Here is a 66369-nt window from a genome sequence, read left to right as displayed (position 1 = left end):
ATGTAAAATTGCACAAAAACCGTTGCAATTGACCCCAACCAAGTTACAAAGCTTGAAGTTTGTTTTGATGAGAAAAGAAATGAAATGAAATGAAACTCCGGTAATGGCGAGTAAACGATTACAAACGTAGTGTAGCGAATAGGGCAGTAATATTGTGGGGTCCGAAATTCCTTCTGGAATAAATGTTAGTTTTGAAAATATTGTTAGTGAAATTCTTTCGGATTAAACTTTAATTTAGAGGATCAAGGTTGCTTGTGTTTAGTAGTCTAAACGTTTCGTTGAAAGTTTTTGACTCGGCTCAGTCAACGTGATACTTTCACACGAAATGCGGTCAAATGTCTTGGTTACTGTATTTAACAAATAGATTCTATCTTGCCGTGCGTCTCTACTCTGATAACGCACAGATGGCGTCAAAACGTGGTGAGAACAAAGAAGTACGCTACGAGCCGCAGGCGAGTAGCGTGACTGATGTTCTCACCACGTTTTGACGTCCTCTGTGCGTTATCAGAGTATAGACCCACGGCAAATTGCAATCTATTTGTTTTATACAATAACCAAGACATTTTAACACATTTCGTGAGCAAGCATCGCGTTGACTGAGCTGAGTCCAAACTTTTCCAGCAAACTCAGTTTTAGACTACTACACACAAGCAATTGTGATCTTCTAAATTAGAGTATAATCCGAAAGAATTTCACTAACAATTTTTTCAAAACTAACCTTTATTCCAGAAGGAAATCCTGACCCCAAAATATTACAGCATGTAAGTCGTTTCACTGCGACTTGTAATCGATTACTCGCCATTACCGGATTTTTAGCGGCGGCATATTTCGACAAATATTTGCTTCGTTTTCACGTCACATCATAGTTCTAGCTTTCCTATCCTGTTTGAGGTCACGCTCAACAGTCTTTGTCCAATTTTTTATTGGGTGGTTTTCTTTTCCTGCGAAAATTTGCCTGTTTTTGTCCGCTACTCGCAAAAACAGTTTGCAAAACTTTGTTGACCAGTCGCACTGGCTGGACTCTAGACTCTGATCACGTGCGCCGGTCACACCACTCGATGACGTCAATCGTGCGTCTATACTCTAATCACACACTCCTCTAGACCAATCAAAACGCGTGTTTTACACAGTTCATTGTATAAAAAGCAAATATATTGCATTTTCCCTTGGGTCTGTACTCTGATATCACACAAAGGAAGTCAAAACGTGGTAATGACATTAGTCACGCTACCAGCCTGGGGCTTGTAGAGTGCTTCAATTGCCATCTGAACTTCGGCAAAGGCACCATTAATATCTCGGCATTTTAATATCAAGTAAAAGGGAACGCTATTTTTTTAAAATCATTCTGATACTAGGTTGCTTCAAAAGGAAGGGATATGGCAATTCTTGAGAAATGATTCATCGTTAAGATGATAATGGTTTATTTCAATCATAGAAGTAGGAGGGCCGTTTTGTTTCTTTGGAGATAAAGAAAAAACCTAAAGTGCTCCATCACTGGCTAATCTATTTTCACCTCGAAAGATATAAATGGGCTTTGCAGGAAATTACATGAAAACGATTAATTGATGTTGCAACCTTCCCAGTATTGATTTCATTGGCAGCTGAAGTGGAGCTCGGTGAAAGTCATAAATTAGGACAGTTACATGCCAAGTCTCACATCGACATTTGTGCAACAACGCCAAGCCATGTCAAACAAAACAACTTGTTCTTCAAGGAGTAATTTTTCGATCTCTGGTAGCTCCAAATATAATTACAGTGAGAAAAAGTTCTACCCTTTTGTAGGTACTTTCGGGGGCTCAATCATCATCGCTGTTTTGTCACCGGTTGCAGTGGTGAGTAATGCCTTGATTTTGGTGACCATTTTGAAGAGGACGTTTCAGAGAACAGCTTTCCATACTCTTCTAAGTGGATTAGTGTTCACTGATTTGTGCACAGGACTTATTGCTCAGCCTGTCAACGCAGTAACCATTTTGCTCTACACTTTGGACGCCAGGACAGCTCTCGATAAGCCACCACTATTTGTCGCTTTTGAAACAATCGCGGATGCCACTACCACGTATTTTATATCCGTTTCAATGGTTATTTTAACGCTCATGGCTGTGGAACGATGGCTGCACATGTCTCGACGACCATTGACACTTGCGTCACTACGTTATTGCTTAAGTATCACCGTATTTTTGGTTATTCCAGCTCCTCTAGTTGTATCTCGATCACTGGAAACTATAAAGCCCGGATCAGTTAGCAGTATGTTACGTATTACCATTATAACAACAATGTCATTGTCTTTCTTAATCACGTTCGTTGCTTACATTAACGTTTTACGAATTATTCGTAGTCAACAACTACAAGTGCAAGCCGTGAACGGGCCACCTCAAAATATTGGCCGACCCACGATAAACCTGATAAAGTACAAGAAATCTGTGATTACGATCTTGTATTTTCTAGCTTTGTTTTGTGTCTGTTTTCTACCTTTTGTCATCACTTCTGGGGTGTTTATTCATGGAGGTTCAGGGAATATCTCCGAAAGAAATGCGGCATTTAGCGTTTCCAGGGTACTCCTATTTTTATCGTCTTCTCTGAACCCATTTCTTTACCTTTGGAGAATGAGTGATATCCGGAATGGAGTAAAACAGTTACTCTGTTCCAGAAACTAACAAAAACCAAAACAACTTTTCATTGATTTCAGTGGTATGACATTGTAATAGAAGAGTGTGGAAGTCTCTCAGATTTAGAAAGCATACAAAGAAGTACGTTTATAAACAGAGTGGCCATGTCAAACAGCACGAGATTGTTCTTCTTCATTCACTCTTTCCTCCTTATGTGACTGGACAATGGCGAGAAAGATGACTCCTACAATTGCCCAGCTAGCTTTCCAAATGCGATTATTATGGCGGTCGGAAGTGATGAGAAATACGTTGATATTGGCCGCAACTTGGACGAAGACGTTCCAGAAAACACCTTTCCACTGGAGTGGATTAGCCCTCCCCGATTTGTGCACAGTACTCATCGCCCAACCATTCACAGCTGTTGCAGATCAGTTGAACGACTGCTGCATATGACCCGAAGATCCTTGTTGACATCGACGTTTTCGTCTTTATCGTACTATCCCTCATTGCGATTCCTGCTGTAGTTTTCGAGCAATTCAAACCATAAAGGGGATTCCTTAATTTGAGTTCAATATTACAATTATATTAACTTGACCTCTTTGGCTTTTAATCAATTCCGTTGCGTATTTTAATGTTTTCCGAATTATTCGTCGCCATCAACAACAAGTCCAAGCAGATGCGCGATCACAAATTGTTAGTCGACGGACGATAAACTTGGGGAGGTACAATAAGTCAGTGTGTTGACAATAATGTATAATTTTAATCTCTTTTATATCTTTTCTTGCCTTTTATTAAGTCGCTACTGGGGTGTAGGCCTATTGAAGTAGTGATGCATAACGTGCAGTATCAGTGGCATTAGTGTAACGATGCCGCTTTGTATTTTGTCTTACTCTGTCAAAACAGGCCTTTACCTTTGGAGAATGATTGATGTTCGTAATGGAGTGGAACACTTATTTTGCTCGACAGGAAGGTAAAATTTACACACACACTCTCCAGGGATTTTTGTTAAAGACAGGCACATCTGATGACTGAGGACATCTGAGGCATCTGGGGCACATCTGAGGCACATCTGAGGACTACCCTAATGTATATCAACCAAGGTGACTTAGATTTTTATTATTCTTCCTTCATTACGAAGAAACCCTAAATGTTACTCCTTTTTTTCTGTTTTTCCACCCTGTCCTACAAATTTTGACTGCTTAGTATTAAATCAGAACTTGTACATCCAAAATTAATTATCGTTGTAAGTTAGTATGGAATGAGATTAAGGGTACATCGAAAGTATATTTTCACGAAAATTGATGGTTATCATATTTATTGTTGATCGACCAACGGAATGTAAAATCATGTAAAATGTGGACAGTATTCTATAAGGTCACTTTTATTTAAAAGTGACTTTTACTTTAATAAGTAATTTAAATTAATCATCAACCTAAAAGTAATTTCTCAAATCGTGCTGGGAAAAAATAACAATGCCAGTTCAACTTCATTTCCAACTTGCGTGATAAAGTGACTTCGGTGACAAGCTGTTTTTAATGAAAAATAATAATCAGTGATGGTGTTTTGAGATAATTTAACATTTATCTTCTGTTTTATCAATTCGTAACTGATGGAGGCAAATATGAGATTTCAGTAATTGCATTTTTTTCTCATTAAGCCAATACAACCTGACCCTTTTTACGTGGCAGCTGTTACTATGAAAAGCAATAAAGTCCTTTCGAAAATAACTGAATAACGTTTTTTAACATTAATGGAATTATTAATGACCGTTCATGCGTAATTGCTAACTTGCTTGAGGTGATTAGTAATGCTGTACAATTGTAATCATAGAGCATTGTTTTTCATTAACTTTTTTTCTTCGAAGTGGAAATAAAATTTGCAACCCACTTTGATGCTTCCGGGCACTGCCACCAAGATTTTGCCGTATGTTGGCCAAACCAGCTGAAATACTTGACAAAGAACCTCTGTTTTAACGTGAAATTTCTCTTTGTGCAGCAATTTCTCTAAAATTCACAGCAGGAACTTGAAAAAGATCGCCATTTTTTATATTTGAAACCATTTCAATCCTTGCCATCTTCAAACCTAAATGAATTATTAATACTAGTGTCTGTGCCCCAATAGGGTTATTTTTAACAAAACTGAACCATTATTTTAATATTCCCATCAAAACCAATAACTTTTTTCGCTATTCAAAGTGACACTAAAAATACGTGACAATACCCCTTTAAATAAGGCGGTTAATGGCGTATCTTCTTAACTTACAAGTGACAAGGCCTAAGCTGTTGTGTTGTTTAGCTTCATTAATAGAGCCGTTCAGAAAAAAAATTACCTTTGAGCCATGTCAAAAACAAATTCTTGTTGCTTGTTTTTTTATACAGTCACACCTTCTGCTGTAGTTTGGAGGATAAAAGGGGGGTGGAAAGTACTTACGTTAGAGAACCAGGGTCTTCAAGTGCAATCATTATCGCTGCCTTGTTGCCGGTGGAGATCTTCCAGAAGACAAAATGGATTATATCTAATATATATATATATATATTTTTTTATTTGTTTGACACACTGATCACGAGGATTCCCCCCCCCCCCCCAGTAAAAAGGAAATTAGGTATATATAGGTAGGTTTGACCACTAAGATCGCAAAGAGCGGTAGTTAACACAGCCGTTTCAATTAACGTCGTTTGATGAGAGCTTCGAGCCTCCTTGACAAGACTGACAACGTTTAATTAAAATAGCTGACTACATACGATTTTAGTCACTTTGTGGAGATGGATGCTAGATAAAGGCTCTTCTCTGAAAATCCATGGTTCTTCTGTCTCACTCTTGCTGTGTGGAGCTTCATTTTGTATAATACTTGCCCATAGAGGCTTTCACTAGTCTGTACACAGGGTCGTTTATAATAATTACAACGCAGTAATATGTACATAGAGGAAAATACAGTAGATCAAATACATTCGAGTACAATCTGCCTTTCTTATACAGTTATTACTACTATGCCAGACTGTGCTCCCACTTAAGGGGGGACTTAACCTAAATTTCAATGAAATTTGAAGTGGTTTTAAGAAGGGATAGAAGAAAGAAAATGAGTTTCGGAACACTAACAGACAGTTGATACCCACGCAAGAGCACCCCAGGTTGCTAGTGGACTAACTTGGTATCCGTCTATTAATTATTAACCACAAATTCTTATTTTAAAACTTCACTAATTCTTAAATATTTCTTATTTCTCTTAATTTAACCAATCCTTCTAGAAAAATTATCTCCTCTCAAATATACCCAAAAATCACCCCAAAAATCACAAAACACCCCACAACATAGACTTACGGGATGAACATAGAGTTTTTGGATCGCTTGAAACGTGAAGGAGATGTTTCCATTAAAGCCATGTAAAGTGCGGTAAAATGGTGTTTACGTTAAGTCCCCCCTTAAGGCTGTTTTTCTTTATTTTATTATTATTATTTTTTTTTGCGGTTTCTGAACATTAACTCAATCAATCCAGATTTCTGCATCTTTCTATTGCTTTGTTTTTGTTTGATCTTAGTACATGAAATTTGCTCAGAATTGTATATTTGACCTTAGCTTAGAGAATGAGCCTTAAGAAATTCTTGAACAAATACTCTATGAGGGTACTGGCTCAGAATGCAATGCAGTAAACACTAAACTAAAATAATCGAGCTTTTACTTGAGTAAAGACAAAAATAAAATAACACTCCCCAAGGAGAATTTCCCTTTGTGCCTGTAAAGCAGCAGCAGATTGATTTCTTAGGTTGATAAATAAACGTTTTGTTTAGATATCAGGAGATTAAGATTACACTATAATTATTATATTAAAACAAAATTGAATTTAAAAAATACGCAGGTGGAATGGCGAAAGATTAAAGGTATGGAAATGAAAACCTCATTTCCCTAATCCGGTACACCCCCCCTAGACCTTCAATCAATTATTGCAAATAAAAGCCAATCTAAGTTATTAAAAGGAAGACTCATACAAACAACTTTTTTTTATTAAGTAGTGAAAGAATAGAACTTGATGTGTTTACACCTGCTGAAGAAGGTGAAAAGTTTTTATTTTATTACTTCTGCCATCGGGGAAATAAATACACAAATAGTGGTGAAAACAATCAATAACCAGTAACAACTCCAAGCCAACCGGACGTTCAACAGCTTCTCCTGAAGCGTGGTATTTTGCAACTTGATTTAGTCAAAAAGGCCACCAAGCTGATCAGGTTATTTCTCTCTAGAAGAGAAAAGCGTGGTGATGCCCACTAACACGCGTGCGCGTGGTCTTGTTCAGATAATTTGTCAATCCCTTGTAGTGTGCCCTTTGCCACAACACAAAATTCTCAGTACGTTGCCTACCCAAGTACTTTCACAAGTTCCATCATCCTCGCTGTTTTATCGCCAGTTGCAGTGGCGCTAAATGCGCTGGTTTTGGGGGCAATTTGGAAGAGGACATTTCTTAGAACACCTTTCCATGTTTTACTGAGCGGATTAGCAATCACAGATCTGTGTACAGGACTCATCGCCCAACCGTTTACTTCTGTATACGCTTGGCTTTACTCAGTGAATTCCACATTAACTATCGACCGGCCAGTTCTTTTCATGACGATAACAGCAATTTCACATGCCAGCACCTCTTACTTTATGACAATGACTTTACTTGTTATAACACTCATGTCAATCGAAAGATGGCTTCACATGTCTCAAATGAGAACAACCTTGGTGACATGGCGTCGTGGTTGTGTTACGGCCATTCTGTTATCGCTCCTTTCAATTCCAAATGCTGTACTTATGGGGCTGCAAAGGGTAAAAAATCTCAGATGGCATGAATTTGAAAAGGTGATTATTGCAGAAATGCTGCTTTGTTTTCTAACTACAACTGTTGCTTATGTCAAAGTTTTACGAATAATTCGACGACATCAACAACGGGTTCAAGCAAATGCACCATCTCAGAATTTTGCTCAGCCGGCGATTAACTTGGCGAAGTACAAGAAATCTGTGAAAACTATCTTGTATATTCTAGCATTGTTTTGCTTATGTTTCTTGCCGTTTCCTATCTCTTTCGGGGTGTTTGCTCATGTAGGTAAAAATTTGGGAACGGCAGTGGCGACAGATGTTTCCTTGGTGCTATTATTTTTATCGTCTTCTCTCAACCCATGCCTTTACGTTTGGAGAATGAATGATGTTCGGAATGGAGTGAAACAGTTATTCTGCAATAATAACTGAGACATTAATCATGCACAAAATGAGAAAAAAAAGCTTACAATGGTATTAAAATAATGATTTGAAGGAGATACATTAGACGATGTATATACGCCAGGAAACTAAACGAAGAAGCATTGCTTCACTTCGACTTTATAACCAAAATTAACTTTAAGTACCGCGTTGAAAAATTTCAAAGTTAATTTCAGGTGCCAAGCAGAACAATGTGCCCCTTTCCCTACTTACATTAGTAGCTTCAGTTACAGTCGAACCTTTCAATGGAAATTGAAAAAGGTTCGAGTTATCGGGAGTTATGAGCAAATGGAAAAAACGGTGTTTATACAGTGTAATTATAGAGAAGTCGAGTGAAAATGGAACAATATTTCTTTTTTTTTTTAATTTAAACATATTCTATTGCCGAAGTTTGCCCTAAGAGAAAAAAAAAACTCATCGAGAGGGCTCACTTCGAAATAACATTGAATTGAAAAAATTAACATTAAATAATAATTAGTCAGAGCGGCAGCAAAATTAACAAAAAGCAGCATTAAGCAATGCTAACAGGTGGAAAATATACATCTAGGTACTTTTATAAAATCTCTTCGATTCAGATATAAAAGACTGGACATAAAAAAATAGATCATTATTTTGCTTAGGAGAAAGTAACTGTGATCCAAACAGAAAAACTGATACTATTTGTGCTTTAGACATGGAAAACCACCTGTCAGCAAATATGCGAGCAGCAGAGGAGAGCAGGTTAATTCTAGGGGCAGAATAAAGTGGACATTCAAGAAGAAAATGCTTAATTGTCTCGCTGTAGAAACCACAAAAACACACGGGGCTTTCTTTACAACCTATTTTATAAAGATAATAGTTAAGCACGCAAGTGTCTAAAGGTAAACGAGTATGGAAAATTGCATTAAATCTATCAATAGCAAAATCATAAGTAGTGTTATAACCAGGTACATTGTAATATGAAAATAAAGCTTTTTTAAAAGAACCAATGGATTCGAGGCAACGTATGTCAAAACTAATGTCATTCCACAAGATAGTAGTTGAGGGAAAAAAAGATCTTTTAAAACGTTCAGTGCGGCTTGCGAGAAGAGACTAATTTGATGCCGTACGTAAGGAGTAAGTTGTCCTTTCGCTAACTTGTAAGGGTAATAAATCAACTAGATAACTAGGACAAAAATTATTAACGATCTTAAAATATAACAGCAATTTATAAATGGCTCTTCTAGTTTTGAGATCTTCCCACCCAAGTTCTTGCATAAGACCATGCTTGTTGGTCCCCTTCATAGCCCCGGTTACGATTTTAGCTGCCTCATAATGCGCATGCTCGAGGAGATCGCTTTCGCTTTCAGTACATCCGTCCCATAATACGTCAGCGTATTCCATTAGAGGACGCACCAAAGATTTGTACAATTTTCTTTAAGTGGTTCGGTCAACCGTGTACTTGATACCTTTTAGAATATTAAGCCTTTTAGAAGCTTTGTCATAAATCTTAAAGATATGGGCCCTCCAAGAAAGGTTGTTGCAAAGAACGACCCCGAGATGGGTGTGTTGTGCGACCTCGATAATTTTTTTATCACCGTAAAATAAATCTGGGTGAAATGGCTTAATTCGTTTTACTGAGAAGGTCATGCATTCAGTCTTCGAGGGGTTGATAGTAACAAGCCATTTCCGAGCCCAGTCTTCAATCTCAGAAAGATCATTATTAAGTTTTAGCGAAGAAGTAACTGGATCTTCTACGATGTCGAAAAGAGAGGTATCGTCAGCATACAAAAGGCAATCAGATTTAAGTTTCTCGGTAACGTCGTTAATATAAATTAAGAATAATAATGGACCGAGCACTGATCCTTGAGGTACACCAGCAGAGACATTTGTCCAGTTTGAGGACTGTCCATCGATAACCACTCGTTGCTTGCGATGAGAAAGGTAACTCGTAATCCAACCTAGAAGAGGATCTCTGATGCCAATTGATTTCAATTTAAAAAGAAGTCCCTTATGCCACACTCTGTCGAAAGCTTTGCTAATCATTCTAACTTCTTTGCTGCGTTCGAAGGCATCGTAAATTTTGTGTACTATGCAAACTAACTGATTGACTGTTGAATCACCTGGACGAAAACCTGTCTGCAACGGATTAAGAAAACTGATGTCCAACAAGAAATTGTATACTCTAGTAAACACGACCCTTTCAATTATTTTAGAAAAAGGCATTTAATAAAGAAACAGGGCGATAATTTGATTTCAATTGACGGTCATCCTTTCTGAATATTGGAGTAACATTAGCATGTTTCCAATCATCAGGAAAAACTCCAGACCGGAGCGAGAGATTAACTAAGTCAGTAAAAACTTTTGTTATGCCGTCAGCACAAATTTGAATCATTTTGTTACTTATACCATCAGGACCACATGCTTTGTTTATGTTGACACTTCTCAGTAAAGCGTTAACTTCCCGTTCAGAAGTGACAACATTCGACAAAATTCGAGAAGTTGGAATATAATCAACAACAGCAGGAACGAAAGACGAGCTTTCGTCTAAACGGCTCTGACTACAAAAAAACTTATTCAGTAATTCTGCTTTGTCCTTTGCATCACAAATCATGACAGGGCCCTCAACTAGGTACTGTAGTATGTAATTTTTGTCCATAAAGAGATTTAACAATGCCCCACCACTTTTTAGAACTTGTGTTTGGATCCTGCAATTTATTATTCAGCTTTGCATAGTACTGATTTTTGCTAGACCTTATTAGTGCCGTTGTGAAATTCCTTTAAGACCGGTACTTTTCCCAAGATGACAACGAATTTCGTTTAGTGTGAATTTTAAGTCATCTGTTTCTTTTCCTGATGGCTTTCCTGACGTCACTATTCATCCAAGGTTTGTCTTTTGGGCGAATAACTACAGTTTTACGGGGTATATATTCTTCCACAATGCCGAGAAAAGTCGAAAACCAATTTTTGTATACAATGTTAACGTCATGGCATTCATTTATGCAACCATCCCAATCATAATTAGATAATGCCACTTTTAATGAATTCGTATTCGCATTTTGATAATCCCAGACGGTTCGTGTATAACATTTGTTGTTTGAAATGGAGATACTTAAATTTACGAAAACAATAGAATGGTCGCAATTCGATGGAGGACTTAATGTGCCAGAATTGACAAAATGACCTGGACAATTGGTTACAACAAGGTCAAGCAGAGTAGCGCCTGTAGATGTGATGCGAGTTGGTTCGCTGATCACTTGAAACAAATTGTTGCACTCCATCCAACGATACAATAAACAGCCAAAATCACTGCAGGCCGAAGGAGTAGCCGGGTCGTAATGATTATTAAAATCTCCGAGTAAAACAACTAAGGTGTCAGGCTTAGAACGTATTTTATCGAAGCACATCTGTAAATTGTCCAAAAAACTGACATTCATATCTGCACTTAAACCTGGCGGTCTGTAGCAAACCCCACATAACATGTTGATTGAATTAATTTTAATTTCCACCCACAATAACTCGAAATCAGTTGACTCTAAGTCACGCCTACGTTTCGGAGCGAAATCAGAAGAAACATACAGGCCAACACCTCCAGCACGCCGGCCTTCAGATCGGTCCCAGCGATATAAAGGACAATAACCAGGAATGTCAAACAATTCACTAGGGATAGAAGAATTTAACCATGTTTCGCTGACGGCAAAAATTTTAAAATCTTCATTCAAAACAATTGAAGCGATCTCCTCGAACTTATCAACCACACTTAAGCTACGAGCATTTAAATGACCAAGTTTAAAAAAAAAAAGAGCGTTCTGGACCTGGGTTAATTTCAACGTCAGAGCATGTAAGAAAAAAAAGCGCGAGCAATATCCCAAAATGTAAACAAACCATAAGGGTCCAAAAATATACAAATGAAACACAAAAACAGCGAGAGAGGAGCTTGTAGCAATTGAAATGACCAATTTCTGCCCGATATATTTCAATGCTAACCCCCATCTATAGGGAAAAATAATAAGAAGAAAAAGCTGCTCACCTGCTGCTGCTGCATAAAAATATTAAAACTACAGCTATAAATAAACAAACAAGAAGAAAAATATTCAAAAGAGAACATAGTCTTCAACCGTCCTGCTCAACTTATAAATCAAATTCCATAAATAAATAAATAAATTTCCAACTTATAAATCAAAACATAACATAATGTGAAGTGAAACAAAACGAAACAGAGCAGCAGGAGAAGACTACGTACTGAGAACTTGAACTGGACTGACAGGTTTTGTTAATGAAAAAAAAAAGACAAAGAACACAAAGGCTGCTTTAAGATAAATTCAGTGTTTTAGACTGTAGTACTGTTTGTTTTGACCTGTCAAGGCTTAACAAACATGGTTCGAGTTATCGTGGGGAAAATTATATAGAAAATGACCACAAGGGCAAGGAAAGTTGTTTCGAGTTAGCGGGAGGTTCGAGCTATGGAGGGTTTGAGTTATCAGGAGGTCAACTGTAATTATTTTAAGTTGCAGCTGCCGCAGTAATGCAATGTCATGTAGTTTTTAAATTTAATTTAATTTTTTTACTCTACTTTTAGTTTTAACTTGTGACAGTGTTATTATTTGCGTGTTGGAAAAATATCTGAGATATGCAAGTAAGATGTAATAATAATGATTGCACTGCATTGTAATAATAATAATAATAATAATGATGATGATGATGATAATGATGATGATGATGATGATGATGATGATAATAAAATAATAATAATAATAATAATAATAATAATAATAATAATAATAATAATAATAATAATAATAATAATAATAATAATAATAATAATAATAATAATAATAATAATAATAACAGTATTCTATTGTCTTTGTTTTGGTCAAAAAGTGTAAAAAGTATGCCATTTTTTTGTTCAATTGCAATAAAAAGATATAAAAAAGGCTAAAACTAAGCATCAGACGTATAAATGTATAATGTATGCCTTGTCGACTTGGTTATTAGTTTTTAACAATCACTTTAATTTCAAGCACCGAAAAAAGACTAGTGCTGTTAGTAATTTCCTCAGCATAAGAGTTTCAATAAAGCAAAATGTACAACTCTCGCGAAGCCTTTTTTTTCTCAAAGTTTTCCAGGACGCTTTAAGGAAATGGTACATTGCTTTAAAGTGTTACCTATGAAGCATAATCAATTTAGGTATCATCGAATAATTACAATTGCAGCAGGTGGATATTTCTGCTAATTTTAAAGGAACAAAATGTCTACCTAGGAAGGTTCAAAGCATCAGTTTTAATCGCTCAAACATATCATTAAATGTTTAAAAACAGCATGTCAAATATATATTTAGGATTAATATCCTTGTTTCATAAAAGATTCTGATATCTTTTCAATCCGTTTCCTAATGAATTATTAAAGAAGAAGAAGAAGAAGAAGATACTTTTATTTAAAAACAGGGTAATTCCTTCAGTAATTATAAAAACAATCAACGGAAGCCCTAATTATAATGTTAAAATTCTAGAAATAATAAAAAGATCACACACATCAAAATGATAGAAATATAAAACTATTAAAAATCTACAAAACTACAAGAGTACACTGGCATTGCAGTTTTCTCTTTACAATAAATTGTTAGTTTGGAATAGTATAGTCCAAAACAATGAAAAAATACAATTGGTAATGAAAGCCATTGGTAATATGTTTGAGAATCCTCGTCCCCTGCTCACAAAAAAGGCAGCAGCATTTCCATTGAAAGAAGGCAGAGGTCCTTCCTGTCAAGTTCACCACAGCTCATGCTTTTGTTTTTACAGTTTTCCTGTGCAACCAGGAAACTAACTTATTGACTTTCTTTAAAACGTTCCTGTTACCTTGGGTGCTTAGACCAATCTTCTTGTAAGATTTATTTCACCCTCCTCAAATTTCAAATTGCACTGTACGTAATTATTAAGCTAGGAATATCTCATGGTGAGGAATGAAGTTTATTACAGGACTCTGTTTTAACATAAGAATTAAGATGCTGTTTTCTTTCATATATTAATCCAATTTTGCTGAAACAATCTGTCCCACAAAAAAAGAAATACCTTCCGGGACGGTGTCATATAAAAATCCCCAAACCTAAGTGGAGGTCTAACGAAACACTCCAAGCGCATTGATACAAAATGGGCTTTCGTGGAATGGTCGGCAGAAGGTGCGGTGATTACCGAAACCCCTTCTACAGGTATAAGAGAGGTTTGCGTCTCCAACCTGTGAAATAAATGAACCATGAACGATCGTGTACCAAGGGGAAGGCAAAAACCGACCAAAAATTAAAACGAAGGGAGTCTTCACACATACATGTCCAAAACTGTCGACCTGATACGACCGAAGAGAGCCATCTTTCGACCCATACAGAAGGACTAATTTTGTTCATTTGAACTATGGATTATCGACTTTCAGGTGTACTCTATAGTCGACCCCTTTGATACGCCTTGGCCGTACGAAAGAAATTGACCGAGTATCTGCAGTGTTTATTCAATAGCGCAGCAAATGTAGATCTCATATTTTTCTTTCGGGGCAAGGCTAACTGTACATGATACTAGATGGGGTGTTCTAATAATGGACCTGTTCGTGCTGGAAAGGTAGAGGCAGTCCGTATTTAACGGAGGCGACCTAATATTTAAAAAGGAATAAGAACCACTTATGAATGTAATTCCTTCAAGATTAGATCAATGTAGTCTTTGAACCTGTCCATGCACTGCTTCTCATTAAAACCATTTTAAAGAAAATTTCATTAAAAAGCACACAACACGGTATTTTTTTTATTGACAATTGCCTAGATGTCGATCAGTAAATTCAAATAAAATTCATCAATCAATGTCGTACACGGTACAATAAAATTGAATTTAACTTTCAATCTGGAACAGGTGAATCACTTGGATTAATGTAAGTTACGCTGTTTTTGAAGAATTTCCTTCCTTACGCTTCCTTTTTCAAGATAAGACAAAAAGGTTCCTGGAGGCAAATGACTCAAAACGAAACCAATTTACTTCCCCAGACTGATGTATTACTCGAACGTATCACATTTTAGCAGCGATCAGAGTCAGAGCTTCGGCGCATCGTATGCTGTGTCTTTGTCAGCTTCAATTATCGTGGCTACTTTATCGCCGACTGCAGCAATAGGAAATGTTCTGGTTTTGGCTGCAATTTGGAGGAACCCATCCCTCAGAACACCGTCCTACATTCTGATCGCTGGATTGGCTTTCACTGATTTCTGTACTGGACTCATCACCCAGCCAGTTTATGTCGCAAATGAATTGATCCATCTAGAAGATTCAGCCTTCAAAATACTTAACGCCTCGAGACGTTTTAACATAGAAATGGAAGCTGCCACGGCTAGCTGTGCGGTTTTTTTCTCCTCCACATCGTTGCTGATCATGACCCTTATGTCCATCGAGCGGTGGCTGCATATGACTCGCCGATCGTTGGTGACGGTGCGGAGGGTCCTTATCATTACAGCGGTAATGTTGCTGCTTCCAATCCCATTAGCAGTATATCGTGTACTCTCCTTCACTACAGGAACACAGATACTTACACTAGATATTTATTTTGTTTCAATTTTTCTATGTTGCATTCTTGTCACTTCTGTGGCTTACTTCAAAGTTTTCCGAATAATTCGACGCCATCAACAGCAGATCCAAGCGAACGAAATGTCCCACAACTTTGGACAATCCTCCATCGACTTTTCTAAGTACAAGAAATCGGTCTACACAATCCTTTACATTTTGATAGTTTTCTACATAGGCTACTTGCCAATGTTTATAACCTTGACGGTGAACGTTTTCTCGAAGAAACGGTCAACACTGAACATGCAAATTTTAAAGATGACAATTGTACTTACATTTTTGTCTTCTTCACTTAATCCTGTTCTTTACGTGTGGAGAATGAAAGATATTCGAAATGAAGTTATACATTTAGTGAGGCGAATACTTTGCAAAAACAACTAACTCAAGTGACAAAGATATTTTTTTTATCAAAGGGAATACTCAGTAAGTTTGTTCTATTTATCAGCCATGCCTTAAATGGGAAAAACGAGTTACCCAAGTAATCAGAGTAGGTAGCAAAAGGACTGTGTAAAAAAAAAATTACAAAGAAAAAGTGATTGCAATACTATGCAAAATGTGTTTTAAAACTATGTAACTACACCGCACTCCCGCTAGAACAGGTATCTTCGGGAGTGAGTAATGTCGGAAACTTCAGTTGAGTAGCTATATCCAGTGAGTAATTATGTTTTTCCAGGGACTATACAAAACGGGTATTTCGTAATTGCGAAGTTTCCACGAGAAGGGATTTTATTGATTATAACAACTAAATAATCAAATGCTAGGTAGTTGTTTGTTAGGTAGTGGCACGGCTTTTCAATATATATCGTCTGGTGAATAAGAGCGTGTAGTTAAATTTCTTAATGATCAATAATGGTATGGATCAACAAACGATTCCAAATAAAACTTGTTCTTTCTTCGAAAAAGATTTCCGTTTCTCACGAGAAAATCTCGCAGAAAAGTTTCGGTTTTGCCTCGAAATGTACACCTGAATACTCATTCAGCGTTATGAGTGTGTAATATTTGATACAGCCTTGTAGACATGGTCCGCCAGTCATCAACTCCTTTAAGAATAACAGTCCGCAGAAAGAAAAAACAAAAACAAACAAACAAACAACAACAACATCAACAACAACAACCACAGTCCGCCAGACTGCAACCTTAGCACAGTCAATGAACTAGTGTGACTCATACATGTCCTACCAAACATAAGAAACAGGTTATACAGCTTCCTTTGTTTAACGTTTGTATTTATAACTTAATTCAGCGTTTTTTACTTTTGCATTTTGTGTGCTGCTTATGCATATGGAAGTTGAAAAGTAGGTTAGTATTAACGAAATAAAAGTTGCAGTATTCTTCTTAAAGACTAGGGCGATTGTAAGCCACAATATTTGCCTCCAAATATTGACGTGCGGTATTGAAAAAAGAGAAAGTAAGTCCCTGGCTGAAATCCCATTCTTTATCGAAATCATATTGTCGATTTAAACTAAAAAACAAATAATCAATTTTGGGTTTACTCGATTTTTTCTATTCACACGAAGTCAAGTTTGTACTGGCTAAACAATCTCGTTGAAAATTTCAATATAGCAGTGAGCGCTCTCAATTTAAAATGCATCTCGCTCAGGGTTTTGTTTTCAAAATGAATCATTTATGTCCGCCTGCTGCTGAGTTTCTACGGCGGTGATAGAAATCAAAAGGATTGCACAAAGATTGATTGCTTTGCGACTCACTGTTTTGCAAGGACACAAAATCATGTCGATCAAATGAAAGAACTTCAGGTTTTAATTTCCTGCTCTTTTTGGAAAAACTTGCCTTAAAGAACAACAACAATACGATTCTTGATTATCGAGAAAGCAAACAAAGTTAAATTGCATGTTCTTTCCAGCTTTTTTAGTCACTCACTTGCTGAGAGTAAACCGGATGACTTGAGTTGAAACAGTGTGCTTAACGAGTGAGGGAACAGTTTCCTCTAGAGAAAGAGAGAGAAACTATGACTGTCATTAATCAAGGTCTGACTGGGAGAAATAAATTAAAATTGAAATTAATCAAACGGATAAAGGAAATTTATAATTTCTGCATCCATCATTCACAAAATACTAGTACAAAAGGAAATAAAATAAGTACAAGCCAACATGTCAAAACAAACATTTCTACAGTGTACAGGAAAAGAGAAATGATTGTTATTACAGAAGATTAAATTGTAGAAAATGAGGGGCAGATTTATTATTCTCCCAATATAAAGTTGTTACCCTTTTGAATACTTCGCTTTTTGTTAGAATCTTCACTTTCTTTAAATACAAACAGCGCTGTGTAGAAAGATTGCTCTTGCTCCTCCACATCACCCCTGTTTGGGCCCTTAATGGTTTTTTGGAAAACATTGCAAGGAAAGCAAGTTTTAGTTTAAAATAAATCTTCCGTCGCAGTGTATAATGTTTACATTATTATTTGTCCTTGAAATTTCCTTCATGACTTTACGTTCTCCGCATACTGTCACTAAAGTCCAGCATTAACAAAGATTCGCGCCTTTTTGATCCAATTGGCCGTTTCCCCCTCTCTTCAATTTTGTTTCTATAGTTTTGAGGCATATTTAAAGGTAAAAACTGATGAATTTGTATTCATTGAAGGGAATAAGATTGAAGAAAGAGGTTATCAGCGACCGCTTCAGTCAAATTGCAATAAAAAACAAAGCAAAAAAGGAAAGCAAGTAATGAACAAGTCTATCAACAAAACGAAGGAAATAATGACACTAAAGTCAGTGTTCTTATTTAACCCAGCAATTCTAAATAAACTCTAAGTTCTTTCTGGAAAGCTTTTGTAAGATATGAAAACAGAAATAAGCTAAATGCATTTTATGCAGGGTTTTCAAGCATTTTAATGTTGTTTCTGTTAATGTCGCAGCAAACAAAAAGAAATATCGAGCGTAAGTTCACAGTATTTCATTAATATAGTGTTGGAAGTTTCCATGATGGAGGACTGGGGGGGGGGGGGGGGGGGAAGGGGAGAGTTCTATTTAATTGTAGATAAGTAAGTAACTGTTCTAACATTCTAACATTCGCTCTTACAATATCTTGATTTGAAATTTCAAGAGAAACGAAGAATTCCGTTGTCTTACTTTACAGTTTTTGTTCGTTCAAGTAAAGTAGTTCATCCAGGTGAAAGGCATCTAGTCACTATGCATTTCCAAGTTCCTTGGTAATCAGTGTGGACATCCATCTTAGCCAGGAACCCTCCTTAGTTTAACTCCATGCAAAGAATTTATGCACAAAATATTTTACTCCAGTTCGAATAGGATTGATTCTCCAAATGTAAATCATGGGATTGATTGAAGAAGCCAGAAACACAAATAGTATACTTATGTTAAATGCTACGCCTGCCACCCTCATATTGATCCTGAAAATCAGACCTACGACTACAAATAAAGTAGGCAGGAAAAAAACGTAGAAAACTCCTAAAATAAACAAAATAGTAAATACGGATTTCTTGTATTTCGCCAGGTCTATTGCTGGTTGACCAAAGTTCTGCGAAGATTCATTTGAGTGAACTTGCTGTTGATGGTGACGAATAATACGGAAAACTTTAAAATAGGCAAATGACGTAACAAAAACGCAAGAAAAGAAAACGATAAACAAAATAATTATTGAAGCATAGTCGTATCTCGTGTCAGAGCGAATCGCTGCAACTGGTATCAGAAGTAATGAAACTACTGCTACAATGAAACAAGTACGGCGCCAAGTAAGCAACGGTCGACGATTCATGTGCAGCCATCGCTCAATAGACATAAGTAAGATGAGCACCAAAGTTAGGTAAGTAAAGAAAGTGCCACAGATTGTTGTTCCAAAATACAGCATCCGTGACTTGTTGCTTCCCCTCGCATTCTGCAAACAAGTAATATGTAGTGCGATGTAAAACGGTTTGTTGACAAGATCAGTAAAAGCTAACGAAGCGAGAATTATATAAGACGGTGTTCTGAGAGACTGATCCTTCCATATTGCTGCCAAAACCAGACCATTTCCCCCCACTGCAATAGGCAGAAATACGCCGATGATAACAGAAGTTGAGAGAGCAACCGCTTGAAAAGTAGAACTTTGATTTGTTTCAATCCCGTGGAGTGTACAAGGGCTGAAGGTTATTTCTGAAGGAGAGCAAGTTCCGTTGTTACACATAGTAGATGGTTGGTGGTGCGTCGTTGAGTGGATATTTCCTCGTTTAATATGAATAAATTTGATCTAAGAAATTTACATATACATTCTTATTTGTCAATAACCCTTCAACAAGACGTTCTCTTAATTTTGAATTGACTTGAAAGGGCTGCTGTGCTTTTTATCTCTTTTAATTACGTTCCGTACTAATTATTATATTTGGCCCTTACTTATTTATTAATACCTCGATAAGGCACAGAAAATGAAGTCTCACAGGAAATGCACAACGAAAAGAATTGAACAATCTTATGCAAACACAAGCTTTATTTAATTGCTGTTGTTTTTCCCTTAGGACACTCCTTTGAACTAGGCTTGCAATCGTAAATGAAAATTCCATTGGCTGGAAGCAAAGTGGGCCAGCTCACAAAACTGGGAATTGTCCCTTGTAAGCAAACAAACGAATACTGCGAAAATGGGTTTCAAGTCCAGAGGAAATATACAAATTACAAATTGGGCCAAGTTTTTTTTTAAAGTATACAGCACGCTTTTATCATACCGCTTTGAAAAACAAAAACGAAAACGGGAAATACACTTCAAAAGGTTCGATATCTAATCAAGGTCTGACTGGGGGAAATTAATTGTCTTTACACAGAAATTAATCAATAGGATAAAAGAAATATGTAATTTGTAAACCCACCACTTTCATAATAATACTAAATAAATAAGTAAAATAAGTATAAACCAACATGTAGAACCAACAATTCTACATTGTAAAGAAAAACTGAAAAAGATTGCTATTTACAGAACATTAAATTGTAGGAAACATGTAGAATCAGTATTATTTTCCCAATCTAGAATTATTTACCTTTTGAATACTCCCGTTTTTTCTTGTAATCTTGGCTTTCTATAAATACAAACATCGCAGAACGCAGAACGATTGTTCAGAACAGAACGATTGTTGAAGATTGTTGATTGTTTTGTGCAGCACGATTGTTCTTGCTCTTCTACATCACTCCAGTTTGGATCCTTAATTCCTCACTGAAAAACCGTGACATTGGGAGGAATGGCAACTTTAGTTTCAAATCGAACTTCTGTCGCAGTGTACATTTGCCATGTTTACATTATTTTTTGTCCTTGAAATGTCCGTTCTGACTCTGTTTCATTCTTAGCCGAATTACGTAAGTTGGTTTAAGTAAATTGGATCATTTTGAATAAATTGCGATAATACACCTTAACTTACACTCAAGAAAGTGTAACGACCCTACTGCGTTATGCACTTCCAAGGTTTTTGAAACAATCATATTATTTACCCTGAAATCAGCGTCAACATCCATCTTGGCCATGACCCTTCCTTAGTATGACTCCATGCAAAGAATTTTTCGTACAAAAAGTTTCACTCCAGTTCGTATGGGATTCATCCTCCAAATGTAAATCACAGGATTGATTGAAGAAGCCAGAAACAGAAATAGGGTAGATATCGTAAGTGCTACCTCTAGCAAAGTTACATTGATCACAACAATCAGTCCTGCAAATACGACCAAGGAAGGCAAGTAACAAAGGTAGAAAACGCCTAAAATATACAAGATAGAAAACACGGATTTCTTGTATTTCGCCAGGTCTATTGCTGGTTGACCAAAGTTCTGCGAAGATTCGTTTGAGTGAACTTGCTGTTGATGGTGGCGAATAATACGGAAAACTTTAAAATAGGCAAATGACGTAACAAGAACGCAAGAAAAGAAAACGATAAATGAAATAATTACTGAGGCAAATTCGTATCTAATGTTAAAGTGAATTGCTGCAAGTGGTATCAGAAGCAGTGAAACAAATGCCACGATGAAACAAGTACGGCGCCCAGTAAGCAACGACCGACGATTCATGTGCAGCCATCGTTCAATAGACATAAGTAACATCAGCACCAAAGTTAAGTAAGTAAAGTAGGTGCCACAGGCTGATGTTCCAACCAGCATCCATGAGTGGTTGCTTCCCCTTGCATCCTGCCAACAAGTAATTTGTAGTGCGATGTAAAACGGTTGGGTGACAAGCCCAGTGCAAAGATCAGTAAAAGCCAACCCAGCGAGAATTATGTAAGACGGTGTTCTGAGAGATGGGTTCTTCCATATTGTCGCCAAAACCAGGCCATTTCCCGCTACTGCAATAGGCAGCAATATGGCGATGATAACAGAAGTTGAGAGAGCAACCGCTTGAAAAGTAGAACTTCGATTTGTTTCAATCCCGTTGATTGAACAAGGGCTGAAGGTTATTTCTGAAGGAGAGCAAGTTCCGTTGTTACACATAGTAGATAGTTTTTGGTCTGTCGTTGTGTGGATATTTACTCGTTTAATATGAATAAATTTGATCGAAAATTAAATATACATTCTTAGTTGTCAATAACCCTTCAACAAGCCGTTCTCTTCAGTTTGAATTGACTTGAAGGGTTGCTGTGCTCTTTGTCACTTTTTAATTACGTTCTGTACTAATTATTTTCACTCTTATGTAATTTATTGATGTCTTGATTAAGCACAGGAAATGAAGTCTCACATGAAATGGACAACTAAAGTAGTTGAAAAATCATGTGCTAACTCAAGCTTTATTAATTTTCTGTTGTTTTGCCCTTAAGACACTCCTTTGAACGAGGCTTGCAATCGTAAATGAACATTTCACGGGCTCAGAAGCAAAGGGGGCCAGCTCACAAAAATATTGCGAATTTTTCCTTGTAAACAAACAAGCGAATGCCGCGAAAGCGTGTTTCAGAACCAGAAGAACCATAAAAATTACAAATTGGGTCAATTTTTTTTTAAGTATACAGCACGCTTTTGTCATACCGCTTTGAAAAACAAAAACGATAACGGGGAATACAGTTCGAAAAGTTCTAGATCTTATCAAGGTCTGACTGAGAGAAATTAATTGTCTTTACACTGAAATTAATCAATCGGATAAAAGAAATATGTAATTTCTACACCCATAATTTTCATAAAAATACTAAAAAATGAAGTAAAATAAGTCCGACCAACATGTCTAACCAACATTTCTACAGTGTATAGAAAAAAAAAATGATTGTTATTTACAGAACATTAAATAGTAGGAAGCATGTGACAGAGTTATTATTTTCCCAAACTAGAATTATTAACTTTATAAATACTCTCGCATTTTCTTGAATACAAACAGCGCTGTGCAGAACGATTTTTCTTGCCATTCTTCATCACCTCATTTCGGATCCTTTATTGCTCTTTAGAAAACCGTGACATTGGGAGGAATGTCAACCTTAGTTTAAAATCGAACTTCTGTCGCAGTGTTCATTTGTCATGTTTACATTATTTTTTTGTCCTTGAAAGTTCCGTCATGACTCTGTGCCATTCTCAGCCGAATTACGTAAGTTAGTTTAAGTATATTGGATCATTTTGAATAAATTGCAATAATACACCTTAACTTACAATCAAGAAAGTGTAACGACCCTACTGCGTTATGCACTTCCAAGGTTTTTGAACCAATCTTATTATTTACCCTGAAATCAGGGTCAACATTAATTCATCTTGGCCATGACCCTGCCTTAGTTTGACTCCATGCAAATAATTTTTCGTACAAAAAGTTTCACTCCAGTTCGAATAGGATTCATCCTCCAAATGTAAATCACAGGATTGATTGAAGAAGCCAGAAAAAGGAATAGCGTAGATATCCTAAACGCTACCTCTAGCATAGTCATGTTGATCTCAAACATCATTCCAGCAAATACAACCAAGAAAGGAAGGTAACAAATGTAGAAAACGCCTAAAATATACAAGATAGAAAACACCGATTTCTTGTATTTCGCCAGGTTTATTGCTGGTTGACCAAAGTTCTGCGAAGATTCGTTTGAGTGAACTTGCTCTTGATGGTGACGAATAATACGGAAAACTTTGAAATAGGCAACCGATGTAACAAGAACACAAGAAAAGAAAACAATAAATAAAATAATTCCTGTGGCAAATTCGTATCCCCTGTTAAAGCGAATTGCTGCAAGTGGTATTAGAAGCAGTGAGACAAATGCCACGATGAAACATGTACGGCGCCCAGTAAGCAACAATCGACGATTCATGTGTAGCCATCGTTCAATAGACATAAGTAAGATCAGCACCAAAGTTAAGTAAGTAAAGTAGGTGCCACAAACTGATGCTGCAAACAGCATCCATGAGTGGTTGCTTCCCCTGGCATCCTGCCAACAAGTAATTTGTAGTGCGATGTAGAACGGTTGGGTGACAAGCCCAGTGCAAAGATCAGTAAAAGCCAACCCAGCGAGAATTATGTAAGACGGTGTTCTGAGAGACGGGTTCTTCCATATTGCCGCCAAGATCAGGCCATTTCCCGCCACTGCAATGGGCAGCAATATGGTGATGATAACAGAAGTTGAGAGAGCAACCGCTTGAATAGCAGAACTTCGATTTGTTTCAATCCCGTCGAGTGAACAATGGCTGAAGGTTATGTTTGAAGGAAAACAGGCTGTCTTGTTACACATGGCGGATATTTTTTAACCTGTTTTGGTTTCGATATTTCCTCGTTTCAGGAGAATAAATTCGATCTAAGAAATTATATTGTTCGTTGTCAACAACCATTTAAAAAGCTGTTCTCTTCTTCGTAAATCGATTTTTTAAGGATGCTGCGCTTTTTGTCACTGTTTAATTACGTTCTGGATTAATTATGTTGGCTCCTCTGTAATCTATTGATAATTAAATGGAATTAATTCTGACAGGAAAAGGAAAACAAAAAACATGCCAAAAAGCTTAGATTTAATTGTTTTTCTCTTCGCTGTTGTTTTGCCGTTAGGCCACTTCTTTCAACCAGGCTTGAAATCCTATAGATTAATCTCAATTAATCGCAATTTTAATACAGAAATCAGTAAGATTTATTTATTTTCAAGATGGCGGAAAACGAATAAACTAAGTTTAAAATCTTTTGGGCTGTACGAGGAGAGTGTTTATGGCATGAGAAATACCATATAAGGATGAACTTCACCTCGTGCAAACATGACGTTTTATTTCCCTCTTTTAGCCAAGGCTTTAGGCCTGTGCTTTGCGTCGAATACATTACAAATTACAAACAATAATCAAATCTGTATTCTTGTTGTCAATCACTCTCATGGGAAACGTATTACCACAGTGTAAAGTAAGAATTTGTATGGAGTTGAAATTCGATCGAAACTGATAATCAAGAGATTTCCATAGGAAACCTCTAGATTATAAAATTGAGTGTCGTTAAAAAATACGAAAAAAAGTGAGCTAGCATTTTCGTAAATCCATAACAGGTAGGCTAAAATTTTCTTTGAGTGAAATTTTCCGCTAAAGCATCGAAGCAGATCAATCTGTATTAGCTAGCAAAAAGAAGTATTTAAAATTGCAGAAAACTATCTGGGAACACAGGAAGTAACAGTTCAAGTATTTTTCTTGAATATTCTTGTTAGTTGCCCCTGATAACATATATTGATCTTAATATTTTTAAACAAGGAATTTAAGGTTTAATTTCGGTAGGCAGACATGTTCCTTTAAAACCCTTTCTCAGTTCCAAGTAATAATCAAGTACTGAAAAGAATGTTTCATCCTATTTCCTGCACCGAGAGGTCGAATCGTCGAAATCGAATAAAACACTCTTCCTCGTGTAAAAAAAAAAAGGAAATTCAAAGCAAACGTTCACCAAATTTTATGATAATTAAGATCTCATTTCCAAACCTCCTTCACACATGTACATGTCCTTTATTTTCTTATCAGAAATTAGGAATGAGTTTGAGAATAAGCAATCATCACCTCAAAATAATTACATTAATTCATGTTTTCAATCTTCCTCCGGCAATGAAAAGAGTTATTCACTGGCAGCTGCCTGCAGCGTTAGGTTATTGTGTTCTAACAAGGGAATCGATGGAGGAACTACTAGGGAGATTGTGGGAAGCACTGAACTTAAGCAATCCTTTAGGAAAAAGTTTGCTAAATTATTTATTAAATAAACGTACAGTCTCCCGATCCTTAATTAAGTTTACTTTCTTTCACGGAGTTATTAACTTCGATGAAAAAGTTCTTTGTACCATCCATTTCTAGGAAACAATTAAAAATGTCCAATATATGGGTCATAAACAGGTGCAACGATCTTCATTTATCTAAAACTACCGAGGTCGTTGTTGTCCACGAAATTGCAACTGCTGTTCGTTATTTTCACTCTATCTACAATACACAAGTAAAGTCCATCAAAGCGGAACCTCTTCTCTCTAGAACACTTTCAGTAATACCGAAGGTCAACTTGGCTTCAGAGAAATCAAAATTAACTTAGACTCCAACGTTACCGTAGAGTTACCTCTATGATATGGCCCTTAGCTTTTTATTTTGGCGTCGTTTTAAAGACGTTTGACAGGTAAAACAACATAACCGCGGAAAGGGGGAAAAGACAGCCATGTTTAATAACCTGACTCATTCTGCACCAACAAATTCGTTGAGCCTTTGTTCCTTGGACGGTGCTTTGAGGAATCGAAGTTCTGCCTACAACGTGGCTACTCTTTCATCCATAGTCATCACATCCATTTTGTGGCCGGTTGCAGTGGCGGGAAATTTTCTTGTAAAAGCGGCAATTTGGAGAGACACGTCCCTCCGAACCCTATCATACCTTCTTCTGAGTTGTTTGGCTTTCATTGACTTTTGCACTGGACTCATTACTCAACCTGCTCATCTTGCAATCCGAGTGATTTGTTTTAACGAAGTTCGGGGCGATAAAACACAGCAATCGTTCTTGCTTCATTAAGACCCCTTGGCGAATGTTCAGGTGTCTACTTTTCTCTGTTAACTGCATTTCTGATCGCAGTTATGTCTATTGAAAGAAAGATGGCTGCACATGGCTCGTCGCTCGTTGCTGACTGTGTGCCGTAGTCTTTTCATCATGGCGGTAGGAACACTACTTCTGTTCCCTGCTGCAGTATTTCGCTTCCTGAACATTTTCAAGAGAATTCATGGAATTGCCGCAAACTTAACTATTTTCACCCTGTTGCTGTCTTGTCTTCTCACCACGCCAATTGCTTATTTCAAGGTCTTCCGAATCATCACTCGACACCAAAAACAAATTCAAGCCAGCGGATCACAGCTTAGCTTTGGTAGCTCGGGGTTTAATCTAGCAAAGTTCAAGAAATCTGTGTTCTATATCCTGTATGTTCTAGGGGTATTTTATCTCATTTTTTTTACCATTTCTCGCCTCTATTGGACTTTCAATTACATGCACATCTAGCGAGTTAGCCGACTTGGCATTCCAAATTTCGCTTCCCTTTTTTGTGTTTGTCTTCTTCGGTCAATCCTGTTATTTATTATCGGACAATAAACACCATTCGTGTTGGAGTGAAACAACTGTTAAAAAAAAAACTTTTCTGCAACCAATGCTAAGGAAGAAAATATTGACAATTAAAATAAGGGTTTTAACTTTGAGTTAATATTAAAATACTTTTTAAATGATTAAAAATTAATTTTAATAAGAAGCTGTTACCAGCTTAAACTCGGACCAGCTTAAAATCGGGCCATATTTGACTGTGTGGTGTGTAAGCATACGATCTTTTAGCAGTGATAACTTTCAGCATCGCCAACTCCCCAAAATCGATGGATATAGAGATATAGTGAGGCAGTTAGTAAACTACAGAATTGGACTACTTGCAGTTAGGATGAAATACAGGGAAAATCAACATTTGTTAAGTAGAATACCTTGTGCTTCATACGGATGCTTTAATCCCTGGGCTTTTATCCTTACGTTTTCGCCTATGATCTGAAGACAGAAATCATTTGTACATTGATTTTTTTTAAAAAAATTTTAACCGTGACTCAGATATGTATCTGTGTGAAACCGAGTCTGCGGGTTGTGATTACGCTATCACATCGCAATTTCCGGTATGATCAAGAGTAACGTTATGCATCACGCGTGCGTTGTCCTCGTACGTTTGTCAATGTTCCGCTGTTTATATTTATAAATGAAATACAGGGGAAAGCATTTGTTATTCACCTTTCATTTGTAGAGGAATAAGTTCTAAATTGTTGTAGAGTGAATGGCCAGAACTAGAGAGTAAAATGGTCTAAAACGCACTGTGTGCTTACGTAATAACACAGTGACGCAGGACAGTTTTTACCTCGATCTGTCGCTTGTACGTTGCAGCTGACGATATAGATCGCTTTCTTTGCCACTCGACATGCCATCATTGACATCACCTTTTTGCTCTAACGACACACACCAAAAAAAATAAAAAATAATAATAATAATAATAATAATAATAATAATAATAATAATAATAATAATAATAATAATAATAATAATAATAATAATAATAATAATAATAATAAAAAAAAACACCACCGAGAACTTAACTCGATGCCTCACGGCCCGAGTAATTACAGTGCGACTACTATTGCTTGGGTCACTTAGCACTGGCGAACAGTGAATAATTCAAAACTTTTGGGTTTTAACTGTTGATTTCCGTCTACTCGTGATTGGTTCAATCGATTTTGGTTCAAATTCATTGTTCTTGTCCTGCAATCTGATTGGCCAGTTTTGCTTAAGTGACCCCGGTAACAGTAGTCGCACTGTAAGAAGTTATCCGTTTGGAGAATAAAGGAAAAAAAAGAAAAAGTATGTGTATATTACAAACAGCAAGTTAATTAAAATAAGTTCGGATTCAGAAAAAATGGTTTTGCGTCACTTAAGTCAAAAAGACTCCAAACCTCAGATGACGAAGACATAAGTTTTATTACATAAGTTTGTTAAATTAACGTTTATTAGCGTTATGATATATGCATAAATTACAAAAATGTGAAAAGGGTGTAAAAGATTCTCCTTATACTAAAGAACATTTCATAACAACGAAAGCGAGCTGATCTGAAATCAGCGAGAGAAAGCGGCGCGCAGTTGTAGTCGTACTTTACTTACATCCAGTTTTAAGTAAATAGAACAGAAATAAAATTAAGTAATGTTTAAAGCACGAGCAGCATTGTTTTATTGGGATTTAAAACCACGAGGCGCAGCCGATTGGTTTGAGACCCGATAAAACACGTGCTGCGTGTTGTTTGAACGGCTTCAAAAACATTTCTGGAAAAGCGTGTGTCAAGAGAGTTCATAACAATGATGCTTTTGTGGACGTTGGAAATTAGCATACGAGAAAAACATTAAACCCCACATGCTAATAAGGAGGAGGTTTTATGGGGTTTTAAAACCACTGCACGTGATGTTTTATCGACCATTTGATGGGTCAATGGGCTTATGAATAATAAATGAGTTTTTGAATAATAGTGTAAACAGTAATAGTATTAAAGTGCCTATCATCCTTTCCCAGTTCCTTTCATTCTCAAAAGTAGACGTAGAAAGGAAGCCAAAACAAGCAAAATAATAAGCTAGATTTAAAGTTATTCTCGATTTTTAAAAACGCGACCGAAATCACAATTTCCGAAGTTAAAACCGCGCCGTTATAGGGCTGGCACTAGTGAGTTGTGACGTCGACCCTGTATTTCGATAACAAGCACACGACAAAACAGCAGAGGCTTACCTTTTGTCAACGAAACCACCACATCGTGATGCAAAAATTTTACTTCGCAGCATCATGCGCACCGCTTAGGAAACAGATCTTAGGATTGCATTTTCCGTGGCGTAAATATAAGCTTGTTCAGTTGATATTTTTATTATTTTTAAAATGTCTATTAGCTGAAATTTGTCTGGTAGTAAAAGAAGTAAAACCGCAAAACGATTGGAAAGCCCTTGCGTGTTTTTTTTTTTTTTTTTCAAAATATTTCGATTTCCAGGTAAGAAAAGCCAAACTTTTGAAGTAGTATTTCGAACATGTCAATCGACCGACATGTTCGATTGACTCTTAACCTCGTTCTTCACAGACAATTTGAAGACTGAAGCTTTTTTAAAAAGAATGATGCATTCTTCTTGGAAAGCCTACTCCCAAATTTATACACGTGGAATTAAGAAAGAAGAAGAACTAGGTTTATCATGTCACTGTGGCCCTTCATCAACTCGCCAACAGACAGCAGTCTCAGAAGTAAAATAATATTCAATTTGCCTCTTTGCATTCTTGAGAGTCTAGACCAATTATAAATTAAAATAAGTTTACTATTTCAGTAGGTTTGTTTTGGCTGTACCTATAAGCTTAAATAAAAAAAAAAAATGGAAACATTTCTTACCACTCGTTCGCGGCGATGTTTGGCACCAGTTGATACCAGTACACCTGGACTTGTGATCACCGCTTTAGCATGGAAAGTTGGCGTCACATTTATAGCGATATCATCTCGTTTCACTCTTGAGATGATTGGCTTGCTACTCACTTCATCAACAAATCAGAATCGATGCATGAAGTCGTCGTTCGTGAAGTGCTTGGAGCATATTGACGAGTTTCCGGTTCAACTCTCATTTAGCCCGCTTTTGTTTCATGAAATCGATCTACTTCTTTCTGTATTTCCTTGTTTCATCATTATCGGACGGTATAGCGTGCAGAACTATACTCTTCTACATATCTGAGAAGGCAGCACATTCACCTACAAAATACCTTCCTGGCACATTCCAAATTCAGTACAGAGAATGTAGTGACGAATGAGAAATGCTCTGTGGCCGAGATACCGGGTCGACGTCACAAGCCTGTTAGTTCCCAGTCTCTCGACTGCTCTTTCTTGTATTCAATATGGCGGAAACGGCCTAATTTGGAGGATTTTGTCGTCTGATAGAAATAAAACGAAACGTGGAATACGATTTATTTCTTCGCATGTATAAATTTTCCAAATTCATTGAAACTGTGTAAGGGTGATAGGCACTTTAAATCAATAGTAGAAGAGTAGATGCAGGCGCTCTTTCATAACTATTCTTACATGCAGCACAAAAGAGATTTCAAAATAGTCGCAAGAGATGAGCGGCAATGAAAGAGAAGAAAAATTTGGTAAAGTTTGTTTTTCTGTTAAATGAAGCAAGGCGTCCCATTTCTTTTCAAAAGAACTTTTAGGGGGCGATCGCTTTTGTATCAAAACGTAGTTGTTCATTACCATGGTCAACGACTGTAATATAATGTACTGGATTTCAATAGTATTAAAGTAGCGGGAAAAGAAGAGTGTAGAGATCAATGGGAATTGATCCCGACGTCGCCTTTGTGTTAAAGCCTAAAACCGAATAAAGGGCCACTCTTTTATCAAAGTCGGCGTGACGAATAAAAGTAGTCCAGAGATTTTTTTCTTCCTCGGTATGTCTTAGCAACCCGCAATCAAACTGATATTTTTCACTGATCGATATGGCCTTTAAGATGTGCTCTTTGGGGCTCTTGGGAATAAGAGGTATCCTGTCTGATCATGAGTAACAAGCTTAGCTAGGGCGAGCACTTGCTTTAGACGATTCGCTATCAGATTGCTTTTGCTACAATTTCGCAATCGGTGGACATTCAGGAGAGTAAGAGGTCGCCAGTTCTTCAGATTTTACAGGATTTTGTTCTTTTTATGAATAAATAATTCATTCTCTTCTTTGGGAAACTGCTATTCCATAAGTACAAGCTCTAACACGATCTTCCGTTGAGTGAACCTATTAAAGATAGTAACTTAAAAAAATAGTTATTTAACTATCTGAAAGTTTCCCTACATTTTTCCTCGTCACCTGGGCCCCGTACACTTAGTGAACAAGTTTTAAAATCGGTCAGGGTGTAACTTGGAAACAAGGTTCTTTCACAGTAAAAATGTGGTTTCAAAAAAACTGAATAGACGGCCTAGTTTCCACGAGTCTCCTGGAGTCCAGTGGTAGAGCATCCGAATAGGTCATAGGGTCGACTTCTATTGGAAAAGCTCGGATTTTCTTTCTTCGAGTCTGTTCTGTGTCACTGACTGAAAAATACCTCTAACATCACATTTCTGTCAGGTATAATTGAGCCAATTTGATAGCTGAGTTTGTAGGAGAATGGCTACAGCTGTGATGAATCAAAACCACTCATGCAATAATCCGTTGAAACTATGGTTTTGCAAACTAACTGATTAGATCTTTTGCAGATCCTGCGTATTCTTGCAGAACTTTCGTTCGCGGGCCTTTGCAGTTTATTTTTTTACCATTAAGAGTTTGTGGTGTTTTATTAGTGAAATGTATAAGGGTGAACAGATTGATTTTTAAAATCGTTATTACCTGCATGCAACTACTGCCAGTCCTCAACCACGCATCAGCGAGAAAAATCCCTAAAACGCGAAGAAAAAGAGGTCCAGTTCCGATTTTTTTCCCGAGTCGGAGATATTGCAGCCTCCTTTATAACCTGACATAAGCATATAATGGTTTTGTAAATAATATAATTGCTACTGAAAATAGATAATTCGTGCTTATGACGTTATAATTTCTATGAAAACGTCATGTTTTGAACCTTGGTGATCTTCAACTATCTTACACTTTACAATTTTCACGCGTGTACGCCGTTTGGGTCTTAGACCTTTTTTCTGACCATGTGACTTGCCAAATGTGGTTGTAACTTGCACGAAAATCTTGAAAACATGGTCCAAACAATATTAAGCAACAATACTCTAGTTACGTTTGTCTCCTTTAAGGCTGTAAAACGTTAAATGGTCCAGTTTTACACTTTTTCCTCATTTCCTGAAAGTCAATTAGGCTAGTTTGGTAAATAATAAGTACTTGATATGCATGATATTTCACATACTATTTCACCTTTTAACAAAATGATACTTTACTCCAACGATACTGTACTCCAATTACTTTCGTTTCTCTTTTTTTTGTTTGTTTGTTTGTTTTCCCTTTGCTATATCTTTCTCATTTCTTCTATTCTACTTAGTTACTTTTCATATCAAATTACTTCCTTTAAAGGGGCACAGTATAAGTTTACTAAAGGTGCCCCTCTACTCTCCTCCCCCTATTTGAATTGTATTTTCGAATTTATTTTTGAGCTGCGTGTAACACTATGTTTTAGTACCTCCAACTTTTGTATTTTGCGCTTATGTAACAGTAAGAGTGTTGAGTATAAATAAAAAAAAATGTCAAATGTCAAATGATCATCAGGCGTCATTAATGTGACAAGTATAATAGGATTAAGGAGGAAAGCGAATATTTAATCTTTCCTAGTCTATTACCTTTTAAGTGGAGTTTTCGCGCTATATTATTACGAGCACAAAGTCGAAAAAGAGTTGGAGACGTTTATTTTCTTTACTTCACATAACAAACCGTTCACAGTGTATATTTAATTACTTTACTTCTAAAGCATTCTGCGGAGGGGTGCGTAGATACAAAGGACATCACGCCAACATCACATGCATCTAGCTATATTAGGCCAGCGTCATACATGTCATATGCTACATGATGATATGTTTCATCGAGGTCACGAGAATGGTCAAGAATCCATGATATTTTATTACTTTCACGATCACGCTTTCAGAGTTCGCCATTTTAATTTCCCATTACTTATATTCCACTGATAAACTTTCTCAAAAAGGTAAATATAAAGACTCAGCAGTTAATAGGTTTCTTAATTAACTTTTACTTTATTTTCTTTGTAACGTTAAACATCTGCTAGCATACAATTTTGTACCCTCCCTTTTCAACATATCTTAATTATTTCGCGTTTGACTTACCATATTTTGTACCTTCGATATGTTATGTGTTTTCATGTTTATTAAGCGACACATTTTGAAACGTGCGGATTGTATCCTATAGAACAACGTGAACGTGATTCGAACTTTATAAGACAAGCGAACCAGATCGTCACCAGGCAACGCAAACGTTTCTAAATGTACGACGTGACGCGGGCACCCTTAATTTGCACCACAAACAATATTCGTTTTCATCCTCATGGACAACCTGAAAACGCTCTAACAAGAATTCAAAGCTTGTATCATAGACCAAAAACCTTTCTATTGATTCTTTGTATGGGTCTCATAAACGTGATCTATTTAAATGCTTTGGTTCTGAAAATTGGAAACAAGCAGTTTCGCGGAATTTCCAGTTAACTGAGCGTTTCATGTTAATATTCTAATTTTCGTCCGGTGTTGGAGTGGCACTCCGGTTATTTCATGATTTTCCTCCATTTTAAGTCTCTATCTTAAGCACTTTAGTAGTTTTAAATAGGAGAAAGATCCTCGCAGCTAATCCTCGTTATGACTCAAGTAACTTAATTTGTTTCGCCGGAAACGAATTAATCACGTTCGTGATGGAAAAGCGCTAGGTCACGTTCTCAATAAAATGAGCAATGCTCCCATAACAGAAACAAAAGGGATTGGTAATGGAAGAATTTCATTTTCAGACCTACGCTAAAAATTTGATTGCAATGTATCTTATTTATATAATAACAGCTCCATTTCTTGTTGAAAGTGTATATCAACGTTTTGATCATGCGAACTGTTTCATTACCACAAACAGAGTAACAAAATATATTGATCAAGTTACACAAAACTGGGTTAATATTATGAAACATCACTGCGATTCTTCCTCAAAGAAAAGCAGATTTAAGTGCAATATTGAGTCTTATCAACCTTATGTTAGAACGTACACTGCCTTAATTATTATTAAACGTAATGATATCCAAACAAGTCATATATGTAATGGTGCACTAAAAAGGTTGCTACTAAGGTAAATTATAAGGTAAATCCTGTGATGAGGGGAAAAAGTTTCTCGTTCTTTGAAATTACTTTTTTTGTGGCTACGATCGATTTCAGTATATGATTTCATATTCGAAATAAGAATGAACTTCGTTGCTGATAACTCATATTTAGTCTAAACGTACATAATTCAAATTATAAAGACAGCTGCGAAGTGATTGAAAACAATCTGATTCATGAGAGTCATAAATATTTTAGTTCAAACGATAACTTAAACTTACAATGAATGTTTTCTTCGTTTTTCTCCCTTTCAGCCTTCGTTAAAAGAAATAAGAATTTCATTCTTTTTTTGGAAGGAACAAAAATTAATAAAGCAATTCATCTCCTTTAACGAGCTACATTAACAAAGTTTGTTCCCTGTACAATTCGTTTGCAACGATTACTTGGACATTTAAATAATCATGTGTAGCCTCTCAAACTTCTCGCCAGTGGTAAGAAGTTACAAAAAGTACATGGGGTTGTTTACTCCCAAGAATGATAGATTGTCTGAAATACAAGCCAGTTTATTGCTGTTGGAAAAGACAAATATACCAAAATTAAAAGTTTAAAACTGAGTATTTTTCGCGAATTATTGATGTGGCTTTTTATTAATTTTATTTTGGTTGCTGTTTGCTGTAATAAGATCATACATGAGGTACAATGTATTTGCACTGTGTACAGCTTTTATCTGACAGTTGTGTAAAACAGGAACAAATATTGATCCAAACGATTTATCAACCCTTTGTCATAATCAACAACATTCACGCAAGCCTAGAAACAAAGTAAAAACCCAATACACTCTCTACATTAACGCATTAAATGTGTACAGCCTTAACCTAACAATACAAGTTAACGTTACTAACGCAGATGACTCGAGAAATTTGATCCCACCATCATTAATTTCCTTAATTCATTATTGTTTTCTAATAAGCAGCGAATGAAAGCAAAAATGTTTTGTGAATCTGGGGGATTTTTCAATCCTTACAATCAAAACATTCATGAAAGGTTACCGTGCGTTCCAAGTGGAATTCGAATTCGAAAATATTGGTTTTTCTGGAGGAAAACCGGAGTACCCGGAGAAAAACTTTCGGAGCAAGGACGAGAACCAACAGCAAACTCAACCAACACATTGCTTCAATTCCTGGAATCGAACCCGGGCCACATTGGTAGGAAGCGACTGCTCTCGTGACTGTGTCATCCCGGCCTGCTCCCCTCAAGTGACCACAAAGTGAAATTACAAAGTTTATTCAGTTCAGCTGGAGGAGCATAATAACTTTTTCACTCCATTCCGAACATCGTTCATTCTCCAGAGGTAAAGACACGGGTTGAGGGAAGACGACAAAAATACAAGTACCAGGGAAAAACCGACTGCCACGGATATTTCCGAGTTTAAGCCTTCAAAAACATAAAGCCCAATAGAGACGATGAAAGGTAAAAAGCAAAACGAAAACGATGCCAAAATGTATAAAATGGTAACCGTGGATTTCTTGTACTTCGCCAGATTTATTGCCGGTTGGCCAAATCGTTGGGCTGGTTGACCTGCCTGAACTTGCAGCTGATGAGAATGAATTATTTGTAGCACTTTAAAATAGGCAAAAAATATTATTACAAAACTAAGCAACATTAGCGCTATAATGGTAAGGTAATAAGTACTCCCAGTTGAGCCTTGGTTTATAGTTTCCAGTGACCGTAACACGACTATTGGAATAGGAATGAGAAAAAACGCAATGGCGATGGAACATCCCCGACGCGATGTTACCAAGGATCTTCGAGACATGTGTAGCCATCTTTCAACAGACATAAGCATTAAAATAAGAATTGTGACGAATACAAAATACGTAGCACTGGCATCCGCAATTGATTCGAACGTCACATACAGCAAAGGCCTCTCAATAGCTCTTTCCAGTGGGTCAACGGTATAAAGCAAAATGCTTGCAACATAAGCAGGTTGAACAATGAGTCCTGTACACAGATCAGTCAATGCCAGTCCACTCAAAAGAATATGGAAAGATGTCCTCTGGAACGTCTTCTTCCAAACTGCCGCCAATATCAACGCATTGCCCACCACTGCCACCGGAGAAAAAACGGCCAAAGTGACCGCGATTGCAAGGCTGGTTGCATAAATGTAAGGAACTTCTTGGTCGCCATTGTCTGGCAAGTCACGAGAAAAGGACAAATTATATGAAGAAGAGGAAGTCGTGTTGTTTAACATGGCTTCGCTTTGTTCATGAACGCTTAAGATTGGTTCTTTTGATTCACTTCACCGTGAAACTTCAGGCCGAAGCTGAAACGTACGAGAAGATCCCAGACCTTGTCCCTTGAAGTGTACCTTTATATCTCTTCTCTTCGTTTAAATACTTTGCAAAGCCTTCGCTCAATTCGCAAACGGAATGATGAGCATTGTCAAAAATAACGACGCACTTTTGGATGCCCCCAGTAAAGAGTCAATTACGGCAGAACGCCCTTTGTTTAAAGGTCTTAGATATGGTATTTAAAAACCGTTTGCCCGTCATAGTTTGTAGGTGATCCTAATCCCGAGTGAAACCAATGAGGTTTCGGTAGAGGTATAATCCTATTTTTTTCCGAAGTCACTATATTTGTTTTTGACAGTTGCAGCTGCCCCATTAAAAGCTTTCTGTTGTCATAGTTACAGCAAACATACGCGTGACATTGTAAAATATTGGATAAGGTGGAAGATTGAGTTCGGAAATTAATTTGTCACACTCAATTTAGTAGAAATGTTAAGTTTCATAGATTTCTGATTTAAACTTCAAGGAATATAACAAAAAAAGAATTGCGATTTTTACTCGTGGATATGCTTTAGCATCCACGAGTGTAGTGGCTTTCCGTATGCAAATGAATCACTCACTCCGGTGTAACGGGAAGTGGAACAATAGCCAATCGCACAGCAAGGGAGACAATAGGGTGATTGGTGATTGGTTGATCTTTGCGCTAGTACCCAGATTCTTCTTACATACGCGCGAACTTAAATTTCAAAAACAAATATGGCGGCCGAAAGGGCGAATTTAGTTGTCTATGCTTTGTTCTGGGGATTCGAATAAAAATAGCACTGTATCAGGACAGTGGATGAAAATAGCAAGGATCTTTTTAAGCGTTAGGAAACTTTGCAGAAGTTTTCAAGTTTGGGAGCGATCTTATTCTTTCGATCCTGCGCCGCTGTGTGGAAATGTTCCGCTCTAATAGATAGAGAAGATTTGTTGTGTTGAAGGATTTTTTTTAGTGTGATAAATGTTAAAAGTGGAAGGAGTTTTGCTCTGTCGGTAGACGGCGAAAGTTCCGACGGCTTTGTCAATAGAGGACGTAAGATAACTTCAAATCTTTATATATGCTTGCACACTTTATAAACTATTGTAGTGTTTTGTTTTTTGAGGAGGGAGCAATTTTCTAGAAGTAACCTTTAATCTTTAAGCAAGACAATGTTCAAATTGCAAGCTAATACGGATAATAGTAGGTCAGTGTTGTTATACGAATTCATGTGGTCGGTAACATAATATGCACAATAAAGAGATCGTTCCAAACTGTTACACCGCGGACCAAAATGATTCCTTAATTATAGGGATTTACAAAATATTTTATATTTCATCGTTTTCTCGTCAAATAGAGTAATTTTGTTTTTGTTGATGTTTAGGTTCTGTTTGAGGGAGATACACATTGGAGATGTTTGAATACAGGAGAAATATTTCAAGTCGAGTTAGCTTTGTGTCATGATTTTCTTTTAAGTACTGTACTTGTAGATCATTAATTCAATACAATGGATCGAAAAGCTCATTTTTAAAAATTTCTGTTATTCCCAGGTTGATAGCTATTCTTCTACACATTAAAGTTGTTTATTTTGGTCTCAAACTAGGTGCTCAGTTCCATGCAAAACTGATATCGATTTATTAGAGAGTCAAGATGTCTTTCTTGCTGTCAACTTAATCTTAGAATGCATTATTATTTTTTTTGTATTTTATTAATTTTTTCACTTCAGAAGTTACAGTCAAAAATACAGATAGAATATATGGACTTATTTGCTGACCCTCCCTCCTCTCCCTCAAATAGTCACACACATAAACTTAACAAAACACAATCACACAGCTAACAACAAGCGCTTAGAGAGGAATTAAGATATTATAACATAAATTGTGGATGCACGTTTCAAAACACCTATTTATCTTCAAAAGCGACACTTGCTCCATTTCAAAGAGTGGGCTTGCCTTTTGTTCTTCCATGTAGAAATTAAAATTAAATCTGGCATTCTAATAGGTAAACTGACTTGATTCGTACTAAGAGAATATTAAAGAGTGGTTTTGAATTGTTGATCCTACAATAGTATATATATTGTTTAGCAATAAGAATAATGTGATTCAACAACAGAAAGTCCTCCTTCCTTTGCCAGTCACCAAATATTATATCTACAGCAGATAGTGATTCAACCTTGATATTTATGTTGTTGCACCATATTACAAGTTTCTCCCATAGCGTTGCAGTGAAAAGGCAAGTCACAAAAAGATGTTCAACGGATTCGTCATTCACACCACAAAAGGAACAGGTTGAAGAATCTATTTTGCCTATTTTCTTTAAAAACGTATTGGTTACTAGATACCTGCTCAAGACCTTATATTGAAATTCTCGTGATTTTGTGTCAAGAGCGACTTTAAACGGCAAGCTATAAATTTCCCTCCATTTCAAACAGACATTATCAAAGCTTTCATTATACCTAAACTGTGCTGTTGGCAGAGTTACTAATCCAGAAATTAATTCGCTATAGATGCTTTTAGACAACGCTTTGTCGATCAAAACATTTTGATTATTTAAAACAAGTTGAATTTGATCATGAAGAACAAAAGGTCTCTTATTCACGTACCCATTCATTTTCAGAGATTGCCGCCACGGTGCAGAAATAGCGTCGATAAGGGCCATTAGACCAAAAACGTCTTTCGGAGAAAAATCCCGTTGCCGTATATTGCATTGACTGATAAATTGTTTACCTTCCGTGACTAAATCACCTATTCTGATTAATCCCTTACTAGCCAACCTTATATTGAAGACAGATTTACCCTTAATACAAATGAATTTATTATTCCATATGACAGTGTTGGATATTTCTTCATGTGACATTTCAAATTCACTCTCATATGCAGCTGCGGAACATTGTGTGAAACACTTTAAACATTTCTGGTAAAAGCTTTGAGGATTAATAGGGAATCTTTTAACACCAAAATCACAACAGAGAATAATTTTATCCCCAACTGGTTTCAGGTAGTGTGACAAAATTGTTTTCCAAGCGCAAGGCTCCTCATCTGCAAATCTCTTGCAAACCATTATTCTTTGGGTCTTAATAATAGATTCTAAATGCGGGGCTTTCATTCCACCATCTTTAGTGTCACCAATTAGGGACGTTCGTTTTACCTTGTCTTTGCTTTTCCAGATAAAATCAAAGATGATCTTATTGGCCTCAGTTATAACTTCTTTATCAATGCAAATTGAACCAGCTCGATACATTAACATCGGAATCACAAAGGTTTTTATAATCTGAATTCGTCCGATGATTGTCAGATTCCTCCATTTCCATAATTGGAGTTTTGTTTCGATGGCACCTTTTATTTCTATGAAGTTAAGCTTCTGTCTCAGAGGACGGTTATGCGTGAAGTACGCTCCTAGAATTTTCACAGTTTCCTTAATCTCAATGTTCACTGTACTTCGATCTTGAATGGGAGCGATAATAGAATTCCTCACGCACACATGTTTCGGCACGGTGCCTTGTTTAACCGTGCCGAGACCACCTATGTTTACACGTTTAAAATCAGGAGTGCCGTGCCAAAAAGTTGGCGACACCGAACCGAAATTTTGGGTTGCCGTGCCGATTTTTTAGTGCGTGTAAATGGGGTTTGAGTGCAGGTGTGACCGACGCTGGTGACCAGTCTAGAGTCCAGCCAGAGTGACTGGTCAAGAAAGTTTTGCAAATTGTTTTGGCGAGTAGTTTACAAACATTCACACATACTTTCACAGAAAAGCAAAACTCCAACGAAAAATTGGACAAAAACCGTTGCAATTGACCTCAACCAGGTTACAAAGCTTGAAGTTTGCTGTGATGTGAAAAGTAAGGAATATCTGTTCAAATATGATGCCGATAGAAATTCGGTAATGGCGAGTAAACGATTACAAACGTAGTGAAGCGAATGGCGCTATAATATTGTGGGGTCAGAAATTCCTTCTGGAATAAAGGTTAGTTTTGAAAATGTTGTTAGAGGATCACAATTGCTTGTGTGTAATAGTCTAAAAATTTCGTTAAAAGTTTTTGACTCGGCTCAGTCAACGTAATACTCCCACACGAAACTGTGGTCAAATGTCTTGGTCACTGTATAAAGCGAAAAGATTTCATTTTCCGTAGGTCTGTACTCTGATAACACACAAAGCAAGTCAAAACGTGGCAAGGACATCAGTCACGCTACCAGCCTTGGGCTTGTAGAATTGCCATCTGAACTTCGGCAAAGGCACCATTAAAATCTCGGCATTTTAATATCAAATAAAAGGGAGCGCTGTCTTTTAAAATCATTCTGATACTAGAGTCCTTCAAAAGGGAGGGATATGGCAATTGTTGAGAAATGATTCATCGTTAACATGATAAGGGTTTATCAGTCAATCACAGAAGTACGGGGGCCGTTTTGTTTTTTCGGAGATAAAGAAAAAGCCTAAAGTGCTCCACCACTGGCTAATCTATTTCCACCTCGAGAGATGAATGGGCTTTGCAGGAAATTACATGAAAACGATTAATTGGTGTTGCAATCTTCCCAGTATTGATTTTATTGGCAGCCGGTGAAAGTCATAAATTAGGACAGTTACATGCCAAGTCTCACTTCCCAGTCGACGTTTGTGCAACAACCCCAAGCCATGTCAAACAATACAACTTGTTCTTCATGGAGCAACTCTTCAATCTCTGCCAGCTCCAAATATAATTACAGTGAGGAAACGTTTTACCCTTTTGTAGGTACTTTCGCGGGCTCAATCATCATCGCTGTATTGTCACCGGTTGCAGTGGTGGGTAATGCCTTGATTTTGGTAACGATTTGGAAGACGATCTTTCAGAGAACAGCTTTCCATACTCTTCTAAGTGGATTAGTGTTCACTGATTTGTGCACAGGACTAATAGTTCAGCCTGTCAACGCTGTAACCATTTTGCTCTACAAATTAGACGCCAGGACACCTCTCGATAGGCCATCACTATTTGTCGCTTTTGAAACAATCGCGGATGCCACTGCCACGTATTTTATATCCGTTTCAATGCTTATTTTAACGCTTATGGCTGTGGAAAGATGGCTGCACATGTCTCGACGACCATTGGCACTTGCGTCGCTCCGGAAAGTCTTAAGTGTCATCGTATTTTTGGTCATGCCAACTCCTCTAGTTGTATTTCGATCACTGGAAACTATAAAGCCCGGATCAGTTTGGAGTATGGTACATATTACGAATATAACAACAATGTCATTGTCTTTCTTCATCACATTTGTTGCTTACTTTAACGTTTTACGAATTATTCGTAGTCAACAACTACAAGTGCAAGCCTTGAACGGGCCGCCTCAAAATTTTGGCCGTCCCACGATAAACCTGATAAAGTACAAGAAATCTGTGATTACGACCTTGTATTTTCTTGCTTTATTTTGTGTCTGTTTCCTACCTTTTGTCATCACTACTGGGGTATTTATTCATGGAGGTTCAGCCTCTTACTCAGGACAAAATGTGGCATTTAGCGCTTCCAGGGTACTCCTCTTTTCATCGTCTTCTCTGAACCCATTTCTTTACCTTTGGAGAATGAGTGATGTTCGAAATGGAGTAAAACAGTTATTTTGTTCTAGAAACTGACAAACACCAAGACAATTTTACATTGATATTAGTGGTATGACATTATAACAGAAGAGTGCGGAAAGTCCCTCAGATTTAAAAAGCATACAAAACAAGTACGTTTATTAACAGAGTGGCCATGTCAAACAGCACGATATTGCGAGAACGACGACTCCTACAATTGTCCATTAGATATCACGATGTTGCTTGTATTTTGTCTTCCTCTATCAAAACAGGCCTTTACCTTTGGAGAATGAATGATGTTCGTAATAGAGTGGAACACTTATTTTGCTCGAAGGAAAAGTAAAATTTACATACACACTCTCCAGGGATTTTTGTTGAAGATAGGCCCATCTGATTACTAGGACTACCCTTATGTACATTAACCAAGATGACTTAGATTTTTACTATTCTTCCTTCAACGAAGAAAACCTAAATTGCCTTCTTTTTTTTCTGTCTTTTCACCTGTCCTACAAATTTTTTGACTCCTTAGTAAGATCATAACCTGTACATCTGAAATTAATAATCGTTGTAAGTTAGTATGGATGAAGATTAAGGGTATATCAAAAGTATATTTTCACAAAAATTGATGGTAATCTTATTTATTGTTGATCAACCAACGCAATATAAAATCATGTAAAATGTGGACAGTATCCTCCTAGGTCACTTAAAGTAATTTAACAAATCATCAACCTAAAAGTAATTTCTCAAATCCTGCTGAGAAAAAAAAAGCAGTACCAGGGAAGATGTCAACTTCATTTCCAACTTGCGTGATAAAGTGACTTCGGTGACAAGCCGTTTTTAATGAAAAATAATAAATAGTGATGGTTTTTGAGATAATTGAACATTTATCTTTTGTTTTATCAATTCATATTAACTGATGGAGGCAAATATGAGATTTCAGTAATTAAATTTTTTCTCATTAAACCAATGCAGCCTGACCCTTTTTACGTGGCAGCTGTTACTATGAAAAGCAAATAAAGTCGTTTTGAAAATAGCTGGAAAACATTTTTTAACATTAATGGAATTATTAATGATCGTTCGTGTGAAATTGCCAACTTGCTTGAGGTGATTAGTGATGCTGTACAATTGTAATCGTAGGGCATTGTTTTTCATTAACTTTTTTTCTTCGAAGTGGAAATAATATATATATTTAGCCAAGCCTAAAAGCGGAGCTCCAATTTTTTTCATAGCATTTATAGAAATCTGCTTAGCGTATGAACGTAACAACGTTACCACTTCCTCATCCTTTCTGCAGTTATATATATTTTCAGTGCATATGCAGCAAAAACTGTCCATCAACAATAACAACAACAATGTAATACAGAGGGCAAAATTACACACTCCTGATAGGTCGAGCGGCGAAAATACTCGCTCCTTATTGGCTGAGCACGCCAGTTCTAGATTTCGTTGGTTTCTTTATTTTGTGTCCAAAAACAACGAGTTCTTTCAAGTTCTTTGGAGTTCGACTGTTTAAGCCGAGTTGTTTGTACCACAAATACATGGAAATCAAGTGCTGCAGATAGAAAGAAAATTCCTAAACGTTAAGTTTTCGTGTCTTACAAGAAACAGCAAAATATCTTTTGCGTCAAAGCTAAAAACTTTTATCGGATTGACATTTGTTTAGCTGAGAGACTGAAATCAGTCATGGCGAACAAGTGCTTTCACCTCGCTACTTCTCCTTACAACGAATGATAACCGAGCGTAACAGTGTCCTTTTGATGGGAAGAAGGAGGAGGTCAAATTCAGTGGAAGAAATTACTTCGTAAGTTCCTTTATATCCACCGTTTGCTATTTTTATCGATCTATTTTCGCGGATTTTCAAGCGGTAGGAAGCTTCACAGCGCAGGTGAACAATAACCTGACATTGCGTTTTATCGTTATTAGTTTACTCCTGAATTAAACTTATATTCTCTCTTCATTGCATGTGTAAAATTTACAACTCAGTCAATATTGCTCCTACTGAAATTCAAATAAACGTCAAGAAAAGGAGAATACGGGGAAATCACTCTTGGTTGCTTGGCACAGATCTTTAGTGTGTTTACAACTGAACGAGAAATGTGCGGTGCGAACGAAACTGCCCCGAAACAAAATGTTCAAAAATTAGTTTCTCTACGAATATCTATCCTATCGAAGCGATTGAAGTATATTTGTAAAGCTTGAAACACGTAATTTAAAGAAAAAAACATTGATTGTTGCTCAGAAACGCATTAGACTAGTAAACAGCTAGCAAGTTGCCTAAATTGGTAGAAGCATAGGGGGCCCACACCATGTGTCTGTGTAGCCGATTGTTATTATATAGTAAATGCACTGGATTTACCGTTTGCTTCACCTATTGCGATATATCGCCAACTATGTATATAAATCAATGATAAATAAACGTTGAATTACCTTATCTGTGGTATATAGTCGTCCTTTCACCTCAAAAGCGGTTTTTTGAGCGATTTTGAAGGAGTTTGAGTTCGCCGTTGACTTATTCCATATATAAGAAGGAGAAGGGAGGAATCAAAGTTTTGAAAGGGTTCCAGCGCCGGAGCGGTTTTTCCCCCAAAAACGCATTGCTCCGCTTTCAAACTTCACAGCATAAAGGTCAAAAGATTCAGGATTCTTCTCGTACCTTCCAATCGAAAATCCATCCAAACGGCCCAGAGCTAGTCCTCGAAGAAAATCAAAATCCCACAGTATTCGAGCGACTGAAATGCGTAGCAAGATCCATACGTGCCAGCCACAAACCGTCCCGCTGATTGCCCCTTTCTGATTGGACGACGTTAGACAATCGTTCAATCAGAAAGGGGCAATCAGCGGGGACGGTTTGTTGACTGTAAACGTTAACGAATGGAAAATATTACAAAAAAGTCTTTGGTGTTCGGTAGAATTATTTTAGAGCTTTTAAACTTGCGTGCGTTTACAAACACATGAGAGCCGTGTGGTGCCATGAAAACAACACGACCACGAAAAATATTTTTCAAAACTGATTTATAATTTCTACACAAATATCGATGATATCGAGAATTTACAGTGCGTCGCACTGTAATTGACAATTGAAGCATCTGTCAGTAAAGCCTTAAACACGTAACATAAAGAAAAATTATCGATTGTTGCCTGAAAAAAAGCATTTTCGTTTACAAATGACCTGCAAACGGCCGTCGAATCACGTAAACATGATATTTTCTGCGAGAGCAAGGTAGCTCCCGGGGAAAAATGTTTGGAAATTCAAAACTGTGTCAATTCTGCTCCTATAGTAATAGTTGTAGTATCTAAATAAACGTTAACACATTGTGAGTACGGGAAAATAGTATTTGGCTTTTGGTACAATTATTTCAGAGCTTTTAAACTTGTGTGTGTTAAACACACGAGAGCCGTGCGGAGCGAATGAAAAAAAACGGTCATGAAACAAAATGTTCAAAAATTAATTTCTATACGAATATCAAAGGTATCGAGAATTTAATAAACGATTAAAGTATCTGTGTAAAGCTTGAAACACGAAGCATAATAAATTATCGGTTTTTGCCTGGAAGAAATTATTTTAATTTACAAATGATCTGTTAAACGGCCGTCGGAATTACGTAAACATGGTATTTTTTGCGAGAGCAAGTTATTAAAATAGCTCCCGGGGAAAATGTTTGGAAATTCAAAACTGTGTCCAGTGTGCTCCTAATTATTAATAATTCTAGTCTCTAAATAAACGTTAACTAAAGGAGAATACAGAAAAATACTCTTTGGTGTTTGGTAGAATTATTTAAGAACTTTGAAACTTGCGTCTGTTTACAACCACATGAGAGCCGTGCGGTGCAAATGAAAAACACGGCCACAAAATATATTTTTCAAAAATTAATTAACTTCTCCTCGAATGTTAGTGATGTCGAAAGCGATTAAAGTGTCTTTGTAAAGCTATTTTAGAGTTCTGAAAGTTGCCATAACTGATCACAAACGGGTGATATAGACAAACGTGAGGCTTCTTTAAACTTACTTTCCCGGCCGGCCTGCTCTAACTTGCTATCTATCGCTCGCTTTCACGTTGAACTTTGCTTAATCGTCCCCACTTTTTTGATTTCTTTTACTCTCTCTTTCTCTTCTTTCTACGTTTGTCAACATATCCAAAGAAAACATGTAAATTGACTTTGTATTTTGTGTTCTTTATCATTTCTGTTGTAAACGCACCTCGCCATGCAACTTCCCGCCAAACAAACACGGGCGCATTAGCATTGTGGGATTGCGTACGGTCGGACGGACGGCGTACGGTCTTACGGGTGGACAAGTGACGTCATAACCAAACCAAAATTTTTCGCTTTCACGGGTTACCAAATTCTCTTAGCGATGGGGCTCCGCCCCGCGCCTCCGGCGCGTGGAGCTCCGCTATAATTAACTGGTGTTACTCGAACATGTCACCATTCCTTATATTTTAAGTGTTTTCTCTCGCGTTTTCTCAAGGAATTTATAATTTTAGGACTGCCAACAGAGCAACAGAGGTCGGGAAAATGATATCCATGTTGTTTCTGTGCCTGTCTTCGTCTCTGAATCCTGCTATTTATATTTGGAGAATGAATGACATTCGAATTGGACTAAAAAATTTACTAAGGAAGCTTTTTTTTACAAAGCTAACTGTCACATTGCACAAAATTCACGTTTCTGTAGAGCAAGCTTCCCACTGGGACATCAAAAAAAACAAAAAAACAAAACAAAAACAAAGAAAATGCAAGTTTAACTGGATGAAATCCCTTTGTTTTGGATGTCCTACTTGTTCTCTAGCATGGCGGATTCTGGACCATGTGGCCATTAGGTGCAAAGGGCCTATTATGGGAGAATTTTTGTCGACAGGAAGGGCATATCCACTTGGTAATCAGGGTGATATGTTGAAAACTCTCGGAGAAATAAGCCCTAAAAATCTGCGAAATTTACATAGAAGCCGTATATGCTTTGTAACATCTTGATACTTTTAAAGTTCACTTTGTCGAAACTATTTAGCATATCGTCATTAACTTTTTAACGAGTACAGAGCTCTCCGTGTCAATTTATGGAGAGCATTTATTTGTATCTTGTTTTGTTGTTTATGCTTATATATTGAGGCTGAACCCTTAAAAGCATAAATTTAGAACAGAATAACACCGTCTGAGTTATTGTGTAAACGTGGTTACTTTAATGCGCTTTTCTTTGGAACTAGACTATAACAACTGATATCTCTGTGGGCCTCTACTATTTCATCACTGAAAATCGTTCAAAGATTAAAGATTTGAATTGGGTGTTATTCAATACCACGAAACGAGGAAATATTCAGAAAATGATAACGATGTATTATTCAGTCAGTGACAGAGGCATACTCGGAAAAATGGAAATATGAGTGCTCCTATCAGGAGTCGAACCTAAGACCTTCCGGTCTCTAGTTCGGATGCTCAACCACTAAGCTACAGGGGACTCGTGGGAGCTATTAAAATTAAAATCTGAAAATGGCCTTACACGCCAAAAGTGTCACATTCCGTTTCTTTCATTAACTTGCATGAACATAAATTTGTGTTCATTAAGAGGGTGCTTCGTCACTAAGACAATTATTCTCTTTCACTCTCGGCAAAAAAGTGGCTTTTATTTTAACTGTTTTCTTTCAGTACTATTACTGATAGCAATAGACAATCTACAATGAAACAACTTTATAAAAGTAAGAAGCCTACATTTTCTGGTGTCGAGCTTTACAGATTCTAATCATCCACTCATCTTTTTAAAGCTAAAGCCTTTCATAATTAAATTTTTAATAAATATCCCTGTGATTTTTTCAATTCTAGAAGTTCAGTTTTTAGAAAAGAAACTCCGTGTCGCCGTAGATAAACAGAGTTTAAGTCTTGCCTTATCCAGAACCGTTTTCATTTGTCGTGATTTTGCACATTATTCGTTTGACCAAATGTTTAACTTCATCCCGAATATCTTTCATTCTCCAGAAGTAAAGGAGGGGATTGAGAGTGGGGATTGAGACGTTAGAAAAATACATAATGAATTCTCTATCGCTTAGAAAAAGTATCAGCACCAAACTGATGGACATTGGTAAGTAACCAACATAAAATACTATTAGTACGTAAAGGATGGAGAATACAGATTTCTTGTACTTGATAAAGTCGATTGATGGCTGCCCAAAGTTGTGGAACAACTCGTTTGCATGAATTTGCTGCTGGTGACGTCGAATTATTCGGAAAAGTTTTAAGTATGCCAGTGTGGTGACTGTAAGGCAAAGCAATGCTAATATAAGAAAAGCAGTATTTATTTCAGGTCCAGGGCGATTTCGACGTGTAATTTCAATGGCGTAAGACACCGTTAATGGGAGTGGAACCACCGTAAGCACTGCAGTGCTGATGTAAGTTCGACGCACAGTAATCCACGATCGGCGAGACATATGCAGCCATCGCTCGATGGACATAAGTGTAACGAGAAGCATTGTACAGGAGGAAAAAAATATCGAGAAGCTGATTCCCACAACCGTGAGATGTTTTCGAACAGTTGGTTCAAAATATACAGAGGGGATGAGTTCGTTTGCAACAAAAGCAGGCTGGGTGAGGAGTCCAGTGGCAAAATCGGTAAAAGCCAGTCCAGCGAGCAGAATATAGGAAGGTGTTCTAAGAGATGGGTTCCTCCAAAATGCCGCCAAAATCAGGGTATTCCCGACCACTGCCATTGGCGACAAAATAGCGATGAAAATTGCTGATGAACAACGTACGACACTCAATGTGGAAAAGCTTCCAGTTTCGTTGCCACAGTTAGAAAATGTGCAATTACTTCGAGGAGTAGAAGGAGTTGTGTTGTTGAACATAGTGATGTTTGGCCGCCTTGGATAAGTCTCACAGTTACATCATGTAGGCCATCTGTGTTTTACAAGGAGAACTGACTCGATCTAAATTTAATGTTGCTTTATTGTCTGGACGTCCATTTGACCAACTCGCTCTATTTATTATTTTTTCTTTTGAGTTGCTTATTTATTTATTGAGTAAAAAAAAGATTGATATTGTCTACTCTCTCTACAGAAAAAATAGCGTGATTAAAAGGGAAGTTTTTTTTTTGCCTTAAAAAAACACGATATATTCAGCTTTTGTTAAGCTTTTCATTAAAAAAGAACAAAAGTTTTCCTTTGATTCAATCAGTTTTCCAAGGTATGAGCTACCACCTGTTTTTAACATTTCGAATTAAAACTACGAATAATAACTGAGAATTAATGTTGTTTTGCTCCAAAATACAATATTCCAGATTGGCGTATGCAAATGACTAATGCTTGGTGTTTCAGTAGGCTTCATTTCTATACAAGTTTGTAATTAAGTGTACTGTTATATGTTTAAAGGTTTTGTAAAAATATTATATTGATGGTTAAAAATTGGGGCAAGTGTTTTTCGAAGCATACAACACTCTTTTATCATACCGCTCTGGAAAACAAAAAAAACGGGAAATATTCTTCGAGATCCAATCAAGGTCTGACTGGGAGTAATAAATTAAAATTGAAATGAATCAAACGGATAAAGGAAATTTATAATTTCTTCATCCATCATTTACAAATCATTAGTAAAAAAGGAAGTAAAATAAGTACAAGCCAACATGCAGAAAAACAAACATTTCTACAGTGTACAGAAAAAGAGAAATGATTGTTATTTAGAGAAGATTAAATTGTAGAAGATGAGTGACAGATTTATTATTCTCCCAAAATAAAATTATTACCCTTTTGCATACTTCGCTTTTTGTTAGAATCTTCGCTTTCTTTAAATACAAACAACGCTGTGTAGAAATATTGCTCTTGCTCTTCCAGATCACCCCTGTTTGGGCCCTTAATTGTTCTTTGGAAAACATTGCGAGGGAAGTAAGCTTTAGTTTAAAATAAATCTTCTGTCGCAGTGTATAATGTTTACATTATTATTTGTCCTTAAAATGTCCTTCATGACTTTACGTTCTCTGCATACTGTCACTGAAATCCGGCATTAACAAAGATTCGCGCCTATTTGGTCCAATTGCCCCTTTCCCCCTCTTTGATTTAATTTTGTCTATAGTTTCGAGACATATTTAAAGGTAAAAACTGATAAATTTATATTCATTGAAGGGAATAAGATTGAAGGAAGTGGTTGTCAGCGACCGCTTCAGTCCAATTGCAATAAAAAACAAAGCAGAAAAGGAGGGCGAATAATGAACAGGTCTGGACAAATCGAAGAAAATAACGACACTAAAGTCAGTACTGTGTTCTTATATAACCCAGCAATTCTAAAAAAAACTCTAATTTCTTTCTGGAAAGCTTCTGTAAGATATGAAAACTGAAATAAGCTAAATGCATTTTATGCAGGGTTTTCAAGCATTTTAATGTTGTTTCTGTTTTGCTGCATACAAATAATGTGTTTTTTAGTGAAAGTGTCACCTCATTTCGCTCATTCCACCAATATAACAAACAGGAGAGAGATTGTTGTTAACATCCTACTTCTAGGATTGTAGAATACACCATGTTTAATGAAATCTAAATGTTCTTTACTGATGACAGTTTTAAATTAGGTTTTAACACTTTATTTATTGAGTACACACACACACAAAAAAAAAGATTGATATTGTCTACTCTCTCTACAGAAAAAATAGGTTGATTAAGAGGAAAGTTAATTATTTTTTTGCCTTAAAAAAAACACGATATATTCAGCTTTTGCTAAGCTTTTCATTAAAAAGAACAAAAGTTTTCCTTTGGTTCAATCAGTTTTCCAAGGTATGAGCTACCACCTGTTTTTAACATTGCGAATTAAAACTACGAATAATAACTGAGAATTAATGTTGTTTTGCTCCAAAATACAATATTCCAGATTGGCGTATGCAAATGACTAATGCTTGGTGTTTCAGTAGGCTTCATTTCTATACAAGTTTGTAATTAAGTGTACTGTTATATGTTTAAAGGTTTTGTAAAAATATTATATTGATGGTTAAAAAAATTGGACAGAACCCAAAATTGGGGCAAGTGTTTTTCGAAGCATACAACACTCTTTTATCATACCGCTCTGGAAAACAAAAAAAAGGGGAAATATTCTTCACCTCATTTCGCTCATTCCACCAATATAACAAACAGGAGAGAGATTGTTGTTAACATCCTACTTCTAGGATTGTAGAATACACCATGTTTAATGAAATTTAAATGTTCTTTACTGATGACAGTTTTAAATTAGGTTTTAACACTTTCGCTTTCGCATCACAAATACATGATCAAGGATAATTATTTCTTTCCGACAAGAACTGGAGGACCAAACTGGCCTTTAAAGTTATGCTTACATTTATACTTTATTTTTATCACTTAGAATTTCATTTTATGAAGAGTCTCATTCTCGAGAAACAGTGTTTTAAATGTCCCAGCAAACAAAAAGGAATATCGAGCGTAAGTTCACAGTATTTCATTCATATAGTGTTGGAAATTTCCATGATGGAGGAGAGGTGGGGGGGGGGGGGGTGGAATTCTATTTAATTGTAGATAAGCAAGTAACTGTTCTAACATTCGCTCTTACAAAATCTTCATTTAAAATTTCAAGAGAAACGAAGAGTTCCGTGTCTTACTTTACATTTTTTGTTCGTTCAAGTAAAGCAGTTCATCCAGGTGAAAGGCATCTAGTCACTCTGCATTTCCAAGTTTCCTGGTAATCAGTGTGGACATCCATCTTAGCCAGGAACCCTCCTTAGTTTTACTTCATGCAAAGAATTTTTGCACAAAAGATTTCACTCCAGTTAGAATAGGATTCATTCTCCAAATGTAAATCATGGGATTGATTGAAGAAGCCAGAAACACAAATAGTATACTTATGTTAAATGGTACGCCTGCCACCCTCATATCGATCCTGAAAATCAGACCTACGACTACAAATAAACTAGGCAGGTAAAAAACATAGAAAACTCCTAAAATATACAAGATAGTAAATACGGATTTCTTGTATTTTGCCAGGTCTATTGCTGGTTGACCAAAGTTCTGCGAAGATTCATTTGAGTGAACTTGCTGTTGATGGTGACGAATAATACGGAAAACTTTAAAATAGGCAAATGACGTAACAACAAGGCAAGAAAAGAAAACGACAAAGAAAATAATTATAGAGGCATTGTCACAGCGAATCGCTGCAACTGGTATCAGAAACAATGAAACAACTGCCACGATGAAACAAGTACGGCGCCCAGTAAGCAACGATCGACGATTCATGTGAAGCCATCGCTCAACAGACATAAGTAAGATGAACACCAAAGTTAGGTAAGTAAAGAAAGTGCCACAGATTGTTGTTCCAAAATACAGCATCCGTGACTTGTTGCTTCCTCTCGCATTCTGCAAACAAGTAATATGTAGTGCGATGTAAAACGGCTTATTTATGAGCCCGGTGCAAAGATCAGTAAAAGCCAACCAAGCGAGAATTATGTAAGACGGTGTTCTGAGAGACTGGTCCTTCCATATTGCCGCCAAAACCAGGCCATTTCCAGCTACTGCAATGGGCAGAAATATGGCGATGATAACTGAAGTTGAGAGAACAACCGCTTGAAAAGTGTAACTTTGATTTGTTTCAATCCCGTTGAGTGAACAAGGGCTGAAGGTTATTTCTGAAGGAGACCAAGTTCCGTTGTTACACATAGCAGATAGTTGTTGGTGTGTCGTTGTGTGGATATTTGCTCGTTGAATATGAATAAATTTGATGGAAAGTTAAATATACATTCTTAGTTGTCAATAACCCTTCAACAAGCCGTTCTCTTCAGTTTGAATTGACTTGAAAGGGATGCTGTGCTCTTTGTCACTTTTTAATTACGTTCTGTACTAATTATTTTAGCTCTTATGTAATTTCTTGATGTCTTGATTAAGAGACGATGAGAAGTCCAAAGACTACTGCAAAGCTGACACAACGTAATATATTTTAAAACAATATTTCGGCTGGCCAAACCAGCCTTCTTCAGGTTTAGATGTTACTGATTAAGCACAGAAAATGAAGTCTCACAGGAAATGCACAACTAAACTAATTGAAAAATCATATGCTAACACAAGCTTTATCAATTTTCTGTTGTTTTTGCCCTTAGGACACTCCTTTGAACGAGGCTTGCAATCGTAAATAAACATTTCACGGCCTCAGAAGCAAAGTGGGCTAGCTCACAAGAAACTGCGAATTTCCCCTTGAAAACAAACAAGCGAATGCCGCGAAAGTGTGTTTCAGAACCAGAAGAACAATACAAATTACAAATTGGGCCAAGCTTTTTTTTTTAAGTATACAGCACGCTTTTATCATACCGCTTTGAAAAACAAAAACAAAAACGGGAAATACAGTTCGAAAGGTTTAAGATCTTATCAAGGTCTGACTTGGAGAAATTAATTTTCTTTACACTTAAATTAATCAATCGGAGAAAAGAAATATGTAATTTCTACACCCATCATTTTCATGATAATACTAAAAAATGAAGTAAAATAAGTACAAACCAACATGTCGAGCCAACATTTCTACAGCGTAAAGAAAAAGAAAAATGATTGTCATTTACAGAGATTAAATTGTAGGAAACAAGTGACAGAATTATTTTTTTCCCTACTTAGAATTATTAGCCTTTTAAATACTCTAACGTTTTCTTGGAATATTCACTTTCTTTAAATACAACAGCGCTGTGCAGAATGATTGTTCTTGTTTTTCTACATCACCCCATTTCGGATTCTTTATTGCTCTTTGGAAAACCGTGACATTGGGAGGAATGGCAACTTCAGTTTCAAATCGAACTTCTGTCGCAGTGCACATTTGTCATGCTTACATTATTTTTTTCCTAGAAATGTCGATCAGGACTCTGTGCCATTCGTAGCCGACTTACGTAAGTTCGTTTAAGTAAATTGGATCATTATGAATAAATTGCAATAACACACCTTAACTTACACTCAAGAAAGTGCAACGACCCTACTGCGTTATGCACTTGCAAGGTTTTTGAACCAATCATATTATTTACCCTGAAATCAGCGTCAACATCTATCCTGGCCTCCTTAGTTTGACTCCATGCAAAGAATTTTTCGTATAAAAAGTTTCACTCCAGTTCGAATAGGACTCATCCTCCAAATGTAAATCATGGGATTGATTGAAGAAGCCAGCATGAGAAATAGCGTAGATACCCTAAGTGCTGCCTCTAGCAAAGTTACATTGATCACAACAATCAGTCCTGCAAATACAACCAAGGAAGGCAGGTAACAAATGTAGAAAACGCCTAAAATATACAAGATAGAAAACACGGATTTCTTGTATTTCGCCAGGTCTATTGCTGGTTGACCACAGTTCTGCGAAGATTCGTTTGAGTGAACTTGCTGTTGATGGTGGCGAATAATACGGAAAACTTTAAACTTTAGGCAACTGATGTAACAAGAACGCAAGAAAAGAAAATGATGAATAAAATAATTCCTGAGGGAAATTCGTATCTCTTGACAGAGCGAACTGCTGAAAGTGGTATCAGAAACAATGAAACAACTGCCACGATGAAACAAGTGCGGCGCCCAGTAAGCAGCGATCGACGATTCATGTGCAGCCATCGTTCAACAGACATAAGCAAGATAAGCGACAAAGTTAAGTAAGTAAAGTAGACGCCACAGACTGATGTTCCAAAATGCAGTATCCATGACTTGTTGCTTCCCCTCGCATCCTGCAAACAAGTAATATGTAGTGCGATGTAAAACGGTTGGGTGACAAGCCCAGTGCAAAGGTCAGTAAAAGCCAACCAAGCGAGAATTGTGTATGACGGTGTTCTGAGAGACTGGTCCTTCCATATTGCCGCCAAAACCAGGCCATTTCCTGCCACTGCTATGGGCAGCAATATGGCAATAATAACAGAAGTTGAGAGAGCAACTGCTTGAAAAGAAGAACTTCGATTTGTTTCAATCCCGTTGAGTGAACAAGGGCTGAAGGTTATTTCTGAAGGAGGGCAAGTCCCGTTGTTACACATAACAGATAGTTGTTGGTACGTCGTTCTGTGGATATTTGCTCGTTTAATATGGATAAATTTGATCTAAAAAGTTTACATGTACATTCTTAGTTGTCAATAACCCTTCAACAAGACGTTGTCTTCATTTTCAATTGACTTGAAAAGGCTGCTGTGCTTCTTGTCACTTGTTAATTACGCTCTGTACTAATTATACTCGGCCCTTTGTAATTTACTGATGTTTCGATTAAGCACAGATAACGAAGTCTCACAGGAAATGCACAACGAAAAGAATTGAAAAATAGTATGGTAACACAAGCTTCATTAAAATTGTTGTTGTTTTGCCCTTTATATTAATTCATGTTTTCAATCTTCCTAAGTCAATGAAAAGAGTTATTCACTAGCAGCTGCCTGCAGCGTTAGGTTATTGCTATCTTCATGTAATAATTCGTTTTAACGAGGAGGAGGTCTAACAAGGGAATCGATGGAGGAACTACTAGGGAGATTGTGGAAAGCACTGAACTTAAACGATCCTGTAGGAGAAAGTTTGCTAAATTATTTATTAAATAAACCTACAGTCTCCCAAACCTTATTTAAGTTTACTTTCTTTCACGGAGTTATTAACTTCGATGAAAACGTTCTTTGTACCATCCATTTCTAGAAAACAATTAAAAATGTCCAATATATGGTTCATAAACAGGTGCAACGATCTTCACTTATCTAAAACTACCGAGGTCGTTATTGTCCACGAAATTGCAACGGCTGTTCGTTATTTTCACTCTATCTACAATACACAAGTAAAGTCCATCAAAGCGGAACCTTTTCTCTCTAGTACACTTTAAGTAATACTTGGCTTCAGAGAAATCAAAATTAACTTAGACTCCAACGTTACCGTAGAGTTACCTCTATGATATGGCCCTTAGCTCCTTAGTTTGGGGTCGTTTTAAAGACGTTTGACAGTTAAAACAACATAACCGCGGAAAAGGGGAAAAGACAGCCATGTTTAATAACCTGACTCATTCTGCACCAACAAATTCGTTGAGCCTTTGTTCCTTGGACGGTGCTTTGAGGAATCGAGGTTCTGCCCACAACGTGGTCACTCTTTCATCCATAGTCATCACATCCATTTTGTGGTCGGTTGCAGTGGCGGGAAATTCTCTTGTAATAGCGGCAATTTGGAGGAAGGCGTCTCTCCGAACCCCATAATACCTTCTTTTGAGTCGTTTGGCTTTCATTGACTTTTGCACTGGACTCATTACTCAACCTGCTCATGTTGCAATCCGAGTAATTTGTTTTAACGAAGTCCGGGGCGATAAAACACAGCAATCGTTCTTGCTTCATTCAAGACTCCTTGGCGAATGTTCAGGTGTCTACGTTTCTCTTTAACCTGCATTTCTCATCACAGTTATGTCTATTGAAAGATGGCTGCACATGGCTCGTCGCTCGTTGCTGACTATGCGCCGTAGTTGTTTCATCGTGGCGATAGGAACACTACTTCTGTTCCCAGCTGCAGTATTTCGCTTCCTGAACATTTTCAAGACAATTCCTGAAATTGCCACCAACATAACTATTTATCCTGTTGCTGTCTTGTCTTCTCACCACGCCGATTGCTTATTTCAAGGTCTTCCGAATCATCAATCGACACCAAAAACAAATTCAAGCCAGCGGATCACAGCTTAGCTTTGGTAGCTCGGCGTTTAATCTAGCAAAGTTCAAGAAATCTGTGTTCTCTATCCTGTATTTTCTAGGGGTATTTTATCTCAGTTTTTTACCATTTCTCGCCTTTATTGGACTTTCAATTACATGCACATCTTGCGAGTTGGCAGACCTGGCATTCCAAATTTCGCTCCCTTTTTGTTTTTGTCTTCTTCAGTCAATCCTGTTATTTATTATCGGAGAATAAACACCATTCGTGTTGGAGTGAAACAACTGTTAAAGAAACTTTTATGCAACCAAAGCTAAGGAAGAAAATATTAACAATTAAAATACGGATTTTAACTTTGTGTTAAAATTAAAATACTGATTAGAAATTTATTTTAATTACAGTGCGACTACTATTACCAGGGTCACTTAGCACCGGCGAACAGTGAATAATTTTAGACTTTTGGGTTTTAACTGTTGTTTTCCGTCTACTTGTGATTGGTTCAATCGGCTTTGATTCAAATTCATTGTTCTTGTCCTGCAATCTGACTGGCCAGTTTTGTTTGAGTGACCCCGGTAACAGTAGTCGCATGCAATGTAAAAAGTTATCCGTTTGGAGAATAAAGGAAACAAAAGAAAAAAATATGTATAAACTACAAACTGCAAGTTAATTAAAGTAGTTCGGATTCAGAAAAAAATGCATGGTTTTGCGTCATTTGAGTCAAACAGAGTCCAATCCTCAGATCATGAAGACATAAGTTTTGTTAAAAAGTAACAATAAACACGTTTATAGCGTTATGATATGCATAAATTACAAAAGTGAAAAAAGGGAGTAAAAGATTCTCCTTAAACTAAAGAACGTTTCATAACTACTAAAGCGAGATGATCTGAAATCAGCGAGGGAAGGCGGCAGTTGTAGTCGTATTTTACTTACATCAAGTTTGTAAGTAACTGTAACAGCAAAAAAATTAATAATAGTGCGTGTAAATTCAGTGATAGTGTTAAACTAATAGTGGAGTAGTAGATACAGCCGCTCTTTCATAACTATACCTTTGAATGCAGCACGAAAGCGATTTCAAAATAGTCTCAAGAGACGATCGGCTATGAAAAAGAAGAAAAACTTGGTAAAGTTAGGCTTTCTGTTAAATGAAGCAAGGAGTAGTATATGTTCATTGGAATTAACCTGGTTAGTGGATCCCCTTGGATCCCCTTGGATCCCCTTGGATCCCCTTAATTAATATTCCTAAGCGTCGAGTCCATGACGTCATCTATTGTTATAACCTAGGGAAAAAATGCGTTCCTCCATACTAATAAGTGTCGAGGTTTACTAATGAGCGTCACTCTTGCACAAAGGAAACAATAGACATGCCCAGGCTTGCCCGCTCTATACCCACCGTGATTCGATCTTAAGATTTGTATGGCCAGTTTGAATAAAAGCGCGCTTTCTCTTGGTAGCGTCACTCTTGCAATCGCTTTGCTGGGAAAACTTTTTTTCGATTTTTAAAACGTTAGTACCGTTGAAAATGGCTTTTTTCACAAACGTTGTTGATCTTCAAGCTGCCTTGAGCGCTTGTTTAACTGTCCGCGACTGGGAGGTGTTGTTTGAAGCCCCGTTTGCTGGGAAAATTTATCTCCGAGATTTCAGGTTATTCGTGACGATTATCGATCATTACCGTCAAAAAACAAAACACACACACACATATATACACAAAGTGGCGCTGAAAACTCTATATTTCAAGTTTGTTTGACTATTACAAGACCGTTTTCTCCTACCTATCTCGAGGAAATAAAAAACTATTAAAGTCACGCACCGTTAGTCAGTTAATTATGCGGATCCACGAGTCTTAAGTTGCATACAAATTAGTTCAGTTCTGCTGGAAAAACCCAAGGGAGTATCTTGACGCATTAGTATATAATCAATTTTATATAACTTAACAAGGATCAATTAAAACACGCGACTTATAATTGCTAGCAATAGAACCAGACAAGAGATACCGTTTAAAAAACTTTATTAAAAAACAATGAGGAAAAAGAGTCAAATAGTCAGCGATTTGAAAGGAAAAGGAATGAAAATGAATCATTTGACTGACTATTACAAATCCGTTTTTGTTTTTCGCTTCATTTCGAGGAATAATAAATATTCCTTCCGTGTCTACACAATTTTCCTACGGCCTCTAAGCCAAGAGTTCGACTTTCTTTGTTTCTTGCGGTTTGCCTTGTTCTTTGAAGTCGGTCTTTTAGTTTTTGCTTTAAAAGAGGCCTCATTTCTCCGCTGTCTTGACAGTTCGTACACCGTTTCTTGTGTCTTTACTGGATTGTGATAGTGATTTTTTCCGGAATCATCCGCTTCACTTTCGTAAACTACGACTTTAACTTTAGGTTGCAGTTTCGCTTCTTGTAAATACTGTCTTCGCTGTGTGTGCTCTAACTGATGAACATCCGCGAGATGGTTAGCTAATCTGACAAGGTACTTCGCCCCGCAAGATGGAATCGGACAGTTTCTGCAAACTCTCTTGTAAACCATGTTGACAGTTTGTTGACTGAACACAAATGACATCTTTTTCGCAAATAGTCAGGTTATATAGAGTGTCAGAAGGGCCAAACACAGACCAGAAAGGCCATAACCAGGCCAAACACAGGCCTGAAAGGCCATAACCAGGTCTGAAAGGCCAAAACCGCGCCAAAAGGGACAAAAGGAGACAAACGGGCCATTTCTAGTTATGTGTCTTTATTTTTTCTCAGACACACGCGTGGGTGTCGCGCGTCGCTAGTCACGCAACAGCTCTCAACTTTGGAATCATTATCTTTTATTTAAAAGTGTCATCACAAATAACAGTGTTTAATTAAAAAGTTTTGATCTTGCTTTAGTAATTTGTATTTCAAATTTCAGATTTTTATTTTAATTTTTTGTACAAGTTTACTATTATTGTTATTATTTTCAAGTCATCAATCAACACACTTAAAGTTTGCTTGTTTACAGTTTTATTGAAATGCAACAATACAAAGGTCCCGGAAATAAAAAAAAAATTCCATAACATTCATAGTAGGTTTAGTCTTGATCTTGTGGAATGGGCTACTTTTCGTATAATCGATTGAGTAAGAATTTTCGCTTGTCGATAGCAAGTTCCGTCGATTCCAACCAATCAAATCCTTCTGTGTCTTTAAGCTCTTTTTGAGTTTCCATCACTTTTTTGAAGGTGGGATCTTTTTTCATTGCACGCATCCATTGTAGATTCTCTAAGAGTACTTTTCTTAGCTCTTTTCTGTAAACAGGAACGAGAGCGTTTACGGCTTTACTACGAGCCACATCTTCTGAATCGCCGTTTTCTTGGTATTGATTGATCAAAGCGTTAAGCTGGGTCTTGTGGCGGTTCTCGGCTTCATCAAGAATGCGTGACCACGGCTCTAAGTTTTCTGTTTCTTCTTCTTGGGAAGACTCCGTTCCTTGACTAGAAACTTCGCTTTCTTGGGAGAAATCGCTTTCTTGGGAGAAATCGCTTTCTTCATTGTCTTCATCATTTCCAGCACCTTGTTGCAGGTATAAGGTATAGTTTGTGCTCGTCATCTTTGGTTTGAACCGCACGCCTTCTGACAGGAAACTAAACTTCAGAAAGTAACGCGTCTCTTTTATAGAAAATTGATGAAGGCGGGGTTACTAAGCGTTCTCCTTCATAAATAAAAGAAGACCAGAAAGGCCATAACCAGGCCAAACACAGGCCTGAAAGGTCATAACCAGGCCTGAAAGGCCAAAACCACGCCAAAAGGGACAAAAAGAGACAAACGGGCCATTTCTAGTCATGTGTCTTTATTTTCTCAGACACACGCGTGGATGTCGCGCGTCGCTAAGTTTTAATTGTCTTATAAGCTCTCTGTGATAATTCCCTTGTTCCGTTCATGGTTTTGAAACAGGTCGCTAATAGTTTCCGATATTCTATTTCAATATCACCATTCTACACTTTTTCGAGGGTGTTTGGGGTTCCAACAGTAAACTTGCTAGCCATGTTGTTAAGGAACTGACGGTCTGAGAATCGAAGTCGATGAAGATTTCGCATAAAATAGATTGCGTGTAGCCGGTTCGGGTATTGTTATCGACACTGACTCTGGGACTACCCAATCAGAGTAGGTGTTGGATATGACTTATTGTTTCTCAAACAAAAGACACACGAGATAATTCACATGCAAATTTTAGAGCTCGAGTCAAAGATTTGTTAAACATAATTAGTGACTAACGCGGTGTAAAGATGAATAAAACTTTATTTCACTCAAAAACTTTAACAATCTTTCAAAGGATCTCAAGACAGCTCTATTTCTACAAAGACGGTAATGCAATATTTTTAATTCGAACAAACAGGAAGATCTTGGTTCCTTATATTGTTAAGTTTGTCTCCACTTCAGTTGGGAGCTGCGAAAGAAAAGAACTGCAACTTAGCTGAGAATCAACGCTTTTAAGAAAGCAACAGATCGCAAAATTCCATTTGAAAGATCAGAACTGACCTCGATTTCCTGTAGAGTCAAGTGAGTGAGCCTAGTATAAGCAATCGGAATCCATTCTTCGGGAAGTAAAACAGATTCAGTTAACATCTCCCAATCTTGGACAGACACACAGGCGTTCAAAGCAGCTTGAAGATCAACAACGTTTGTGAAAAAAGCCATTTTCAACGGTACTAACGTTTTAAAAAATCGAAAAAAAAGTTTTCCCAGCAAAGCGATTGCAAGAGTGACGCTACCAAGAGAAAGCGCGCTTTTATTCAAACTGGCCATACAAATCTTAAGATCGAATCACGGTGGGTATAGAGCGGGCAAGCCTGGGCATGTCTATTGTTTCCTTTGTGCAAGAGTGACGCTCATTAGTAAACCTCGACACTTATTAGTATGGAGGAACGCATTTTTTCCCTAGGTTATAACAATAGATGACGTCATGGACTCGACGCTTAGGAATATTAATTAAGGGGATCCAAGGGGATCCACTAACCAGGTTAATTCCAATGAACATATACTACTGCAAGGCGTCCCATTTCTTTTCAAAAGAACTTTTAGGGGGCGATCGCTTTTGTATCAAAACGTAGTTGTTCATTCATCGCCATACATTAAACAATGAATTAATTGTAAATGTATTGGGAAAAAGGTAAATAAACGTCAAGTTCAAGTTCCCAATAGTATTAAAGTGGCGGGCAAGAAGAGTGCAAAGATCAATGGGAATTGATTAATCCGACGTTGCCTTTGCGTTAAAGCCTAAAGCCCAATAAAGGGTCACTCTTTTATCAAAGTCGGCGTGACAAATAAAAGTAGTCCAGAGATCTTTTTCTTCTACGGTATGTCTTAGAAGCCCGCAATGAAACTGATATTTTCACTGATCAATCTGCCCTTTAAGATGTGCTTTTTGGTGCTCTTGGGAATAAAGAGGTATCCTCTCTGATCATGACTAACAAGCTTACTAGCTAGGCCGAGTACTAGCTTTAGACGATTGGCTATCAGTTTGCTTTTACTACAATTTTGCAATCGGTGAGCATTCAGGAGAGTACGAGGTCGCCAGTTCTTTAGATTTTACAGGATTTTGTTCTTTTTATAAATAAGTAATTCATTCTCTTCCTTGGAAAACTGCCATTTGATAAGTACAAGATCTAACAGCATCTTCCGTTGAGTGAACTTCTTAAAGAAAGTAACTTAAAAATTAGTTATTTAAACATCTGAAAGTTTCCCTACACTGATTTTTCCTTCTCACCTAGGCCCCGTACATTTAGTGAACATGTTTTAAAATCAGTCATGACTTTAATTAAGGTTGTAACTTGGAAGCAAGGTTCTTTCACGGTAAAAATGTGGTTCCCAAAAGAATTGAATCAACTGCCTAGCTTCCACGAGTCTCCTGGAGCTCAGTGGTAGAGCATCCGAACTAGTAATCGGAAGTTCTTAGGTTGGACGCCTATTGTAAAAAATTGGATTTTCTTTCTCCGAGTCTGTTCTGTGTCACTAACTGAAGGATAGATCTAACATCACATTTCTGTCATCACATTTGAGTCAATTTGATAGCTGAGTTTGTAGGAAAATGGCTACAGCTGTGATGAATCAGAACCACTCATGCAATAATCCATTGAAACTATGGTGTTGCAAATCTTAAGGGGAAACTAACTGATTAGATCTTTCGCAGATCCTGCGTATTGTTGCAGTATTTCGTTCGCGGTCCTTTGCAGTTTATTTTTAACCTTGTTGATGAGGGATGTTTAAGGATTACTGAAGTGTTTTGTGGTGTTTTATTGGTGAAATGTATAAGGGTGAACAGATTGATCTTGAAAAATCGTTATTACCCGCATGCAAGTAGTGCCAGTCCCTAACCTCGCATCAGCGAGAAAATCCCTAAAACTCGAAGAAAAAGAGGTCCATTTCCGATTTGTTTTTCCCGAGTCGGAGACATTGCAGCCTCCTTTATAACCTGACATAAGCGTATAATGGTTTTGTAAATAATATAACTGCCACTTAAAATAGATAGTTTGTGCTTATGACGTCATATTTTCTATGAAAATGTCATGTTTTGAACCTTGGTGATTTTCAACTATTGGCACTGTTTTCAATTTTCACACGTGTACGCCGTTTGAGTCTTAGACTTTTTTTCTGACCATGTGACTTGCCAAATGTGGTTGTAACTTGCACGAAAATCTTGAAAACATGGTCCAATCAATATTAAGCAACAATACGTTAGTTACGTTTGTCTCCCTTTAAGGCTGTAAAACGTTAAATGGTCCAGTTTTGCATTTTTCCTCATTTCCTGAAAGTCAATGGCGCTAGTTTGGTAAATAATAAGTACTTGATATGCATGATATTGCACATACTATTTCACCTTTTAACAAAATGATACATTACTCTAACGATACTGTACTCCAATTATTTTCGTTTTTCTCTCTTTTTTTGTTTTTTTGTTTGTTTGTTTTCCTTTTACTATATCTTTCTTATTTCTTCTATTCTACTTAGTTACTTTTCATATCAATTTACTTCCTTTAAAGGGGCACAGTATAACTTTTACTAAAGGTGACCCTCTACTCTCCTCCCCCTATTTGAATTGCATTTTTGAATTTATTCTTGAGCTGCTTGCAACACTGTTTTAATACCTCCAACTTTTGTATTTTGCGCCTATATAACAGTAAGGGTGGAGAGTATAAATAAAAGAAAATGTCAAATGTCAAATGATCATCAGGCGTCATTAATGTAACAAGTGTAATAGAATTAGGGGGAAAGCGAATATTTAATTCTTCCTAGTCTATTACCTTTTAAGTGGAGTTTTCGCGCTATGTTATTGCGTGCCCAAAGTGGTAAAAGAGTTAGAGACGTTTATTTTCTTGACTTCGCATAACAAACCGTTCACAGTGTATTTAATTACTTTACTTCTAAAGCATTCTTCGGAGGGGTGTGTACGTAGATACAAAGGACATCATGCCAACATCACATCTAGCTATATTAGGCCAGCGTCATACGTGTCATATGTTACATGATGGTATGTTTCATCGAGGTCACGAGAATGGTCGACAATCCATGATATTTTATTGCTTTCACGATCACGCTTTCAGAGTTCGAAATTTTAATTTCCCTTTACTTATATTCCACTGCTAAGCTTTCTCAAAAAGTTAAATATAAAAACTCAGCAGTTAATGGGTTTCTTAATCTGCTCTTGCAGATTTGTTTTCTAATTTCGCCTACAAGTTGTCTAGATTGAGTAGTTTAAATCCCTAAAGTTTCGTCATAAATTAATTTTTACTTTATTTTCTTTGTAACGTTAAACATCTGCTAACATACAATTTCGTACCCTCCCTTGTCAGCATATCTTAATTATTTCGCGTTTGACTTACCATATTTTGTACCTTCGATATGTTATGTGTTTTAGTGTTTATTAAGCGAGACATTTCGTCAACGTGCGGATTGTATACTATAGAACAACGTGAACGTGATTCGACATTTATAAGACAAGCGAACCAGATCGTCACTAGGCAACGCAAACGTTTCTAAATGTACGACGTGACGCAGGCACCCTTAATTTGCACCACAAACAATATTCGTATTCATCCGCACGTACAACGGAAAACGCTCCAACGAGAATTCAAAGCTTGGATCATGGACCAAAAACCTTTCGATTGATTCTTTGTATGGGTCTCATAAACGTGATCCATTTAAATACTTTGGCTCTGAAAATTGGAAACAAGCAGTTTCACGGGATTTCCAGTTAACTGAGCGTTTCATGTTAATATTCTAATTTACGTCCGGTGTTGGAGTGGCACTCCGGTTAACTCATGATTTTCCTCTATTTTAAGTCTCTATCTTAAGCACTTTAGTAGTTTTAAATAGAAGAAAGATCCTCGCAGCTAATCCTAGTTATGATTCAAGTAACTTAAGTTGTTTCGCCGGAAACGAATTAATAACGTTCGTAATGGTATAGCGCTAGGTGACGTTCTTAATAAAAGGAACAATGCTCCCAAAACAGCAACAACAGGGATTGATAATGGAAGAATCTCATTTTCAGACCTACGCTAAAAATTTGATTGCAATACCGTATCTTATTTATATAATAACAACCCCATTTCTTGCTGAAAGTGTATATCAACGTTTTGATCATGCGAACTGTCCCATTACCACAAACAGAGTAACAAAATATATTGATCAGGTTACACAAAACTGGGTTAATATTATGAAACTGCGATTCTTCCTCAAACAATAGCAGATTTAAGGGCAATATTGAGTCTTATCAACCTTATGTTAGAACGTACACTGCCTTTATTATTATTAAACGTAATGATATCCAAACAAGTCATATATGCAATGGTGCACTAAAATGGTTGCTACTAAGGTAAATTACCAAAAAAAAAATTAATAATAATAATAATAATAATAATAATAATAATAATAATAATAATAATAATAATAATAAGCGTGAAGGTTCCTATCTGTTGATGAAGACCCTGTGATAAGGGGAAAAAGTTTCCCATTTTTTGAAATAACTTTTTTTGTGGCTACGGTCGATTTCAGTATATGATTCCATATTCGAAATAAGAATGAACTTCCTTGCTGATAACTCATATTTAGTCTAAACGTACATAATTCAAATTATAAAGACAGCTGCGAAGTGATTGAAAACAATCTGATTTATAAGAGTCATAAATATTTTAATTCAAATGATAATTTAAGCTTACAATGAATGTTTTCTTCGTTTTTCTCCCTTTCAGCCTTCGTTAAAAGAAATAAGAATTTCTCTTAAGGAACAAAAATTAATAAAGAAATTCATCTTCTTTAATGAGCTACATTAACAAAAGTTTATTCGCTGCCACAACTTGTTTGCAACGATTACTTGGACTTTTAAATACTCATGTGTGTGGGCACTCAAACTTCTCACCAGTGGTGAGAAGTTACAAAAAAGTACATGGGGTTGTTTACTTCCAAGAATGATAGATTGTCTGAAATACAAACCAGTTTATTGCTGTAGGAAGACACTAAGTTTTAAAGTATTTTTCGTCAATTATTGATGTGGCTTTTTATTAATTTTATTTTGTTTGCTGTTTACTGTAATACGATCATATATGAGGTACAATGTATTGACATTGTGCAAAACCTTTATGTGACAGTTATTTAAAACGAAGAAATTTTGATCCATACGATTTATCAAGCCTTTGTCATAATCAGCAACATTCACGCAAGCCTAGAAACAAAGGAAAAACCCAATACACTCTCTACATTAAGGCATTAAATGTGCACAGTCTTAAGCTAACAATACAAGTTAACGTTACTAACGCGGACGACTCGAAAAATTTGATCCCAGCGTCGTTAATTTCCTTAATTCGTTATTATTTTCTAATCAGTAGCGAATACAAGCAAAAATGTTTTGTGAATCTGGTGGATATTTCAATCATTATAATGTAATTATCAAAACATTCATGACGCTGAGATACGAATCATATAATTT

General features: G+C 36.8%; 2 protein-coding genes across 2 annotated transcripts; one reads left to right on the top strand and one right to left on the bottom strand.

Annotated features, from left to right (window-relative positions):
• Nucleotides 1-6887: 6887 nt before the first annotated feature.
• On the top strand, nucleotides 6888-8136 carry LOC146472284 (histamine H2 receptor-like; the record flags this gene model as incomplete). Its single annotated transcript, XM_085119538.1, has 1 exon — nucleotides 6888-8136. A coding segment is annotated over one exon (939 nt), but the record flags the coding sequence as incomplete, so codon positions are not given.
• Nucleotides 8137-35319: 27183 nt separating this feature from the next.
• LOC146472283 (high-affinity lysophosphatidic acid receptor-like) lies at nucleotides 35320-36756 on the bottom strand. Its single transcript, XM_085119816.1, has one exon. It carries the CDS (start codon nucleotides 36277-36279, stop codon nucleotides 35320-35322), a length of 960 nt encoding a protein of 319 aa, XP_084975942.1. The 5' UTR covers nucleotides 36280-36756.
• Between the last annotated feature and the right edge of the window lie 29613 nt (nucleotides 36757-66369).

The sequence above is a fragment of the Pavona decussata genome, unplaced genomic scaffold (assembly GCF_977016875.1).
Source record: "Pavona decussata unplaced genomic scaffold, jaPavDecu1.1 SCAFFOLD_100, whole genome shotgun sequence".
NCBI classification, from domain to species: Eukaryota; Metazoa; Cnidaria; class Anthozoa; order Scleractinia; family Agariciidae; genus Pavona; species Pavona decussata.
The sequence above is the reverse complement of the archived record's forward strand: the minus strand, read 5'-3'. Positions and strand labels throughout refer to the sequence as shown.

Coding starts and splice junctions, on each gene's coding strand:
- LOC146472283 (XM_085119816.1), bottom strand. CDS start 36,279: ATGTTAAACAACACGACTTCCTCTTCTTCATATAATTTGTCCTTTTCT.